Consider the following 72,089-nt stretch of genomic DNA (forward strand, 5'->3'; position numbering starts at 1 on the left):
TATATTATATATATGCATATATAATATAATATATTATGATTATCTGGACTTCATTATAGTTTCACCTAAACAACAGCAAAATATAATGTGCAGGCACCTTGTTGGCAGAAAGATTTATTAAAGTTTGTAGTTCAATCTCCTGGTCCACATTCTATTGGTGCTACTTACTTTTTGGCTGATTTCTGTGGTATGTTTACATTTGATAAATGATGGAATTATAGAATTACAGACCTGTACCTATACCTGTGCAATAGTTATAGAGTATTTATGTGGTGTTTGGGCTGGGGAGGGAGAAGGTTTGGGCAAGAGGCAACAATCAGAATCTTAGATTGACACTGCATAGAGGCTTGCTGGGAATATAGCAAAATTGGTCCTGAATTAGTTGTCACCCTGGGAATCCATAGTAGTAGCAACTGTGGTGGTACTGGGCATACAAGACTAGCAAGTGACTAAACACCTGGTCAGAAAGAGATTCCCTTGGACCCCTGTATTAACAGTGAGAACAGGATTATGTATCATTTGGCACCTACAATGCCCATTATCCAGGATCACATTTCCAGAGCAAAGAAGAATGGTTGAAATCATGAAGGATCAAAGGCCTTACCTATATAAGGACCAAAACATAAACCAGAAAGGTAGTGGCCAGATCTCTACCCAGATTCCAACATGTTGGGAGCACTGATAACTTACAGGTACTAAAAGGTATAAAAACAGGAGAAACTCATAAAGGTAATAACTCAGGCCAGACATCCCCTAATCTCCAGAGGGAAGCAGAGCCCAATTCCAACCTAAAATCCAAAGTCAAGAAATAAGCTGGGAGTGGGGAAGAGAGAAGGAGAAAGGTAAAAAGAAGTTGACCATAAAAAGTTACTATGGTGATATCCCTGCTCAATATACAAACTCAGAAGAAGAGAATTACTTGAAAAAATCTACAAGCAAAGCATCATAGTAAAATGAAAGTTGTGAAAGAGTCAACAAAAATGCCTAAGAGAGTTAAAGAAAAGAAAAAAGAAAAAAATGTTACTAAATCCAATTAGAACTCTACTTGCCTCAGTTTCCTCATCTGTTAAAAGAGCTGTAAAAGGAAATGGAAAGCCACTCCAGTATTTTTCCCTAGAAAACCCCAAATGGGGTCATGAAGAGTTGGACATGATTGAACAAAACAATAATTGTGATTAGATAATAAATGTTTGAATCTGGAATCATTCTTAAACAAACAAAAATATCAACTAAAAGCAGTAGAAGAAAAATGGGAAAAGAAATGAAAGCAGCACAATAAAATTGTGAAAAGATAATTAATAGCTTGGTAAAAGAAGCGTGTGTGTGTGTGTGTGTGTGTGTGTGTGTGTGTGTGTGTGTGTGTGTAAAGGTTTCCTAAATTCAGAAAGAAATAAGAAAGCAAGGAGATAGAGTGGGGAGAGAGGATTAGGGAGAGATTCCTGGAGGGATGACAGATTAAGGGATAGGAAGGCAAGTTCCTATTTGGAAATAAAACAAGTAAAAGTAAAACAGAAAAGTAAGGAGGAATAGGAATAGAATAAGAAGGATAATGAGGAAAAATAGGAAGGAGAAAAATATGCAACAAGTAATTTATTGTTTGAAATGTAAATGGATTGAATTTAACCATAAAATGGAAATTAATAGGAGATTAAAAATTTTAATTCAACAATATGTAGGTTTCAGGAAATGTTATAAAATGAGAAATATACACATGCATAAAATTAAGATAAGGAGTAAAATTTATTATATTATTCATTTCAATTTAATTATTCAATATTGTTTTAGACACATTTAAAATAACTAGACAGAATAAAATACCTCAGAGTATACCTGCCAAAACATACGCAGGAACTACATAAATATAAAAATAAAACACTTTTTATGCAAATAAAATTAGTTCTAAATAACTAAAGTAATATTTTAGTTCATGGGTAGGTAAAGCTAATAACAACAATAATAATAACAAATGACAATTTTATCCAACTATTCTATTTATGGAATACCATCCCAATTAAATTATTTTACTAGTTGGAAAAAATAATGACAAAGTTTATTTAGAAGAAAATAATGTCATAATCTTCAAAGAAATAAGGGGGGGAAATTATATAAAGGAAGCAGTTCAGCTGTATCAGACCTTAAATCATATTATAAGGTGAGAACATTGTTAAAGTATAAAATGAATAAAATTTTGATCATCTTAAATTATTTTTTTCATATAATTAAAACCTATGCAGCCAAGAATAAAAGGAATGCAAAAAATTGAGGAAAAAACTTTCATAGACAATTAGATAGAATTTGATTGGATTGGAATATTGCTGTGGTGTAGGAAATGATCAGCTGGTTGACTTAGAAAAATTTGGAAAGATTTGGACTTATGGAAGGACTATCCACCTTCAAAGAAACAGATGACAAATGGAAAGAACTCTACTACAATCTTACATACTGTTTATGAGTACATATATTTTTTCCTGAACAGTATTTTATGTTTCTAAATATATGTAAAATATAGTTTTCAACATTAATTTTTGAAATATTTTGTATTCCAAATTTTTCTTCTTCTCTCCCTTCTCCCCTCCCCAAGACAGGAAACTATCTGATAGAGATTATGTGAAATCATTTTAAATGTATTTGTCATGCTGTGCAAGAAAAATCAGACCAAAAAGGAAAAAAATTAAAAGAGGGGAAAAAAGCAGGCAAATAAACAACAACAACAACAAAAAAGTGAAAATAGCATATTTCACTCCACATTGAATCTCCATAGTTCTTTCTCTGGATGTGGACAGTATTTTCCATACTAAGTCTATTGGAATTGTCTTGATTTACCAAATTGTTGAGAAGAACTAAGTCTATCACAGTGAATCATCTATAAGTGTATTTACAGATATCTTTGTATGTATGTGGTGGGGAGGAAGAGTGGTGGGTGGAGAGATAAAGTAAAAAGTGCATATCAGAGAACAAAAGAAAACCTCAAAGGAAGCAAGGAAAAGTTGGACAGCTTTGAAAACAATGTCTAATATTTATTACATAGGTTTTCTTGAAATAGAAATTTATTGCTTTATATTGAATCCTCTCATGTTCTGCTGTGTACATGGCAATTTTTTTTTTCTTTTCTTATTTTGTACTTATAAAATAAATTTAGGACTGTGGCTTGGGATACAGAAAATGAAATGATCACTACTGCCATTGAGTTTATAGCAATGGATAGAAAAAGCATTCTAAATCACTTAGGATATAGACCTACAATAAATAACAAGCATTTATTAAGCATCTACTTCCAAACTAGGTACTAGGGATATAAAGAAAAAAGTAAAACATTTCCTAACCTTAAGAAGAATTTTACTAAAGAGGAGATAAATAGGTTCACAGATAAGTAAATATAACAAATAGTGTGAACTTTATCTCCCTCAACTAGGTTAACAATAATTCTCTCTCAGGCTTCTTGGAATATTACTAAAGACATTGGGAAGGAGAGAGGGGGGTCTTTCTCTAATGCTATCAGTTTGAGCCTTTATTCTACTATATTCCTGCTATTATTAGCCACCAGTATATAATACTCCATTTCCCTTTAACCAATTAATAGCAATTAGATTTTTACAAAGGACATAAACTTTGAAAATACAACAATCACAGAAGCACAACCATTTCTTCTCTAACACTTCAGGCATACACTTTCCTTTCCATTAGCTCAGTCCCTCTGGAAAGTAGGCTCAGACTTAACAAAGTTTCCAGATAGCATTGATCCCATAAAGTTCGTGTCCAAATGGAGTATATATATATGGTTGAAAGCACAGGAGGGACAAGATGAATTGTCAAGTACAAGCAAGAAGTGGACCAGTCTGGATAGGATGCAGAATGTATGAAAGGGGAGAAATATGTAATTAAGATGGAAAAAGAGATTAGAGCCAGACTATGAGGGCTTTAAATCCTAAAGAGAGTTGATATTTTGTCGAAAAGACACCAGGGAGGCAATGAGGTTTTTTGTGAAAGGACTGGATGTGATCAGACCTGTACTCTTGGAATTTGAATTGGATGGCTTTATTGAGGATGGATTGGAGAAGAAGGAGCCTGGAATCAGGAGGAACAATTAGTGAATTAATGTAATACAAGATGAGATAGGGACCTGGACTAGGGCAATTGTGATATGAGTTAGAGAGAACTGCATAAATGGGAAAGGTTGTCAAGGAAATGGAATCAGAACTTGGCAACTAATGGGATGGGAGAGGAAAAAGAAGGGGTAAAGTAGAATAAAGAATCTAAAATGACTCATAGTTTGATAACTTGGTGGTGCTCATCATAGAAATAGGGAAGTTTAGAAAAAAAGAATAGTTTGGGGAGGAAAGATAATGAATTTATTTTGGACATGTAGTATTTGAGATGCCTACAATCCATGCAGGTGTAGATAGATTTAAGCAGCTGGAAATACTGGATTGAATCCCAGAAGAGATATGAGGCCTGGGTATGTAGATTTGGGCATTATCAGCATAGAAATGATTATTTAATCCATGGAAAATGATGAGATCACTAGAGAGAAGATGAATGTCCATGCCAGAGTTTTAGGATACATCTTTTACTAGGGTAAAGAAGGTGTAGAGCAGAGAGAAACCTCAGAAGCTATCTAGTCTGAAATAAGAGATGGATAAAGCCTAGAGAAGATGAATGATTTCAAACAAAGTCTAGGTAATTAGTTAACGTTAAGCAATTACAATGAGTCAGGAAATTGTTCTAAAGATACAATGAAAGGCAAGAACTGTCCTTGCCTTTAAGAAGTGCACATTCTAATGGGGGAGACAAGACAAATAACTACGTCCATACAAAACATATACAAATTAGACAAAAGGTAACCTTAGAGCAGAAGGCACTAGTAGCTGCCAAGACCAGGAAAGGGCTCTTAGCAAAAGTGGGATTTGAGCAGGTTCTTGAAATCAGCCCTGGAAGCCAAGAGGCAGAGCATGGGGGCTAGTCAAGGCAGCACCCTATTCATAGAAGGTAATTGTAGCTGGCACATAGAGTATCTGGAAGGGCTTGAATGTAAGAAGACCATAAAGGGAGAAAGAGGAAAAATTGTGAAGATTTTTCAAAGTCAAACCAAAGAAAGATTTTATCACCTCTTTTAGAATTTGATCTGGGGGGGGGGGGGGTGGTGAGAGCACTTTTGTTACTCAAATCCAAACAATAATTAGCCTGAGATGCCCTCAATTTCTTTAGATAGTGTCTGAGCTTCCATTCCTTATTTCAGTCTGTTCTTTGATCTGAGGGAGAGCAAAGAAATTTATTTCAACACCATGACACTTCCCTCAAATCAATCTTTCATTAGGATGAAATTGAGTTTTTGAGTAGAGATGATGATCTATACTTGAGGATGCCAATGAGGGGGGAAGATATTTAAATTATTTTATTCAAAATTATTCATATATATGAACTCGTAACCTCCTTTGTCTCTGTTTTCCATCACTATTAGGAGTTAGCAAAACTGTCCAAAATGAATGTTTTTTTTAAACTAGAAATAATAGAATGAGCATTGGACTATTAAGAACTCCACATACTACTTCCGATGACTTTCTCTTCTGTAAAGTAGAGAAGAAGAGGAGGATTTTGAAGGAGGAAAAAGGATAGGGCATGGTTAATAACCTCTAAAGTCCTTTCTAGTTCTAAGAACTTAGTTTCCAAATTCTTACAATGAGATTTTTTAGATGCCTATATGATAGCTAAACAGTGCCATCTTCTGGCACTTAACTTCCAGAAAAATTTCTGTTCAAACAAAATTCCCTTTTGTTGGGATCCCAATAGTCCACAAAAGAAAAATCCTATTTATAATCAGTGATTTTCTAAAATAATAATAGCCTTCAATTTTTTAAAACACAAGAAAACATAGTTTTAAACATTCACCCTTGTAAAATCCTGTGTTCCAAATTTTTCTTCCTCCCTTCCTCTCTCCCCTAGACAGCAAGCAATCCAATATAGGTTAACCTGTGCAATTCTTCTAAGCACGTTATTTATGATGCGCAAGAAAAATCAGATCAAAAGGGGAAATTTTTTAAAGAAGAAAAGCAAGCAAACAACAAAACAACAAAGCAAATAACAACAAAAATGAAAATATTTTGTTGTGATCCACATCCAGTCCCCATGGTCCTCTTTCTGGATGCAGATAGCTCTCTCCATCACAAGACCTGAATCACCTCATTGTTGAAAAGAGCAAAGTCCATCACAATTGATCATCACATAATCTTCTTGTTGCTGTGTACAGTGTTCTCTTGGTTCTACTCACTTTATTTAGCATCAGTTCATGTAAATCTCTTCAGGTCTTTCTGAAATCATCCTGCTGATCATTTCTTATAGAACAATAATATTCCATAACTCTCATAAATCATAACTTATTCAGCCATTCTACAACTTATGGGTATCCACTCACTTTCTAGTTCCTTGCCACTACAAAAAGAGCTGCTACAAACATTTTTGCACATGTGGATCCTTCTATCTTTTTTATGATTTCTTTGGGATATAGGCCCAGTAGAGACTGCTGGATCAAAGGGTTTCACCGTTTAATAGCCCTTTGAGCACAGTTGCTTTTCAGAATGGCTGAGTCAGTTCACAACTCCATCAACAATGTATTTAATGTCCCAGTTTTCCCACATTTCCACAAACATTTATCATTATTATTTTTATCATCTTAGTAAATCTGAGAAGTATAAATGGTACCTCCAAGTTGTCTTAATTTGCATTTCTCTAATCAACAGTGAATTAGAGCATTTTTTCATATGACTACAAATGGCTTTAATTTCTTTGTCTGAAAATTGTTTGTTTTTATCCTCTGACCATTGTTTGAAGAATGATTTATATTCTTATAAATTTGAGCCAATTATCTATACATTTTATAAATGACACTTTTATCAGAACCCTTGGATGTAAAAAATTTTTTTTCTGCTTCCCTTCTAATCTTGGCTACATTGGTTTAAAAACTTTTTAATTTAATATAACCAAAATCATCCATTTTGCATTTCATAATGTTTACCATTCCTTCTTTCTCCACAAATCTGATAGGTCGACTATCCCTTGCTCTTCTAATTTGTTTATAGTATCACCCTTCATGTTTAAATCATGAACCCATTTCAACCTTATCTTGGTATAGGATGTTAGGTGCCTTGTTTTGCCATACTATTTTCTAATTTTCCCAGCAATTTTTGTCAAATAGTGAGTTCTTATCCCAGAAGTTACAGTCTTTGGGTTTATCAAACACTAGATTGCTATAGTCATTGACTATTGTGTCTTATGAACCAGAGTGGTCTGTTTCTTAGCCAGTACCAAATGGTTTTGATGATCAATACTTTATAATACTTTTAGGTCTGCTACAGGTAAGCCACTTTCATTTGCACATAATCGGTTATTTTTCAAACCAGAATTTCCAGAATGAAAACTTCCCTCAAATTGTACATATTTAACCACTCTCCAATTGCTTGCTGTAGGAAAAAACTGGAACACAAGATTTTGCAAAGGTAAATGTTGAAAACTACCTTTGCATGTAGTTGGAAAAATAAAATGCCATCAAAATTCAAAAAAATAAAGGCTCCTTCCATATTTTCAATTAGCATTGGAATCTGCATGAGACTAGGTGGCACAGTGGATATAGCATCTGATCTAAAGTCAGAAAGACTCATTTTTCTAAGTTCAAATCCAGCCTTAGATGCTAACTGTGTGACTCTAGGCAAGTTACTTCACCCAGTTTGCCTTTGAGCTGGAGAAGAAAATCGCAAATCACTCCAGAACTGTTTCCAAGACCCCTTTCAGATATGACTGAAAGACTAAACAGAAATAGACAGGAGAAGGAGGGTCTAGTCCTACTTTTTACAATAATCTGCTGAATAGGCTGAAACAAATTATCTAACTTCTCTAGACATCTGGAAGTCAATGTTATTATTATTTTTCTTTTATTATAGCTTTTTATTAACAAAGCATAAGCATGGGTAATTTTTCAACAATGACCCTTGCAAAAACTTCTGTTCCAACTTTTTCCCTCCTTCCCTCCACCTCCTCCCTTAGATGGCAGGTACTCCCATACATGTTACATATGTTAAAGTATATGTTAAATATAATATATGTATACATATTTATACAGTTGTCTTGCTACACAAGAAAAATCAGATTTAGAAAGAAGGTAAAAATAACCTAGGAAGAAAAACAAAAATGCAAGCAAACAATAACAGAAAGAGTATAAATGCTATGTTGTGGTCTACACTCATTTCCCAGTGTTCTTTCACTGGGTATAATTGGTTCTGTTTATTACAAATCAATTAGAACTGATTTGGATCCTCTCATTGTTGAAGATGGCCACTTCCAATAGAATTGATGCTCATATAATATTGTTGTGGAAGTTGTATAATGATCTCCTGGTTCTGCTCATTTCACTTAGACTCAGTTCATGTAAGTCTCTCCAAGCCTCTCTGTATTCATCCTGCTGGTCATTTCTTACAGAACAATAATATTCCATAATATTTATATACCACAATTTACTCAGCCAGTCTCCAATTGGTGGGCATCCATTTAATTTCCAGTTTCTAGCCACTTCAAAAAGGGCTGCCACAAATATTTTTGCACATATGGGTTCCTTTCCCTTCTTTAATATATCTTTGGGACATAAGCCCAGTAGTAACACTGCTGGATCAAAGTTTGACAACTTTTTGAGTATAGTTCCAAATTGCTCTCCAAAATGGTTGGATCTGTTCACAACTCCACCAACAATATATGAGTGTCCCAGTTTCCCCACATCCCCTCCAACATTCTGCATTATCTTTCCCTGTCATTCTAGCCACTCTGAGAGGTATGTAATGGTATCTCAGAGTTGTCTTAATTTGCATTTCTCTGATCAATAGTGATTTGGAACTCCCTTTCATATGAGTAGAAATGGTTTCATTTTCATCTGAAAAGTGTCTATTCATATCCTTTGACCATTTATCAATTGGAGAATGGCTTGATTTCTTATAAATTTGAGTCAATTGTCTATATTTTGGAAATGAGACCTTTATCAGAACCTTTAACTATAAAGATGTTTTCCCAGTTTATTGTTTCCCTTCTAATCTTGTCTGCATTAATTTTGTTTGTACAAAAGCTTTTTAATTTGATATAATAAAAATTTTCTATTTTGTGATCAATAATGATCTCTAGTTCTTCTTTGGTCACAAATTCCTTCCTCCTCCACAGGTCTGAGAGGTAAACTATCCTATGTTCTTCTAATTTATTTATAATTTCATTCTGTATGCCTAGATCATGAACCCATTTTGATCTTATCTTGGTGTATGGTGTTTAGTATTCCTAGTTTCTGCCATACTAATTTCCAATTTTCTGAGCAATTTTGTAAAATAATGAATTCTTATCCCAAAGCTGGGATCTTTGAGTTTGTCAAACACTAGATTGCTATGGTTTTATTTTGTCCTGTGAATCTAACCAATTCCATTGATCAACTCATCTATTTCTTAGCCAATACCAAATGGTTTTGGTGACTGCTGCTTTATAATATAGTTTTAGAGCAGGTACAGCTAGGCCACCTTCATTTGCTTTCTTTTCATTAGTTTCCTTGAAATTCTTGACCTTTTGTTCTTCCATATGAATTTTGTTGTTATTTTTTTCTAGGTCATTAAATTAGTTTCTTAGGAGTCTGATTGGTATAGCGCTAAATAAATAAGTTGATATAATATTGTCATCTTTATTATATTTGCTTGACATATTCAAGAGCACTTAATATTTTTCCAATTGTTTTGATCTGACTTTATTTTTGTGGAAAGTGTTTTGTAGTTTTGTTCTCATAGTTCCTGACTTTTCCTTGACAGAACGATTCCCAAATATTTTATACTATCGACAATTATTTTATTTTATTTTTATTATAGCTTTTTATATACAAAACATATGCATGGGTAATTTTCCTTTTTTTTAAATTTAATTTTTAATTTTTTTTATTCATTTTTCCAAATTATCCCCTCCCTCCCTCCACTCCCTCCCCCCGATGGCAGGTAATCCCATACATTTTACATGTGTTACAATATAACCTAGATACAATATATGTGTGTAAATACCATTTTCTTGTTGCACATTAATTATTAGCTTCCAAAGGTATAAGTAACCTGGGTAGATAGACAGTAGTGCTAACAATTTACATTCGCTTCCCAGTGTTCCTTCTCTGGGTATAGTTATTTCTGTCCATCATTGATCAACTGGAAGTGAGTTGGATCTTCTTTATGTTGAAGATTTCCACTTCCATCATACAGTATTGTTGTTGAAGTGTATAGTGATCTTCTGGTTCTGCTCATTTCACTCAGCAACAGTTGATTTAAGTCTCTCCAAGCCTCTCTGTATTTCTCCTGCTGGTCATTTCTTACAGAGCAATAATATTCCATAACCTTCATATACCACAGTTTACCCAACCATTCTCCAATTGATGGACATCCATTCAACTTCCAGTTTCTAGCCACTGTGAAAAGAGCTGCCACAAACATTTTGGCACATACAGGTCCCTTTCCACTCTTTAGTATTTCTTTGGGATATAATCCCAATAACAGCAATGCTGGGTCAAAGGGTATGCACAGTTTGACAACTTTTTGGGCATAGTTCCAAATTGCTCTCCAGAATGGCTGGATTCTTTTACAACTCCACCAACAATGTATCAGTGTCCCAGTTTTCCCACATCCCCTCCAACATTCATCATTATTTGTTCCTGTCATTTTAGCCAATCTGACAGGTGTGTAGTGGTATCTCAGAGTTGTCTTAATTTGCATTTCTCTGATCAGTAGTGATTTGGAACACTTTTTCATATGAGTGGAAATAGTTTCAATTTCATCATCTGAGAATTGTCTGTTCATATCCTTTGACCATTTATCAATTGGAGAATGGTTTGGTTTCCTATAAATCAGGGTCAGTTCTCTATATATTTTGGAAATGAGACCTTTGTCAGAACCTTTACTTTTAAAAATATTTTCCCAATTTGTTACTTCCCTTCTAATCTTGTTTGCATTAGTATTGTTTGTACAGAAACTTTTTAGTTTGATGTAATCAAACTCTTCTATTTTGTGATCAATAATGATCTCTAATTCTCCTCTGGTCATAAATTCCTTCCTCCTCCACAGGTTTGAGAGGTAGACTATTCTCTGTTCCTCTAATCTATTTATGATTTCATTCTTTATGCCTAAATCATGGACCCATTTTGATCTTATCTTGGTATATGGTGTTAAGTGTGGGTCCATATCTAATTTCTGCCATACTAATTTCCAGTTTTCTGCATGGATAATTTTTCAACATTGACTCTTGCAAAAACTTGTTTCAACTTTTCCCCTCCTTCCCTCCACCTCCTCCCTTAGATGGCAAATACTCCCATACATGTTACATTTGTTAAAGTATATGTTAAATACAATGTATGTATACATAATTATACAGTTATCTTGTTGCACAAGAAAGATCAGATTTAGAAAGAAGATAAAACTAACCTGAGAAGAAAAAACAAAAATTCAAGCAAACAATAACATAAAGAGTGGAAATGTTATGTTGTGGTCTATACTCATTTCCCAGTGTTCTTTCTCTGGGTGTAGCTGGTTCTGTTCTTACAGGTCAATTGGAACTGATTTGGATCCTCTCATTGTTGAAGAGGGCCACTTCCATCAGAATTGATCCTCATACAGTATTGTTGTTGAAGTGTATAATGATCTCCTGGTTCTGCTCATTTCACTCAGCATCAGTTCATATAAGTCTCTCTGAGCCTCTCTGTATTCATCCTGCTGGTCATTTCTTACAGAACAATAATATTCCATAACATTCATATACCACAATAGTCATTGGAATTTCCTTCTCCTGCTCCATCCTAGGTGAGTCTAGTAAATTAATCTAGAATAATTTGAGAAACTTCCATTTTGCTCACATAGAAATTTGAACAATTGAAGACACATAATTCTAGAGAATTTAGGACACTTTGTCAATCAGACAGTACTCATTTGGGCCAGGGGCACCTTTCCTGGGGCTCAAAAAAAAAAAAAAAAAAAAAAAAAGGAAAGTGAAATTTGTAGTCACCATAACTGAGTGGTGTCAATAGGATCTTAGATTCTGGAGACAAAATATGGGTGACCCTGCCCTCACAGGTCTCTTCCATGCACTCTGAGATATGGTGACATGGGTCTTCTGACTATTGTACAAAGACACTCCTCTGGATTCAGGCATTTTCTATAGCTATCCCTCCAAGCCTGAAATATTTTCCCTCATCTTTGCCTCCTGCCTTCCTTCTACAGTAAGCCTTTCCTGATACTCCTTAAAATTAGTTCATTTCCTCTGCAATTACCTCCGATATATCCTGTATACATTTTTTTTTGGTATATAGTTAATTGCATTTTGTCTCCCCCATTGGACTGTGAACTCAGAGAAAATGAAGGACAGGGAGATGGCAAGGGAAGGGTCAACACACAAACATTTAAAAGTTCATTAAGTATAAGAGCTACTATAGAGAGGCAGTTGAATGTCAATAGATAGAGCAACAGACCAGATAGGAAGACTTGAATATAAACTCAACCTCAGATATTTACTAGTAACATCACCTGTGGAAAATGACTCAATCTATTTCAGCTTCATGTGAAACTTGCAGATCATCAGAGGTCATCTGATTTCATTCTTACCTTTCTCTACCAATCCAAATAACAGCCATTTAATTTCTGCTTGAAGTCTCACTTAAAACCAATTTACTGGCAAATTAAGACATCAGCCTCCTAAGATCACTGGTCCTCTTCCAGAACAAAAGGATAAACAACAACAGTTTTCAAATAACTTTAATAATCAGCTGGTTTCAGATCTTCCCGAAATCTAGGCCCAATTACTTACTCAGTCATCAAGCTGACTAGGACTGACAGGTAAAAATTTAACTGAGGCAAGTTTGGGCTCAAAATAATACTTACCACAATGAATAAAACGCCATGCTTGGAATCAGGTAGATTCTAATCTAGCCTCAGACACTTACTAGCTGTATGATCCTTAGTCTCTCATCTGCAAAATAAGCTGAATGGTAAACCACCGAAGGGAAAAAAATGGGGTCATGGAGAATTAGACATGACTGAAAAATGACTTATAATTTTTTGGAAATAAAAGATATTTCATATAAAGAAGATTTCATGCAGAAGTTAGATGGCTGTTATTTGAAGTGGTAGAGAACATTTCTATCCAGGTATGAATGGAATCAGATGATTTTTGATGGTGTCTCTAAGTGTCAAGTTATATAGTTCGGTGACTTAATAGATGCTGAGGTCACAGCCCCATAGCAATACGGGAAGTATGTGCTATTATATCACTTGTGTTTTACAACACTCAATGCTTTTAAATGAATTTGGATTTCATTAATCGCATGTCCATATATTTGTGTGTGTAAAAAGTATGATGTAATCTACAAAAGATATATTTGCTTCTTATACTGAGCAACGTTCATCTTTTGTGGGAAGTAAAGATTAAAATGACAATGTTTGGTACATTCATAAGCAATAGTCCCAATTCAGACATAGATAGGACTGCATTGATAACCCTTCATTTTTAACATTCACTATTTAATGGCAAGTTATTGCCAGTGTCATGCCTCTTGTCTTCATGCTGGATTCTGATTCTGGAAGACTGAAGTTGATAATTTTGTACAGTTTTATCTCACTTAAAACCAATTCACTCTCCTGATGTCAATGGTCCTCTTCCAGAACAAAAGGATAAAAAACAACAGTATTCAAATAACTTTAATAATCAGCTGGTGCATTTGAAAGAGAAATGATCTGCAGTAAATTGTCTTAAATTCAAATTCTGGCTCAGCCATTTACTTATTCTGTATGGGACTGGACAAATCGTATAAACTTGTTGCTGCTGTTTCCTCTTGTATAAAATATGGGCTTAGGAAAGATTTTCTCTAAAGTCTCTTCCTGCTCCAATTCCTAGGAAATATTTATTGTATTTGAAAAATATCAAGTTCTTTATTATGAAATGGTTAGTCAGTCATTAACTAGAATTAATTAACCATCTAAGCAAAGAGTTCATAAAGGAAAAAAATAAATAAATAAAGGGGCAGAGCAGCTAGGTGGCGCAGTGGACAAAGCACCAGCCTTGAATTCAGGAGAAACTGAGTTCAAATCTGGTCTCAAACACTTAACACTTCCTAGCTGTGTGACCCTGGGCAAGTCACTTAACCCCAGCCTCAGGAAAAAAAAATTTAAAAATTAAAATTAAAACAATCCATAATGTCAGAGTACTTCCAGTCTAACAGAAATAGTCTAAATCTGTTTGTCCACAGTCACTGTCGAAAGCATTTAAATAAAGTTTTTTTCAAGTGTACAAAACAAATTTAATTTAAACATTTGTCTTTGCAGTTGCCAAATATGGAAAAAAAAAATATTGAACAGGACACACGCCTTAGACTTCCATGCAGCCTCGCGTTCGCACTCGCAGTCCCCCGCCTCAGTACACTCATCTATGCAACGGGCTGGGAATTAAGGTCAGCTAGATTCGGGGACTCCACTCTCACAATTCAGAAACAAGAGCTCGCTACCAAAAGGAGTGCGCTTGTGCGGTGAATTACGTGAGAGGCGTGGAGAGAGACCGCGCCTGCGCCCACGGATGGAAGCTTCTTCCGCCCACAACAAGCCTCAGATGGTTGAAAAAGCGGCGGGAAGAGACAGACCAGCAGAATGCCTCGTTGCGCCTGCGCGAAGGTGGGGGCTGTGAAGAAAAGTGAGCTCCCCAAGGACCCGGTTGCGCTTGCGCAAAGTAGAACTGCCGCGGAGGACGAGAGTGCGCGTGCGTCAAGCTTGAGCCCCGCCCCGCTTCCCCCGCACACGCAGTGACGCTCCCGACGCGGTTGTTTTTGAACGTCGTGGCGGGACTATCGTGAAGTAGCTCGAGCTCCTGTCGCTCCTCTGTGACCGTAACCATGGAGCGGCAGCTCACCCGAGACCAGGGAATCACCCTGCGCGGCAGCGCTGAGATCGTCGCCGAGTTCTTCTGTGAGTACCGTCCTTCACCCCTTCTATACAAGCCCACGCTGACCCAGTTTCCCCGTGTATTAAGTGGCGGCAGGAGCTAGTCAGTGACGCGGAAACTTGCAGCCCGTGACCTAGGCCCCAGCCCCCCTTCCAATCGTTTCAGTCATGTCCGACTCTTTGTGACAAAGATAACAGAATCGTTTGCCGTTTCCTTCTCCAGCTCATTTGACAGATGAGGAAACTGAGGCAAACAAGGTTAAGAGACTTGCGTGGGTCGCATAGCATAGAGGGACTTAGGACCCTGCTCCCGTAACACAGAGGGACACTGAGGTGCAGGGAAAGCTGACGCTGCGCCTCCTGGTACACCAGGACATGGCTGGGCCCTCGTGGACAGCGGTTGTGTTTCTCAGACAGCTGTAGTTTTGGTGATAATTGGAATATTGATCTGTGCTTGTTGTGTCTTATTGTGAAAAACAGTTCGTCCCAGTGTTTGCTCTTCACTGAAAGTCTAACACAATATTGGATGAACTAGCTTTCAATCAACACTCGTTGTCCAATCAAACAACTGTACCTAGGCCGCTTTTTATTTTTATTTTCGAGGAAAGAGGTATTAGGTTCCATACAGTGACATGTACTATTACTGAAATTGAAAAATGTAGTGGAGAGCTTTGATTTCATCAATGTTAGCGATCTTTTCACACTTGTACTGAAGCCCTCCTCAGATACCTTCGTGTGGTTATCAGGTGACTTTGGGTTTCTCATATTATTCCCATAAATAATTATTTATTAGCAGAGTACAAAACCCATCACTTTTGACCATGTTGGGAAGCTCTCAATATCAGCATAGTGATGAACTTTAAACTAGGGGCAGCTAGGTGGCGCAGTGGATAGAGCACCAGCCCTGAATTCAGGAGGACCCGAGTTCAAATCTGGCCTCAGACACTTAACACTTCCTAGCTGTGGGACCCTGGGAAAGTCACTTACCCCCAGTCTCAGGGGAAAAAAAAAAATTAATTAAAAAAAAAAAAAGACTATAAGCTAAATTTGGAAAGGCTTATCATAGAATGTTGGACACTGGATGGTGAATATCTTTTGTCTTTAGTGAACTTAAAAATCTGTAAATGGTTACAGTAAGTATTGCTATTCCTATTTTCATACATTGTTTCTGCATTATATTGAAATATAATCGAGGAAATTCATTTTTATGGCCATATCTCAAAAGGATCATTTCACCATATATATTTGCTGACCATAAAAACTTAAATGTTAACTCTAAGAAAAAAAAATAAAAGTAGAAAGTATTTGCATTTTGTATAAAACTTTGTTTTTTGTATAAAAAGAAGTAATTGCATTTTGTATAAAACTTTTTTATTTCTTTTCTACAAAATTGAACTTAAAGCATTTTGTAACCTAAAAAACAATAATACATCCCTATTCTTTTTATTTCAGCATTTGGTATCAACAGTATTTTATATCAACGTGGTATATACCCATCGGAAACTTTTACTCGAGTGCAGAAATATGGACTGACTTTACTAGTAACAACAGATCCAGATCTCATAAAATACTTGAATAATGTAGTGGACCAACTAAAAGGTATTTGAATTGAAATAAATGGTGTTGATTTTTTTTCTAGTCCTTGCCAATCAATTGTAAGAGAATGTAGGTTTTTAATCCCAAAATAAGATTCTTTATTGCTATTCTTTATCTTACTGTTTATTCTAATATAATTTCTAAAAGAAATTATATATTTAGTCAATCAAGAAATAGTTCTCAATGTTATATGCCCAAGGCTATATAATGCTAAGGCATGATGGGTAGGGGGTGGTGGAAACAATCCCTGTTCTTAGAAGACTTATAGTGTATTAGAAGACCAAAAACTATGTACAAATTAACAATAATGTTAAAATTGATCATCTGAAATAAAAGGAAAACTGAGAATAAAAGTACCAAGTCATCTATGAATTATCCTGCGAATCTAGCATTGCCATATTATACCAGGTCACCTGGTTCTTCAGAGGTCAAAGACAAGGAGTAATTAACAGAAATGTGTTTTTTTATAACAAAAAAGAGGAATTGGAAAAATTATAGAAACTTGTTTTGAAAATAATTCATTTGGACAAGGCAAGTCATCTGACTAATTAGCTTCTTTTAGACATTCTTAATCCCATGTTAGATGTCCTTGCTTCTAGGTGGTACCAGAAAGTGTAGTAAGAAAGAGGAACTTGTGGTCATGGTTTAGCAGTCACCCTCTTCTCCCCCCAGTCTTCCTTAGCATAGTCCATTACTCAACTTAAAACTTTAAAGAAAAAGAAAAGGGGGCTTAACGATCTCTGGCTAACTTTTTTCCAGCTGCCAGATAGAGGAACTTGGCCAACCCTGCTTTCTGCTAGAAAGGGGGACTATTAAAAGAATTTATAGACTTGAGAAAATTTTATTCTTCTAGTTTATGTGCTATTAAATGATAGTCTTCTCTATTAAATCTATAGGTAATCTAGACTTAAGAGACTATGTTAGTCTGACTTAGTTTAAGGCTAGCTCTTCCTACAAAAGGGAGTCTAATCCTCTAATCAAACTAAAAATAAGTCAGTAAAAAGCTGATTATTTTTTTCAGTAGGTAGGATAAATTGAAAATAAGCAACAGAGAGAAGGCACTAGAATTAAGGGAGAATTGGGAAGGCTTTATTAGATTTTTTAAAACTGACTCAAAAGGATGTCAGGGAGTGGAGATGAGAAGGGGAAAAAACTCTTTGTGCAGGAGATGGCCATTGACAATCTGGAGTCTGGAAATAGAAGAATATCTTGGAGGAATAATGAGTAGGCCAGTGTCAATGGAGAATGGGATACGTATTGGGGGAGGGAGATATCAGGTATAAGAAGACTAGAAGGAGAGGGGAGGTGCAAAAAAAGGATTTTATTTTTGATCCTGGAGGAACTAGAGAGCCATTCAGTGTATTGACTAGAGGTATTGGAATGTCATTGTTAGAGTTGTGCCTTAAAATGCTTACTTTACAAACTGAGTAGAGCATGCATTGGAGTAGAAATTGACTTGAGGCAAGCAGACTCCCCCTCTCTTACAGCAGTTACTGCAGTGATAAGTGAGTGAGAGGAGAGAAGGGGGCACATGTGAGAGATGTGAAGAAGGAAATGCAGATGCAGAAGGAAATAGGCAGGCCTTGGCACCAGCTTGGATTATGGGGATGGTAAAGCATGAGGATACAGGATAACTCTTGGGTTGTGAGCCCAAAGATGATGGGAGGGCCCTTGACAGTCATAAAGAAGTTAGCCAGAGGGAACATATTTAAAGTTGATATAATTGTTCTAAACATTGACACAACTGATAGCACAGTAAATAGAGTAAGACCTGTGTTTGAATAATGCTTCATACAAGTGATCCTGGACATGTCACGTAATTTTTGTCAGCTCAAGTTTCTTTGTCTGTAAAATGATGATGATAAAATAGCAAACTTATAAAAAATACTTTGGAAGCCTTAAACTGTTATATAAATGCCAGCTATTAGTACCATTAAGAGTACTTATCGAAATATATTTTTATCTTCTAGCTTTATGATTTTGTGGCCATGATTACTGAGGGATTAGGGAAATTAAAAATGTAAAATTCCCCAAGCCTCCACATTGCTGTGGGCTAATGATAGAATGAGAAGTTCCAGGGATGTGGAGGAAGGTAGGGAGGATAAGTGAGGCAGTCATCCTGGAGTGGATAAGCCACCCCTTCAAGAAACGGTGGCAAAAGTAATTGAAATTTGCTTCCAGCTCTGGATATTTGGGAAAAAGTCATTTCCCATCAGGAGAACAGAGCCCCAGAGTAGACATTCTTCCAGGATTTCATCTGGGATTGGGGAAGGAGAAGGGACAGGTTGAATCTTTTGGTGAGTCAGTTGTAGATTAGGTGGCCAGAGAGATGAAAGAGACTTGAGCACACTGTTTTTCTTTAAAATTGCCAATAGGTGTTTCAGAAATAGGAATTTCTCTACTATAATAAGCCCTTCAATAAGCCTGAGTGTTAGCCCCTACACCTGCATTTTCCACTCCTCTTTTTTCAAAGTCTTGAGTCAAGTCAACAAGTAGTGACTTAAACACTACTTTCTATGCCAGGCACTCTGCTAAGCCCTGGAGATACATAGGCAAAATTCCCTGTTTTCAAGGAACTCACAGGAGACAGTAATGTATAAACATGGTCTACTTAAGATATTTAACTGAGGCAGGAGCTGTCTTTAGAGGAGGGAAGGAGGACCAGGATTTGGGGGAAAGTTTCTTGTAGAAGGTGGAAATTTTAACGGCATCTTAAAGGAAGCCAAGAGGCAGAGATGAGGGGGATGGCTGTCCTAGGTACTGGGCCAGCTAGAGAAAATGGCAAGAGCTGAGCAAAGGAGTTAGGGGTATTGGAGTGTTATGGTTAGAGCTGTGCCTTAAGAAGCTCACTTTACAAATGGAGTAGTGCATAGAGTGGAGTGGAACTTGACTTGAAGCAGGCAGACTCTCTCTTCCCTGCAGCAGTTTATTCAATTTTGAGAGCAATAGAAGACAGACTGGAATGGGGAAGGACTTGAGACAGAAATACTTAAAATAATTCAGGTATGAGATGATGAGGGCATGCAGATTTAGAGGAGAAAAGGACATGTATATAAAAAATATTATAGAGGTGGAATCAGCAGGGAACAGCAACTGAATGGATGTGGGAGTGAGAGAATAAGAAATCAGGGGTGACACCTTGCTTTTGAACCTGAGTAACTGATAATAGTGATACCCTTTCTGAAATACCAGGTACATAGAAAGAGGAAGATAAGGATTTGAAGGGAAAGACAATGAGTTCAGTTTTGAACAAACTGAGTTTAAGGTGTCTAGAGACATCTAAATTTGGATGTTCAATAGGAACTTTAAAATGTGAGACTGGATGGAGCTCATGAGAGAAATTGAGGCCTGGATAAAGAGATTTGACAATCATCTGCATAATGACGATAATTGAATCCCTGGGGTTTGATGAGGTCAACAAGTGAAATAATTGTGAGAAGAAAGTGAAAAATAGAATGAGAAGACAGAACCAGGGACTGGGCACTGAGGACATGTCATTATCAAATATAACCTGGAAGAAGATCTTTGAGAGCAGACTGAGGAGAAGTCTTCAGACAAGTAGGAAACAGGATCCCAAGGACCTAGAGAGGAGAGGATCAAGAGATAATCTCCAGTGTTATAGACCAGAGAGAATGAGAACAAGAAGGCTGAATATTCAGAACAAGTCATTGGCTTTGGGGAAAAGAAAATCACTAGCATTTTAGAAAATGGAATTTCCATTGAGGAATAAAGTGGAAGCCAAACCCTTGAGTTGAGAAGAGAACAAGGGAAGATTGAATTTAAAATCTGAAGACTTTGAAATCTTGGCTGTGCTATTTATGCCTTTTGACTTTGGATGACAAATGGTTAATGATGGTTATAGATTAATAGTTATAACAACTCCTCCTTTATTAAGATGTATAAAATACTTTTCCTTTCTATCTATTCTAGTCTTTAATTCTTTGATTCAGATCCTTTGTAGTTAGTATTTTTTAAATGCCTATATTCCTCTTGCTATTATAACTTTTGAAGTACCTAAATTCCCCAGTTTCCTCTTAAGTTTTTGTTATTACCTTATAAATTTTGGCCCCAGCTCCATATTTTCCACTCTTCTACAGGTGACTGAGAAAATATTCCCTTATAGTAGAAATTCTCCCACATCTTTGTGCATTTCAGTATTAATCTTTACCATTCCTTTCATTATTTTTTTCTCATTTGCCTCAAAATTTCCCAGTCCATGCCCTTTCACTCCTCTGGATGATAAAATTGGTAATAATTTGATTGCCTTAAAGTATTGCCATCACTTCTGTTGGCAGCAGACAAAAACAGACAGTTTATCATGTTGCAGACTGGTTGTACAGTTGTTCAGTTCAGAAATTGGTGGTGGTGATTTCGAATATTGAAAGTGGCGAAGTCCTTGAACGATGGCAATTTGATATCGAGTGTGACAAAACTGCAAAAGAAGACAGGTGAGTATTCATTTATTTTTATTTAATTTCATTTTTCCCAATAAATATTTTCAGTACTAATTCTCTAATGGAAATCCTATACTTGCAATAACAGTACTTATTCATTAGGTTTGTGCTAAACTTTTCTATGTGCTAGACTCTTCTGGACATCTTGAGGCTTTATTTGCACTCAGGAAGATGAGTCTTCCTGCCTGGCTCTATTCATTGAGCCATCTAGCATCAAATTGTTACCTTCTTCATTTTTCATTCTTGCATTCCTAGAACCCAGCAGATTAACTTGTATACAATAATCATTTGTTAGGTTATATAGTATTTACATAAAAGAAATTAGAATTGTAATGTTGAACTTTCAAGAAATTACTCTGATTTGGCTAGTGAAGAGACTCTTAACTATATAATTTGAACTAGTAGGGGTGTAATCTCCTGGCTTATTTTGGGAAATGGGCTGCTTTTCTCAGGATTAAATGTTAGACTTTGCCTGTTTGTTCTTTTTATTCCAGTGTACCCTTTTATTCCTACCAGATGTTTGCTTGATTGTATAATGATCTCAAAAAGTCTTCTAGTTTTCCTTCATTCAGCATCATGAACTAATATATTTGTTTCTTTTGTAGTGCACCAAGAGAAAAATCAGTGAAATCTATCCAAGATGAAATTCGTTCAGTGATCCGACAAATTACAGCCACCGTGACATTTCTGCCATTGTTAGAAGCAGCTTGTAAGTATTTAATATAAATCTTGTTGGCTCTGACCACATGTGAATAATTCTGGGTTTGGTTCCCACCCTTTGGAACCTTCTGCTGGATTTAAATAATCCCTTGAATGTGATTTGAGGAATTTTATAGCTTTGTGGTCATGTAATTTGTATGACCAGTGACTATAAAACCTATTGGTGTGACAGATGGATTCCCACTTATGAGAAGATTTGGATAAATCTTAGAGTTAGTTTGTGATGACACTAGGTATAGAACTCAAGGCCTCCCAATTCTCAGATAACAAAAGGATTTTATTAATTAAACAAGTACCAAGTTTTATAAACATTCAAATCACTTTTTTCCCCTGACATCAGTGAAAGTATTTTAGTTGGCATTTATTGAACTAAAAGTGCTATGGTTTGGTCTTAGATCAAGGATGAAAGAATGGAACAAAAAAAGGACCAAATAGAAACAAATTATAGACAAGTTTAGGGATTAGAACTCCTGGGTCTGGGTTCAGAACCCATCCCAATCTATGAGATCTTTGGTCACATCATTCAACCTTTCTGGGCCTTGAGTTTTTTTTGAAGTTAAGGGATTAGATTAGATTTTTGTTTGTCTCCTTATAACTTCAAATGCTATGGTACCAGTAACCTAATTTGTCTTGTAGTTTAATGATTTAGGGTTGTTTTGTTTTTTTGTTTTTTTGGGTTTTTTTGGAAGAAATTTCACTATATGTCATTGTTCTCTGAATGTGCAATTTACCAAACTATTTACAAATGGAAAAGTTTCTTCATTTGCACTGAAACATAGAAAACAACCTTTTTAAAAGTCTTTCTAAATCTTATTTATTATTAAAATAACAACAATGTGTGCTTTCTGTTCTAGTTTGTGCTAATAAGTTCTATAAGATCCAGCTGGGGCTGTATTTTCTGCTTCTCATATAATCTCTTCAGTCTAGTTCTTTATTACAGGTCCATAATCAAGGGTAGCTTATATTTCTAATATTATAAGTATTAAGTTTAAGAAGTATATTTGAGGTCCCTCTTGACCTGAGCTATGTATTACCAAAATGGAAGGAATCCCTATTTAAGCTACATCACAGAAAATTTGAGGATTGAATTCCTAGTATAAAAAGAATTATTTTTTAAAAAGTATTTGCTATTTCCAAGTTTTGCATGTTCTATAAACCTTAATAATAAGGAAATAATGAGTTTCTTCTGAAAATATTCAATAATATTTTTTTGACCAGCAGCTTTTAAGACCATATTAGTGTTAGAAGAGAAGGTACATTCTGTCCCAAATCTTGACATACAAAACTAATGCTCCATAATATCAAAAAAACAAAAGCATGATGTCCATTGGAAATAACTTTTCACCAACTTCTTTGTTTTTTTCCACCTTATTCAGGTGCATTTGATCTACTCATTTATACAGACAAAGAACTTGTAGTCCCTGAAAAATGGGAAGAATCTGGGCCACAGTTTATTGCCAATTCTGAAGAGGTCCGCCTTCGTTCCTTTACTACTACCATCCACAAAGTAAATAGTATGGTGGCCTACAAAATTCCTGTCAACGAATGAGGGGTAAGGGGAGGAAAATAATGTACATGTGATTAACAAATCTTTTTTCTCTTAAAATAATTTAAATAGTATTGATGCATTTTATTTCATTGGTTAAAGTTTAAATGGGAAAACTAATATTCTATTGTATTAGGCATAAATATTCCACTGTTTGTATATACTTGACCTACCAGGTTGACATCATGGATTAGAGAGGATTTTAGTATTTTCCCCTAATTTTACTGTGTTTTTGATTAGGTTAGTTCAGAAACACAGTTCAACATTGCTCAGTAGTAGGTGCTAACATATCAGTCTCAATTTTTTGTCTAAAGTCAACACTTGCTTAAAATCTAATGTCTTATTCATAGCTTGAGTAAAATGTTTAGTAAAGAGGTAATGAATGTACCCAAAGAGATCAAAATATTAGAATATTTAGTTTTTCAAATTTCATTTTGTTCCCGGGAGTGGCTAAAAAGGTAATTGATTATCATAATGACTAATTCATTTTGTCCAAGAATATGACTTCTTTGAAAACCTTCCAGAGTTTGAAATACTTTTATTGACATTTGTATAAGCTGTACTGACATGCTCTAGATTTTTCTACCCTTCCTCAAAAGAACAAAACATTTTTAAAAATGTCTTTTTACATGTTTTACTATAATCAAGTCTTAAATGACTGTAAATGGTGAAATAAAGTTAATTTTATGGCTTCAGTTTGTGTCATATGTTACTGATAATTACATTTTATATCCAAAATACATAACTTTAAACTTGGACCTATGTATTCCAAGACTGGAGTAGTGAAAAAAACACTAGATTTGGAATCAGAAAATGTTCTTTCTGCTGCTTACTACTTGGTCATCTTACAAAAATCCCCTACGTCTCGTTTTCCCCATTCTGAGGCCTCGGGGAAAAGACTCTCTTCTAGCTTTAAATTCTTAAGGTTTTGTGGTGGCCACATTAAGATCAATTTTGATACTTTGTCTCCTTTGATTGGTATTCTTTCATTATCTGTGGCAGCACTGGAATCAAAGGACCTGGATTCAAATCCATGGTTAGTATTTGTGTACTTCTCTATGCCCCAGTTTCTCATCTGTAAATTGAGAGACCAATTTAATGTCCCTTTCCATTTTAAATCTGATCCTATGAACAATGAATTTACAAGAAAGTAAATATCTACTTGTTTGAGATAACTTTTTTGCATAAAAATGGGTCTTCCTAACACTTGTTAAGTTGCATTATTTACTGTGCTTTGGGCCTGAGTTTAATTTTATTGCTAAAATTCCCCACTTTTCCCTCTAGTCAGAGCAATCTCTTAGCATTATAGGCCTTTCTCACTTTTATTCCTATTCCTTGCACCAACCTATACAAATTCTACTACGCTTCAATTTAGTTCCAGACACTCTTACTTCCATGCTCCTAAAGATCTTCCTCCTTACTCTTACAGTTTGGGGAGAGGTTATGGATAGATAGGAAGATCTGAGAATCATCAGTGAAGAGATATTGATTAAATCCATAGGAGCTGAGGTGATCACCAAGTAACATAGAAGGAAAAGAGGGCCCTGAGACCATGATCTGGATGAAGATCCAGCTAAGGAAACTGAAAAAGAACAGTTGGAGAACCAGGCTGGTGTCCAAAAATCCCAAGGATGAGAGGATCAGATAGAAGAGGGTTACTGACAGTGTCAAAGCTGCAGAAATGTGAACACAGATGAGGATTGAGAAAAGACTTTTGAATTTAACAATTAGGATATTGCTGGTATCTTCAGCAAGATAGTTTCAATTGAATGTGAGGTTGGAGGCCAGATAGAGAGTTAAGAAAAGGGTGAAGAGAGGATTGTGGAAGCACTTATTATAAATGACTTCAAGGAGGTTAGCCGCAAAAGGTAGATGGGGTGATAGAGACAACGGAAACATCTGTTGAAGTATTTTTTTGAAGAATGAAGGGTTGGAAAAGGAGGGGCATGGGCACATGTGTAGTCACTAAAAAAGCATCTAATTGGGAAAGATTAAAGATCTATGTGATTTTTTTTTTTCACCACCTTAATTCAGCAGATTATGTGTTGGAGTAAAGAGAGCAAATGAGAAGCTTAACGTTTGCCAGATACCATTGGTGGTATGATAATGAGGTAGCTAAGTACTCAAGAAGACAGTCTAGGGTTAAACTGGTTCACCAAAGAATTATGATGGCAAAAAAAGGACCACATGACTAGCAGAGATATGGACCAAGAATTATAGAACATTAAGGTTTATAAAGTACTTTCTACAATCTTATTAGGACAAGTAATGCTTTGATTTAAGATTTGAATTTGATTGACTATCATGTTGGAAAGGAATTTGACCAAGAGGGCAGAAAAACCCTGGGTGTGAAAAGACAAGACTGACTGAACTTCAGTAAGTTAATTATCCAAAATGGAATCTGATGTGGTTTAAAGTATATATACAGCCTGAATAATTAAATATGACACAATGTAAATATTAAAAGTGGCCAAAAGACATTGTAAATGAAAAAGAAATTATAGCTAAATTCCTTTCCCAGCCTTCCTGAGGGACATACTGGGCTGATGTCATTTTCATTTGAAGCCTATAGGATTGAGGTTAATATACAATTAATGGTCATAACTATGAATGTGGATAGGATGAATTCACCCATAAAATGGAAAAAGAGAATAAAATAGAAAGTAGAATCAAACAATTTTTTGTATTTAAGAAACATAACTGAAACAAACAAAATTTAACAGTTGGAAAATAAAAGAGCTGGATCAAAATCTATTATTTCTTATCTAAGTGAAGTGAAAAAATCATGTTTGTCAGTCATGTCCTCTGGCCTAGAAATAGTAAAAATTGGTTTATCATAAAGAGATAAACAAGAAAACTACATATTGTTCAGCCAGTATAACAAAATGACATTACTGTATAAATTCACTTATTCCATGCCAAACCAATTACTGCCAAAGAACTACTTTACAGGAGCAAAAGAATAATATTAAAAAAGATACAAAGGAACAAAAGATCAATAATTACAAGAAAATAATGAAGAAACGGTGGAAAAGAAAGTGGGTTTATGTAGCACAAGGTCTCAAAATCTCAAGAAAAATTTTAAATTTAAACATTTTTTATTCTCTAAGGTAGGGAAAGTAATACTAGGATTTTATAGATAAAAATTGTTAGTACCTAAAAAAAGACAAAACTATAGCTAAATAGAAACAGAAAATTGACTATAAACAGGACTTAATCTCCATTGTTTAAATACTGAGGAAAGAAAGAAAGTGACAATTAGAATTGAAACCTGCTTTGAGAATATAGCTAGATAAGAATGAATAATACAAGGTATTACTGTTTTGGATTAAATGAGATGAAGATGATTATTTAAAAAGTGAACATTTATGATTATCCATAATTGAAAAGCTTTTGTACAGTCAAATTAGTATTACAAGGAAGTACATAACAAAAACATAACTAGGAAAATTTTTGCAGTATATCTTGTCTGACCAAATTTGTATTTGAATGCTATGGAGTATTATTTTGCAATAATAAGTTGACTTGAGGATAGATTCCCAAAAAACCTAAGAAGCCTTTTATGAATTGACATAGATGGAACAGAACCCCAGAAAGAAACTGTTACGATGATGTAAAGGAAACCAACCCTGAAAGACTGGTCAATACAGTAACCAATAATGACTTCGAAAGACTTAACCTCAGTACAGAATGATACATATATTTTCAGACTCGGTCATAATGTGAATTTGTTTCATTTCACTATATTTGCCACAAAGAAGCGCTTCTATTTACAGATGGTAGACAGAATTGTAGAGGCAAAAAGAGGATAGTGATAATAAATTTTTTCAAAGAAGAAAATAATTACTTCACAGAAGATAGCATAAAAAAGTTCAGAAGTAAACACAGATAAGCAGGATAGTTCTATGATTATTCATGTGATAGAAACTGTTTCATGTATAATTGTTTTTTTTCTTAATGAAATATTTATTGATGTTTAAGTTTATAATAAAGAAAGGGCAGTGGATCTAGGGAGAGGAGAAAATTAATAATACATTAAATATGTATGACATTATATGCAATATTTCCTTATCCAAAGTCTACCACCTTTGCAAAGAAGGGAAGGTGTTATATTTTCTTAATTGTTCTTTGAAGCCAAGGTTGATCATTTTAATTATGCAAAGTTCAGATTCAGATTTTTTTTTTTTCAATTGTTTTTCCGATTTATATTGTGATTGTTGTGTTTGTGGTTTCCTTTTTTTTTTTTTTTTTTATTTTTTTGAGTAGTCAGAATTTTTCTTTTCCTAACTCTTTCTCAACCTATGATTTTAAGTAATTTTTTTATTATGTTTTCTTTTTTCCCAAGAATTCATCTACTCTTTGATCCTCTCATCTTTTTCAGACTATTCTAAATTCCATTTTTTGACTCATTAGGCTATTCTTCTAGTTGCTTCTTTATTCCTTTTTGTGGAAATTCCTATTGCCATAGATATTTTTTAAATTTTATTATTACTTAATCCTGCTTTGTTATCTTACTTACTTACGTCATTAAGAGGCAATGTGGGATGCAATTGATGGTGTATGAGAGTCATTATGTATCCATAAGCCATGAGGCCTTACTTGATACTATGTTCATTTTCTTTTTCTAAAACTAAATTATTCAATCTCTGGTTCTCTGTCGCTTACCATCTTCACTTTGAGTTTTGCCTGCTCTTGGGTACTCATATATTATTTTCAAAAGAGCACAATCTTCTTAAGCCCCAAGTATTGTTAAGAAAGTAAAGTATTATGCCCTTACTTGGGATTGTTGTTGTTTTCCAATTGTTTTCCCCCATTTATAATGTTGTAATCATTGTGTCTATGGTTTTCCCTTTTTTGTGAGATAGGAAAGGAAAATATGTAGTCCATAGTAAATAAATAATAAAAATGAGACCATCATTACTTTGTATTTTCTTAATATGCTTATTTACCTTTTTTAATATTTCTGTTGATTGGGTTGCAACTACATTCATTTTTTTGATGCTTGTTTTTTTCCTCAAGAATCATTTAAATGTGTCTCTTCTATTTAAAGTTTATCTTTTTTGTTAATAAGATCAAGTTTTTCAGGATATATTTTGTCAGGAATGGGAAAGATTGTGCACTCTGAGTTCCTTTTCTTTTTTTAAATGCGGTAATTGCTTTTTTGATTCACAACTGCAAATAATCTTGGGTTATTTAAATCCTCTTTCTTTTATATGTGAAGGTCTTTCTCCTGCTAGCTTGCAAATCTTATTATTGAAATTATGAAATTTAACCACTACCTTTCTTGAAGTTCCAATGATTTTTTAGTTTTAGGTTTTGTTTTTGTTTTTTTAGTTTTGTTTTGTTTCTCTAATTGTGATCTCTGGATTCAATCAATCTAGATTGTGTTGTTTATACTTATACATTCTGGGAAGGATTTTTAAAAATATTTTATTTTATTTTTTGCATTTCTTCCAAAATATGATATTCAGATTTATATATATATATATATATATATATATATATATATATAATTTTCTTTTGGGATATCTTTGATCCTTATGTAATCGCTGCTCATCCTGTCTTAAAATCCAGGTGCTTTGGCTCTTTATTTGTTCCTTTAATACTGTTGTCTTTTGTTTGTCTTTAGCAAATTTTCTTCAACTTTAGTAATCTTTGTTTTCAGAATGTCTTTCTCTCTGAGTCTCTAAATTCTCTGTGGTCTACTTCTGTTTTTCTTGCTTTGCTATTTAAATTTTCAAACTTTTACATTGAAAGCTGATTATTTTTAACCTAAATTTACTCCTGATTTCTTCTTGTAAAAGATTTATCTTTTAAATCATTCTGGAGTTTTTCTGTTAGTAATTCTTGATCTCTGAGAAGTGCTCTGGATTCCCCTTTTCATCAAATAAATTTGGTTCATTTTCTTTTACATTGTAACAATTGTACATGATCTTATGTTCTTTCTTTGAATCTATTTCCATCCTTCCTTCTGCTTTTATGATCATCTCTGTTGATTTTTATTCTTTTAAGCCAGATTTTTCAGTAGATTTTTTCTTCAACTTTTTAGTGTTTTAGCCATTCTCTCATAGTTTACTTATCTCTAACTGACCTCTTCACTATGAACTTTTCCCATTCTAGTATTTTACATAGGTACTGTGTCCTCAGGCTTCTCATGTTTGGGATTTGGGAGTAAATCCACAACAAGGTTTTTCTCAGAGTAGATTCTTGGGAGAAGAGAACCAACCTCTTGAATTTTTTCATTCCCCTTCTCCCTCAAAGATTACCTTTTCCTACTGGCTACTCTAGGACTCTGGGCTACTCTCCTCTCTGTCTCTGTCTTCTACAATGCTTCATGTAATCTCAGTCCCCTGGGTAGAATCAGTATGGACAGGGATCTCTTTAGTCAAACCTCAAGTCTCAAACCTGTGAATTTTCTATATTTAATCTGCCAGGCATGTAAAATGGATTAGGGGTTAAGGACACTGACTCAGACTTCTATGTATGTATGTTTTCTAATGTCATTTCATTTTTCTTATCTTGTGCATTGTTTTTGTCTTATCTTGTATATTTATCTTAGTTACTTTGTATCTGGCATATAATTTCTTTTTTTTTCTTCTGAAAGCTATTACTTCACCCTATTGCAATCGACAAGATCTTTTATTTTAATGCTATTTATTTTCTTTCTCTTCCTAATTCTCATTAATGATATACATACACAAATACCCAGTAATTTTTGCAGGTTTAATCTTTTTCCTGCTATTTTGTCAGAGTATCATCTCATTTTTGTTATTATTGATTTTCTAGGGCTTCCTAAGTAACAAACCACATCATTTTCAAATAAAGATGATTTTGTCTTTTTTGATAGCTCAATTATTAGAAAGTTTCTTTTTTCATTTAGTCCTTCCTACAAATTCCATATTTGACTCTTCATCTTTTCCCTGAGACTAGAGGTTTAATTTGTCTTTGACATAATAATGTTTTTTGTTTGTTTATTAAATAGATTTTGAAATCTTTTGTTTTTATATCACATTTCCATTTCCCCCTACTAGAGCATCCTTAGGCACCTTTCATCAGCAAAGATTTTTGAGGGGTATTGTCTTTTTATATCTCTTCTTGGAGATAAAGCTTATCCTTACAAATATACATTTGATTGTTTTGTGTTGGTTATTCTTTTCATTTCCACTTCCATTGTTATAGTCATGGTATAAGCAGCTAGGTGGCACAGTATGACCAAGCACCAAGTCTGAAATCAGAAAGACCCCAGTTCAAATCCAGCATCATTTACTATCTGTGTACCCTGGGTAAATCACTTTAACCTTGTTTGCTTCAGTTTCCTAATCTATCAAATGTTCTGGAGAAGGAAATGGCACAGCCCTCTAGTATCTTTTCCAGAAAAACCCCTAATGGGCTCACCAAAAGTTGGACATGACTGAAAGACAACAAGAGGAAGAAAGTGTCCTTGCTAGTAAGTACACATTCAGTGAGTAGAAGAACCAAGGCTCCAGATTCAATATTCTTTTCCTTCTCTATTTATGTATGTTTATTTTAGGACAGCTAGTGCTACAATGGGCAGAGCACTGGCTCTGGAATTAGGAAGAACTGAGTTCAAATATGATTTCAGACATTTGACACTTATTAACTGTGTGACCCTGGACAAATTACATAATCCCAATTGCCTTGACCAAAATTACAGAAACAAAAACCTACTTTTATCTTTCATAATTCTCACCATTTCAGGAATTTCTTTTTAATCACATGAGAGAATTCAGATCCTATTGTTCATCCTTAATTAATCTTGGGTTTCCCTGATGGTTTAAAGGGAAAGGAGAGGTTGAGGAGCCTATGTAGATATAGCCTTATTGATAAGAAAGAATATGAATTTAGATTCAGAGGACTTTGGGTTCAACTCCTGACTGCCACTTAATGTTGTGTGCTATTCTGAGGAAGGAACCAGGCAGCTATATTCACCCTTTTGCTCTTCTCAGAGATCTCTTCCTGGCTCTCCAGACTGCTCCATCTCCTTCTGTATGGATGTCTTCCTTCCCTTCCCCCCTTCCTCCCTCTGCTCAGCTCCTCTAATTAGGATGTAAGTTTCTGTAGGGTATGTCCTGTTTTTTTTTTTTTTTTTTTTTTTTTTTTTAATTGCATTCATATACCTTTCTTATTATTCATATACAGTGCCTGGCACATCATAAACATATAACATGTCTTCTGACTTGATTGGTGGGACTTTGTACAAATCCCTTCCTTCCCTCTTCCATCAGTCAATTTACATTTATTAAGCACCTATTGTATACCAGTCGCTGCTCTAAGCGCTTTCAAGGAGCTCACAGTTTAGTGAGTCTCTGGGCCCCTATGTCCCTATGTATAAGATGAAAAGATTGGACCACATTATCTGTATCTGATCCTAATCCTTCAATCTTATATTTTACTTTATACTGATGTTGCCTTTTGGGTCTTTTGTACTTTAGATAGGGATAGGAACTGAACTATAGTGTTAACTGATAGAAGGAATTCCCAGTTGTGCTCCACTATGCTATTTGCTTCTCATACTTAAGAACATATTGGAAATACGGTATTAGGGCAATATGAAGGAATAATGGAGCTATAGAGTTTGTCATGGTGGTTCTTTTTCTTACCATTCCTTCATCTTGAAAGTTATTGAGAATAATTCCACCCCACTTATCTGCATTACTTCTATTTTCCACTAGATGTCACCATTGTTGTATTTTTCAAATTACAATCAATTTCTCTTGAATTAATCACAGCCTATGCCTTTTAGGCTCTATTATTTTTTACATTGCATTTTAGGTCCTATCATGTATTATATCATACTTTTAAACATCATTTTACACATCACATTTGTTATAACTACAGTATAAATATCTTAACTTTTCAATTCGACTGTTAATGGGATTCACTATTATAGAAGAAATAGCTGCCCATTTGGCATCTGAAAATCTGAATTTAAACCACTGCTCTATAACCTGTGTGGTCCACTCATGCTGTTTTAAATCTCTGGATGTCAGTTATCCCATCTACAGAAAATGAGAAAAAGGATTAGACTAGATGAGTTCTTAAATTCCTTTCAGTTATAAGTATTTGCTATGACTTTCAAGCTTAATATCAACCCCAGGCAAAAAATACCATGCCAAACCTTAGTTTCTTGACCAAAGAAATGATTGAGAGAATTCTAGAAAATCAGTGAACGGTGTAGGATATCTCCATTTTAGCCAGAAATTTGATAAGATCCTCCATGTTGTTTTCTTGGACAAAATAGCAGAATAGCATAATACATTAACTCTATGATAGGACAGTAAAGTAGATTTGTAGCTAGAATTATATCAAATAATTTTAATTAATGCATCTATATCAGCCAGCAGGGAGATATCCAGACTATATCACAAAGCGTGCTGCTTTTTACCTTATTGTGTTCAACATTTCATCAGTGACTTGGATAAAGGTATCACATTTCCAAGAGCCATACTATTGGGAAGGCTGCTGATTTGTGAGATAAAAAAAATGAATATTTAAAAATCTACCTGGAGAGATGAATTGATAGGCCTTAACTCAATATGAAAATTCTAGAATATATAGATGTAAAATCTTCAGTGTAGGTTAAAAAAATATTCCTTAGGCTTGGGAGCCATAAAATTCTTTGACTTCTTTTTACTGAATAAATAGTTGTGTGGATATATGTATGTATTTATAGGTGCAAATATATACACACATATATATGCATGTAAATACACTTATAATTTTGAAAACAAAATACTAGAAAAAGTCCTAGTTTAAGGAAGAAGTGGGGTATAAAACCAGGAAAGGTGAGTATGCCAGTCAACAAGCATTTATTAAGCACCTACTATGTGTGAGACACTCTACTAATACAGATAAGGAGATATTGAGAGCATCTAGTTTCTTTGACTGAATTTAAATCTTTAGAAGTAAATAAATTATATTTCAGAGTAATGATAGAATTAGCAAAAGTGATTTCCAGAGCATGGTCCATAGACAGTAGTATATATATAGATATATAAGAGCTAGAGAATGACTAAAGAAAAAATGCAATAATTTTGTCCATCACCATAAAAAAATTCATATATCCAGACATAGGGGAAATTTTTTTTACCAAAAAAAAAAAATGGAATTGGTAGAAATATGTATATAGTCGCTGCTTATAACTGCAAGAAATGTGTTATGACTATATATATATATATATATATATATATATATATATATGTGTGTGTGTGTGTGTGTGTGTTAGGGACATCTAGGTATTATAGTGGATAGAGTGCTGAGCTTGGGTCAGGAAGATTCATCTGGGGTCAGATACCCCTAAATGTATGATTCTGGGCAAGTCACTTGACTCTACTTGCCTCAGTTTCCTCGTCTATAAAATGAACTGGAGAAGGAAAAGACAAAGCGTTTCCAATATTTTTTTGACAAGAAAACCCAAAATGGGATCATGAAGAATCACACACAACTGGAAAAAAAAATTGAACAATAATAAATTATAAACATATCAAAGTCTCCTAACTAATCTTAAAACAGCCTTCATTTGAAGGCTACCACCTACACTCTCCCATCTCTTTTCTGCTGAGAGAAGAGGGAATTGAGGAAATTTTCCACCCCACTTCTATACCTCAACCCTCTTCATCATCTTCTAATCTCCTAATTTGCTGCAACCTTAGCTTGAGAGGCATTCATCAATTTTATTTATCTTCTTGATGTTATCCCTTCCCATTTCCTTCAACCATCTCTCTCCTTATTCTTCAGGCTTTGTTATCTACTGATTCTGAATTGCATACAAATATGTACAGGTTCTCCTTTTTCAGAACCTTCCCTTGATCCTGACACCCCCTCACACAATTATATTGTATCTCTTCTCTCTTCCAGTTCCAAACTCCTAGAAAAAGCTGTCTACACTCATTGCCTTCACTTCCTCACTTCCCACTCACTTCTCAACTATCACAATCTGGCTTCTTATTCTATCACCCAAATGAAACTGCATTCTCAAAGGTTTCCTACTATCTCCTAACTGCCAAATCCAATAGCCTTTTCTCAGTTTTCATCTAAAGTAAACTTCCTCTAGAAGTAGCAGTTGGGGAGTCCTATAAGTGGCAAATTACTTTGCTGTATATTTTTGATACTGTATAGTGCCACTGATGGTCTCTGCCACCATTAGGCACAGATGCCACAGATGTTCCCACCTCACACCTCACTCCCGATTAATAAACAGTGCTGCCTGCCCCAGTTCTGATTCTCCCTGGAGAATTTTAGGTTACATCTTTAGTTTCTCCAAGGTATATCTTCAAACGTACAGGGGGAACATTGGACCCCTCCCCCCTTTGCTTCTGTGCGTAACAAAGATAAGCAAATAAGGCAGGTTTCTACAAGCATTCCTGTTTTCAGCACTTTGACTATGTCTCTGGGAATCAGAGAGCATGGATATTAATTTAGACCAGCTTAGAGAAAAAATCTTGTTCATTTCTGAAGCAAAATAAGAAATTGGATCCCAAGTGCATTTTTTAAATACCAGGTGAGCATTTTCAGGCCAAAGTTAAGTAACTAAAGTACATTATTTACTAGAGAGGATAATAGATAAGATAAATGCTTCACACCCTGTCTACCATCAGCCAACCAAAAACATTTATTAATCTTTAAGTGCCATGCATTATGTTAATTACTAGTGATAAAAGCAAAAGAGAAAAAAGAAAAAGAAAAAAAAATTGTCACCTGCTTTAAGAACCTTACATTTTAATGATAGGGATAAAATGCAGGAAAATGAGCATATACTAAAGTAGATGGATAATAATTGTAGAGGGAAAGTTTCTGGCATCTAAGGGAATATGAAAAACCTCTTATAGAATGGGGCCTTAAGCAGAGTCCAGAAAGTAGCCAGAATTTCTAAGAGGTAGAGATTAGAAAGAAGAGCATTCTGGGCATGGGGGATAGAAGACATTAAGTGAAATGTTCTGAATAAGAAAGAACAGAAAGTAGTTCAGTAAGACTGGTACACAGTGTTCGTGGAGAAGAGTAAAGCATAAGAAGGCTGAAATGATGGAAAGTGACCAATTCATGATGAATTTTCATTGTCAAAAAAAGGACTTTTTATTTTATACTAGAGGTAAGAGAGACTTGAGTCAGGGGGACTCATTAGAAGGCTATTGCCTTGTCCAAGAAGTGACTTGAACCGGGTGGAAAAGAAAATGTGAAGGGAGAAATGAGAATATTTGACAACTGTTTTCATATGTGGGTGAAATGAGAGGAAGTCGTTGTGGATGACACCAAGCTTAAGAATTTGGGTACTGAGGAAGATAATGATACCCTCAACAGTATTAGGAAAATTTGGAAGCAGGAGGGGACTCCCTCCTCCTAGCATGGGGGATTATCTGTAACCTTGACTCTTAAAAACAAAGCACTGAAAGGAGACTTCACTGAACAATCTAGCATCTTCCAAAGTATGATATAGTACAGTTGCATTCATGACACTCTCTGATGTCAACAATGGGAAATCACAGAATAACGTTGAGGAAAACAAAGATAACTGACAATGTTATAAAAATAAATGCAGCCACACATATTCATTCTCTCAGCAAATTTGCCCACACACTTGGCTTGCTCCCTCTTCTCAGTTTCTTGGCAATCTGACCTTCCTCATGCCAGCTGCATGTCAGATGCAAACCCCTACTCTTTGTGATTACTGTAATTGAACTGGATGTTGACAAAGCCCAGTAATAAAGTTAAAAATAAAGCTCTTTCTAGAGCAGTGGTGCTACTGAAAGTCCTGAGAGAATTTTTAATGCAAAGATTCCTCCAGAACTACACAAGCTCTAACATTACCTTGTAGAGATAGTAGCACCCCAATACTCCCTCATTCCATAACAGCTTCTTGGCAAAATTAGTCATCTGGGCTTGGCTAATTCAGCCTAAGCATGATGTCAGATGATCCTAGGGATCTGGTGATGATCTCCAAAAGGTCTCTGTTTCAACATCCCCCTCCCCTCATCATCTTCATCCTCCCACTCTCACACAGCTGATATCTTTCCCTGTTACCATTTAGACTCAGCCACATTGTCTTCTCCTTGAAGTTTCCATCCTCTTTTGATGATTCCTATCTGTTCCTCCTAGACCACACTTTAATCATGGGCAGAAATAGAGCTAATTTTCCTTTGCATTTTTTCACTGCAGGCTTAATCTTATTGTCAGAGTAACATACCTCCTTCCACTGCTCAGATCTCACAATGGTACTCTCTATTAGTTTTCAAGGTATGATCTTTCAGTACTTCAAAGACTCAATATTTTCCTGAAACCTATTTTCCCTTAGCCTTTGCTTGGAGCAAAAGCTAATTTAAGTAGGACTCATTCCAATTACAGTGTTGTCTATAAGTGAAATCCTGAACCCTACAGGAGAAACTAATTTCAACATTTAAGAAACTAAATGGAACTAACTAGAAATCTCATACATTAATTTTTTTTTTAATAGTTTCTTTGGATTTGGCTTGTATTCCTCTGAATTGATAAAATACCTTTTTAATAATAAGTTGATTATTTATTTTTAACATTCTTTTTCTTTCAATTTTGAGTTCCAAATTCTTGAAGGAGGGAAGAAAATTTGAAATTCAAAATTAAAAGAAAAAGAATGTTAAAAATAAAGGAACTTTAGTTTCATATTTGACCTTTGTCAATGTATCTTAAATATCTTTAATATCTCATCCAAATATCAATGTTAACATGTTAAGTATCAATGCACACAATAATTTTTCAGTTCTTCTTACTTAACTTTTTATGAATTCAATAGATCTTACCTTTTTTTTTTCAGAAACCATCCTCCTCATTTTTTATATCACAACAGTATTTCAACACAATCATGTACTCCAACTTGTTCAGCCATTTCCCAGTTAATGGACATCCCTTCAGCTTCCAATTCTATGCTATCACAAAAAGGGCTGCTTTAATTTTTTTGTACATATAAGTCCTTTTCCTATTTCTTTGGGATTGTAGATTTAGTAGAAATATTGCTGAGTCAAAGAATATGCACAGTTTTATAGTTCTTTGGGCACAATTCCAAATTATTCTTCAGAATGGGTGGGCCAGTTCATAATTCCACCAACAGTTTATTAGTGTACTTTTTTCCCCTCATTCCCTTAAGCATTTGTCATTTCTGATAGCTGTGAGGTGACACCTCATAGTTGTTTTAATTTTAATTTCTCCAATCAATAGAGATTTAGAACATTTTTTCCATATGATTGTGGATAGCTTTGATTTTTTTTTTTAAGTTTGATTTATGTGTTTGAGAAATGAGTTCAGAGAAGTTTGTACAAATTTTTGATATTACTTCATTGTTTCTAGCATCTTTTAGTAAAATGCAATTTTCCCCCATCTCTTTTAATTAGTTCTATTTTTGTTTTTGCTTTGTTTGAAATCATGATTGCTACCTCTGCCTTTTTCACTTGAACTGGCGCACAGATGATTCTGCTCTAGCCCTTTATTTTAACTCTGTATATGATGTCCTGTCTCCTACAAGCAACATATTGTTGGATTCGGATTTCTAATCCATTCTGCTATGCGTTTTATGGGATTCTATTTGTGTTCACAATTACTACTAACTGTGCATTTCCTTCCACCTTATTTTCTTTCATTTAGCCTTCTTTTTAGATGGTTTCTCTTTAAAAGTCTGGTTTTTTTTTTTGTTTTTTTTTTTTTTTTTGCTTACTTTTTTTTTTCTTTTTTTTTTTTTTTGGCTTAATAGGTAATTAAATAATTCTTAAATAATTTCTCATCATTTTATTTCCCAGGTCAGTTTTCCTGATAAGATATTTTGCATTTTATTTGTATTTTTTTATTCTTTTAACTGTTTTATTATTTCTTGATACTCAGAAAGTCATATCTTCCATTTGCCCAATTCTGACTTTTAAACAATATTTTCTTTAGTGAGTTTTTATATCTTTTTTTTTTTCCATTTGTCCGATTCTGCTTTTAAATTCTTTTTCTTCAGTGAATTTTGTACCATTAGACCAATTCTGGTGTTTAGGGTGTAATTTTCTTCAGTACTTTTGTGCCTTTTTTTAACAACTGATAATTCTCTTTTCATAATTTTCTTGTATCACTTTTCATTTCTTTCCCCATTTTTCCTCTCCCATTTTTATCTTTTTAACTATCTGGTCTTTCTTTATGCCATAGTAGCTTTTAATGGTCAAGTTGTTTTTTGTTGTTGTCATTTGATCATTTTTCCAGCCTTTTGAAAAAAAATTTTTTTTAACTTTGAATTTGATTTTAAAGTGGGGCTCTGCCCATCTATATAGGGAAAGGCACTGTCCTGAGCTTTAGGCTTTTTCAAGCTGCTGTTTTCAGAACTAGTTCTGAGGGCCTGTAAATTTTTTTTTTTTTTTTTTTTTGTGGCACTTCCAAGGTGGTAAAATCAAGAAGAGGCATGTTTATTGCCCTCCTGATTTGCACTTTGATCTTTACTCAAGAAGGATCCCTAAGCCACTATAGCAGCAAGTTCTAGTGTTCATTTTCATCCTGGAACTATGACCAGGGCCTCTACTCTTCTGGGGCCACCCACGAACTTTAATACTCCTCTTTACCTTACAATTATGACAAGGGGCCATCCTTCCTTGTGACCACAATCACTCCTTTCTGCCCAGGAACAATAACCCAAAACTGTATATGGGCTGAATCAATACAAGCTGCACCTAGTGCCTGCAGAGGGTACCCTGCAATCTCTTTCTGATCAGTTGTCCAACCTCTTACCATTTCTGGCCAGATTGTTCCTGAGGCTACATTCACAACCACCTCCCAAAGTTCATTGCTGGTACTGTTGTCAGATCTTTCCTGCTGACCTTCTAAATTGTCTTAGGCTGAAAAAATATTTTACCTTGACCTTTTGTTGGTTCTGCCATTCCAACATTTATTTGAAGAATTATTTTAAAGTTATTTTGAAGGGAATGTTTAGCTTATTCTCTGCCTATACTATGCCATCTTGGTTCTACCCAGAATATCCATTTTCAAGCCAATACAAAAAACTTTTTTTTCCAACAAGGGAATGAAATTCTTAAACCCAATAGAGTTATATAAAAAGATCATGATTTAGTACGCAATGGAAAATTCTATTTCGTGTCCAATTACTGCCCATACAAAGAATACTAAACATTTAGCAGAAAAAAATAGCATAGAATCTAACACATTCCTTGGGTATAATCCATAGTCTATAGGAAAAAAAATATTGTAATTTGTATTTGAGCTTGAGTACAATTCCACTAACTTTGCCACCAAGAGAACTTTTGGTCTCTAAGCACATGGTCTAGTCTAGGTTCACTCCTAGAGAGCCTGATCTTAGATTAGATTAGCCTCTTGTACTCTGATTTCCACCACCAGCCCTCATGCACACGTCAGTGCTCCAGAAAAGATTTTTCTTATAGCTTAGATTTTGGCTCATATCTAGTGTTCCCCCCCAAAAAAGAGCTACAGATACTCTTAATTTCCAATGTGATTTTGATATAGGACATGTAATTTATTCCTTCATACAAAAGAAATGCTAAATATAAAATATTCAGAATGCACAACCAATGATTTAAACAGGATCCAATAATTTAACACAATCCTATTATTATAATCTGCTGACAGTCTCATCAGAAAATAGAAGAGTTTGCAAGGCTGCTAATTAGACATATCACATTTCACCTCCTTTCTACACTATCCAAACTACTCCCAGTATGTCTATCAGTAAAAATGACAGAGTTTGGCCAGTTTTCTGGTTAGCGGTCATCATCTCTAAATGTGTTAGAATATTTGTCAAGGATTTCCTCTCTGCTGCCATTCAGTATAGATCCAGTGGGACCTCTGGACTTCACAAGATTGCCTCCAAACTTGGATACATCTATCTAGGGAGAAGTGTATTTTGACTAAGGTCAGTAAAGAATAAACACAAAAAATGCAACCTAAAATTGGGCTCAGGGTTGCCTAGTCAGGACATGTGCATTGGATGCCATGTTCTATTATATGGTTCCATGGAAGTTGGAGATGGGAGAGGTTGGCAATAGAGTAAGTTAGCACTTTCCCACACTCTCCTTTTGGGAAACAAAGGTAGAGAGAAACTAAGGTGATTTTTATACCCTGAATTAGTATCTCTTCCAATTCCACGGAAAAAGATTTTGAGATAACAAAAAATGAACTCTCTAGTCCCAAATCACACACTTTGCAGAACCCAAAGTTTCCACATGATTGATTGGAACTAATAATGGTAACAGTGATCATGCCACTTCCTATGCCAAAGCAAAATTATTACACTGATGTGTAAATTTTGTCTCCTCTGATAGAATATAAGCTTCTTGAGAGCAGGTACTGTTCAGTTATTTTGGTCTTTTTAACTCCAATACCTGGTCTAAAACATGATAGATATTAAAAAGGCTTGTTAAATTGGGAGCAAGGGATAACTTATTCCAGAAATAACATGACCACTGGATCATGTTATAAACATGGTATTGGACTTGCAGTAAAGAAGACCCAGTTTCAAATATCGCCAAACTGTACCAGTGGAAAAAGTGCAGAGGATTCATGAGATCCCATAAAGAAATATAGAAAATATACATGGTTCATAAGCTCTCATCAGGATATGAATTCATAACTGCCAGCACTGCAACAATCTGACCTTTTCTTGGAAATCCTATAATCCTCTTGACTTTTATATAGTTCTTCAAAGATTCATTTTACCCCTTCATCGTTCAGACTTCTGGAAGACAAACATACTTTGGGGTTACTAAACAGGCAATCCTCTTCCTAACAGGTCTATACTATTAGAGTAACCCACTGTAAAAGCAGAGTTTACAAGGTCCCTTCTATCTGTCGGGCTTTAATCCAGTTACTGTTATTAATCCAGTCTCTAGTGATGACACTTGGGAAATATTCTTTCTTACAGAGACATTCCCCATCTCTTCAAATCTTCAAATTCTCAAATCTGGATTTCATTCTCAGGACAGGTCTCAAAGTTTGAAAGAAAAACAAAAAAGCCTGAAAGCTCAAGAAATCTCTCTTCTCTGCTAGAAAGCTAGATTCCAGGATGGCATTGCCTAGATTCCCCCTTTCTTTAGGGTTTGGCAACATTCCCCTCTCTGCTGATGCTGGCAAACTCAAATCTGTGTTTTCCATGATTTTCTGTAGAAACTTTGACACATCACCACTGTCATTGCTGTTGTCATTTCTTAGACTAAGCAAATTCACTAGGGGTTCCTCTCCTCTTCAGCATGGTGACAAGAATGTTGTTGGTAAGCACATATATGTTCCAAGGAGGAAAAGGAAAAAAGAGAGGGGGAAGGAAGTTTTATGTGAATTCCAGGGAAGCAATGGACTGAATTATCTTGTCTCTTGCTCTTGTTATGAAACTAGCCAAATGACTGTTCTGGTCACACATGTATTGGATGATGTCCTCACCTTACTTCCTCTGTGTAATTCTCATAGAATTGGTGCATCACTTCCTTTAGGATATGAAGTATAAGAACAGAGAAATTGGACACCTTAAATGATTTCCAAAAATTAATAGGAGATATCCAATGGATATGTCCAGTGTTAGGCTTAACTACCAATCAATTGCAACCTCTATATGACATTTTAAGGGGAGACAGTGCTTTAAATTCACCACACCAGCTTACAAAAGAAGCTCAAGAGGCTTTGAACTTCCTCTACCCCAAAGATATTTTGTTCATGGACAATGATAGCAAGTGCTCTAAGATTTGTGAGGTGATTTCCACCTGTAATCTCATTTTATTCTTATAATCCTGTAAAGCATATGCTATTAGTATCCCAATTTAATGTTGTAGAAACTGAGGGTGAAAAGGATTAAATGACTTGATTAGAGTTACATAACTAATAAAGCTAAAGCAAAATTCAAACTCAGATTTTCTTGAGTCTAGGCCCAGCACTGAGCCTAGTTATTCACTGAGCCATCTGTTCCAGCTAAGTCAACAATTGAACAGGAAAAGGAAAGCAGAGTGGAGCATAATGACCTTTGGGTGCATTAGACAGAACTTTTAATGACCCAAGCTTCCCATCTTTTTAACCTTAATATTGTTCTAGTTTTAAAATAGACTGAATTATGAATAACATTAAAATGACATAAAAGTTGAGAATTGCACAAGTACCATGGAAAGCTATATAGTAGGTGTGAGTAGGCTATCCAAGTAGAACAGTCCTGATAAGTGTTCTTTTTAGATGATAAAGAATGTACATCAGCAGCTTTGGCCTACTGAACTAAATTAAAATCCTTTGGATTTAAAGATGGCAGCTTAGTGGTACCATGGAAAGAACACTGTACCTAGAGTCAAGAAGACCTGAGTTCAAATTCTACCTCAGATATTTATTAGCTGTCTGACATTCAGTTGGGCTCAGTTTCTTCACCCATAAAATGGGAATAATCCTGACTTAATAGGATTGTTGTGAGGATTAAATGAGGTATTTTTAAAACTCTCAGTATGGTTTCTTTCCTGCTATATTAATTTTTTCTTACAGAAGGAAAGGTAAGTATTGTAGTTCATTGTCATTATTGTTTATTGCATATTGAAACTGTAAGCAAACACCATTTTGGGAGACTCCTTTCCTAAGTAGAAGCTTTTTTATTAATTGGAAATTGTTTTAATCTAGCACCTACCCTCCTAAGGTTATTGTGAGTTGAAATTAGATAATATTTGTAAAAGGCTCAGTCCTTACAAATAGTAGGTACTTAATAAATGAAAATTTTAATTTAAAAATCCTGTTTGCTTTCATATTAAAAGTTAATAGGTGTTTTTTGTTGTTTTTTTGTTTGTTTTTGAGGCATCACTACTTGTTCCCTCATAAAGTCAATAGTGAGCTATGGAAAATTTTCGAGCAAGAGTTACAGGATCAGTCCTACATTTTAAAGAGTTTAGTTTGCCAACTATATAGATGATAGATATATGACAGATTAGGCAGATTAGAAAACAAATTAGAAAAAAAAAAGCCATTTTGGAGGGTATCACAGTTATCCAGCTGAAAGGAGATAAATTAGAAACTAGCCCTGAAAGAGGAGCATAAATTGTTAGCTCTTAAAATTCGTGTAGTTCAAATGTGTCATTTTATAAACGAGAAAATAAAAGCCCAAAGAGGTGAGAGTGACTTTAAAGTCACACAGGAACTAGTGGCAGAACCAGCACTTAGACTCTGGGCTCCTTGGCTACCTGTTCCATGTTATCTCCACTCCTTCACTGTGCTTCTCTCTGGCAGTTTGCCTTCTCTTTTCCTACCCCTACCTTTTCCTTATCCCTTCCCTTTTGCTCTACCCCACCCCCAACTTCCTTCCCTACAACCCCAAGCTAGAGTTTATTTTAAAAAGGACAGGATATTAATTACTCAATTCATATACAAATACCTTTTCTTTTGGCCTGCCTCTGTGGATTTTTGGTGTCTGGTACATATTACACTGTGAGACAGGTTTAGAAAGAGAAAAGCGCAGCCTGAAAAAGGGCAGAGAGGATGAGTGTGCAGTGATCTCATTACAGTGAACCTAGTTTTATATGGTCATTGAGAACCTAGCAAGGAATTTGCGATAGACTTTGGAATGAGCTCAGGTATATTCCAAGAGCTGACACTGGACTGGTTATGGAAAAATATATCCTCATTTAGGTTATGCGTGAGAAAGATGAATTTGATAAAAAAAGATCCTTACAGAGCTGCTGCTGAAACCTAAGACATTCCATGGAAGTAGATTACATTTGAAAAGCTAAAAATGATGTGAGAAACAAAGGATGACAATTGCATAGAGAAAAGCTTCAGACACACCCAGCTATGGAAGAGTAGAAGTATTCAGAAAAAAAAAAAAAATCTGGTTTGTGGGCTTCAAGATTATGCAAAAGTATAAGATATAATATATAGTATATAATAGTATAAAGGGTTCCCTTATTCTACCTAAGCATAGTTGATACCATAGGTAATCACAAATGTTAAAGCATTATTATCTTAATGAGGTGTTTTCTTAACAGGTGATTTCTTAATGAAGTATGAATATTTCTCTGAGTCAGAAAGGAACAATGCTCATGGCTGGGCAGTGATGGGTGATGTCTGCACTTGACTCTTCAAAAAACAAAATCCAGTCACTTTGAAGCAAGATCCAGCAGTGGAGAAAGAATTCAGCCCTTGAGAAGTATATGAACTTGGCACAGGAGGAAGAGAGAACTTTTCCTCTCCAATAACCATGGGATAGATCTTGTAAAAGAGATGTCCAGAAGTAGAGCTGCCACCCAGCAATTAAAGATTCAATTTGAAAAAATTTCAATCCATAGCTGAGGGAGAAAAGACACACATTTAGAGTATGTGAGAATGCTCCCCAGGTTGATGTGGGAAATGTTTTGTGGCTACTGTTTTTATGATTTTCAGTCATGTTTGATTTTCCATGGCCCCATTCGGGGTTTTCTTGACAAAGATTCTAAAGTAGCTTGACAATTCCTTCTCCAGCTCATTTTACAGGTGGGGAAACATCTTTCTGATTCCAAGTGTGGTGCTCTATCTACTGTGTCATCTAGCTACCTGTCTTTTACTGTACCATCTTAGTAAATATCTTTGCCAAGAGCTAAATGTGTCTTCTGGTTGATTATGAGTGTAAAACACACCAGTGAGGGCTTAAAAATAATAAAATAATAAAATGTACCTCTAAAACTATTAGCAGTCTTCCTCAGATCCTAATCCACAAATGTGAATCAATAAAGTAATTGAATTAATAATTGAACTTTAAGATATTGGGATCTCTGAAAGTCAAAACTTTATTCTATGTTTCCATATGCAGTATCATTTCACAGTTTTTTCCAAATGCAAGATTGTGGTGCTGGAAAAGATTTTTGAGGGTCCTTTAGACAGCAAGGTGATCAAATTATTCAATACTTAAAGAAATTAATTCAGACTATTTACTAGAAGGTCAGATATTGAACCTGAAGCTTAAATACTTTGGCCACATAATGAAAAGACAGTACTCACTGGAAAAAGACCTTGATGTTGGGAAAGATTGAAGGCAAAAAGAAAAGGAGATAGCAGAGGTTGAGATGGATAGATATAGTGTCATGGAAACAATGAATATGAATTTGGATAAACTTCAGGAGATAGTGGAGAATAGAAAGGTTTGGTATGTTATGATCCAGAGATCACAAAGCATCTCACTCAATTGAACACCAGGACACAAGAAAAAGGAATAAAAATCAGTATGCCACAGTTTCTCAATTTATGTATTTATAATGTACTCATAATGTATTCATAACATAATTCAATGAATTTCTAACAAATTCAGGAATAGCCAATACATTACACTCCATACATAAATCACATTCTCCTACTCATCTGTCTGTGGAAGAAAGTGGGCATACTCTTATAAAACTCTGGTAAGAAAACAACTAAGTAAGGATAAGCACAAATTTGAACTTTAGACCTTTATGTCATTGGTTCATTCAGGAACATATATATCATACACAGCTGGTTTTTTTCTAGCTGCTCTTCTGGTCCTCCCAAATCTCCTACTAGAAAAATTCTCTTTAGCTCTAAAACTAATGAAGCACTGATAATCTCCATTAGTTCACAATCATCTTTGAGAGGATAATGACAAAGTGAAACACAATAGTGTTGATTAGAAATTTTACTCATAACCCTCAGCTGACTAGTCAAGGCTGGGGAATGAAAATACTCCCTTGCTCTCCACTGTCACTTCCAGACTATCATTCTACCCACTTCTCTTTTGAGATCAGTGTGATTAAAATCCATCCTCCCCACTTCAATTCCTAGTCATTTGCATCTATCTCTAAGACATTCTCCTTTTTTCTTCAATGAGTTCCATTTCTGGCTCACAATTTTTTTTCACATTACAACTCTTGCTTTTATACTAGAGGATTTCAACCAGATGTTGATACTGCTTCCAATACCCTCCTCACCTGATTTCTCTTGTCTACTCAATTTGCATGATGTTGAAATTTCTCATGAATTAAGATTTCTTAATTCACCACTCTACCTCAGCTACAATTATACCTTTGATCTTACCATCATTCACAAGTGTTGCCTCCTTGTAGATTTCTGCACACAGCTCCATCAGTGCTGGGTTGTCTTACCCCATTGTTGGATTTATATTGTCCTACATGACTATTTTCTTCATGGCTTTGATCAAATAAAAATCTCTTGGTATTTTGTGAGGCTAAAAACTCATCAATTCTCCTTTATGTAAAAACTGCTTTTTTTAACACATAAAACAATTTTAATTAATTATTTTTCTGCACCTTTTAGCCAACAAAATCTTTACTACGAAAGGAACAATATCTCTTACATACTTCACAGATTGATTTTTTTTCTTCTTTTTTTATGCAAAAATACTTTCCTCCCCTCTTTCAGCAACCAAACTGCTCAGGTATGAAAGGAAAAATACCTTCCCTAAGGAACAATGCAAAAGAAAAAGGAAGTCATATGGAGTTTCAACTACATTTATTGATTCAACTAATCCCTACTACAGAAGAGAAAAATCTGTATCCAAAAGTATGACTGCAATTACCAAAGAGGGATTGGAATTCTGCCTCTCAGGACTGTGTCACATTCTGGGCATTCAGTGGGCCAGACTGATTAGACTTTAGCTCTTGGGAACATCAATGCCAAGATGCCAGCCCACTGCTAAAGCATTCAGCCTTTAAATGTGTACACTGCTTAAATTGTGTTTTCATTACTTGCAAAGCTTCCATATATTTAGCTTAAAATCTAGCATGGATTAGTATAAATAGTAAACTAACTGGTGACAACAATTTTATGATTATAGAAGAAGCATCTGACTATTAACTTTATGAACAAAATTAAGCCACATACCCACCCGAGTCTTATTAGGGCTAGACTTCAGTGTTCAACATATAAAAGAATCCTCCTTGTATCATAGCACATAGGTCCTAGCACACCTTGTAGTTTCCAAGCACCATAGATTTGGAGTTAAATAGGAAAAACCCTTTCATTTTACAGGCAAAAACTGAGGTCCAGGAATATTAAGGCCAAGGTCACACAAGTGGTGAGCCTCAGAGGCAAAATTGAACTCAGTGCTCCTCTGTACCATGAAGGTCTTACTATTAGAAAAGAGGTGGATATGGCCTCCTGTGATATGTTCCATCCCAAGAGGTATCCATGGAAGTTGTCCTTTGACTGGGATAAATTCATTTCTCTTTCTAGTTTTTGTTGAAGATAGCAAGAAGCAGGGAAGAGCCTGAATCCTCTTATTTAGCTATGCTTTTTGTGCAAAGATGTAGATGAGGAAAAAAGTTAGTGATCCCAGGATTCTGTGGCCCAAGCTGTTCATGAAGTGCTTACTGAATCTTCATTATCATTAGTGTATTCTGAAAGGTTTGATGCTGGATTCTCCCCAGGCCTAAGAAATGGAAAAATTGAGAAAATTACTTAGAGTAGGATTTGCAGATTTTCAGAGCTTGATGGGAAGGGGAAAGAGAGAGTTAGGTATGGCAACTATAGGATTTGGGATGAAAAAATTGTCTTCAAATGCCTTCCTGAAGATTAAGTTTCCAAGGAAGCCACTGAAAAAATCTGCAAGACAATGATAATATTACTAAGTCTCCTTGTTCCTTTAGTAGTGTGAAAATAGGGCTAACAAGCCAGGAAGAAATGAACTTAGAAATATCCTAATTTTTTTCTGATGAGCTTTTAAAACCCTTCACAATCTGACTTCAGCTTTCTAGGCTTATGACATGAAGTTCTTTCACATATATCATGTTCTAGGCAAATAGCTTACTTGCTATTCCTTACAGATGACATTCTATCTCCCAAGCAGCTAGATGTAGATATTCAGTAGAGAGAGTTTGGGGCCTGGAGTCAGGAAATCCTGAATTCAAATTTGGCCTCAGACACTTACTAGCTGTGTGATTGAGCAAATCACTTAACTTTTGTCTGCCTCAGTTTCCTCACCTGTAAAATGAAAGTAATAACAGAACTTATCTCTCAGGGGTGTTGTGAGGATCAAATGATATTATTTGCAAAGTATTTAGTATAGTGCATGGCACATAGTAGGAACTTAATATGTGCATATTCCCTTTCCTTTTCCCCTCACCCATCCAATAAACTTAGGTCCCTATTATCATTTGTGTTGTCTCCACCTCATCTGGGTGAGAAATATTGTTCTGCTAGGCCCAAAGTATGTGGTCTCTTGCTGACTTGCTCTCTGCAGGGCAGAATCCTGTTGTCCACTTTATTCACCTTTTCTAGCTGCTGGCTAAACTGAAGTCCTTAGCCATAATACTGCTAGTCTCTTTCTGAAAGAATTAGAGCCTCTCCCCTCGGTCTAGCAGGAATGCTACTCTTTCAGTGTCTTGGTTTTAGGACCTCTCACTTTTTGAGTATCCCTACCCATGATGCTAGCTCTCCCATTCCAAACTTCTCTTGACACAAAAGGTGGAGGTCCAGGAAGAAATATCCTTGTATATTTCTCTCAAGCACATATGTATTTCCTGTGGTCCTGTGCTTCTGCTGAAAGATATCATTGGTTAAGGTAGAAGGAGGAAAGAAATCCTAATCTGTCTTGAGGTTTGTAATGAAAGGGACAGGCCAGGGACAAGTCCATTATTTCTACTAACTGTTCAGCCTTTCTGACCTTTACATGTGTAAACAAAACTCACCTAAAATCTAAAAGGGTTTTTGCCCTACATCCTTACAAATTGCCAGTATGGCCACTCAAATTCTAATGCCTTCTAATTTATCAAGAAGACCAAAAAACCTAGATGATTCTGGTTTCTATTGATCAATGCCACCTCTGTATTCATGTGGTTTCTCCCAAATAGAATGTAAGTCTCATATGGCTAGGGATCTTTCCATTTTTACCTTTCTACTCCCAGCACCTACTACAATGTACAGAAATGCTTGTTGACTAATTAATTAATTAATGGGAAGAATGGGCTCTTTCATTTCTCCTCCTCTCCTTTCTTCCATTCTTCTCTATTCTAATTTCATCTTATCTACTTTTAGAAGCAATACAAATTTACCTTTATTCCCTCTTACCATCTTTAACGCTATCTGTGAGAAAGCAAGAAAAACAAAAGCTTTGTTAACAAATATGGATAGTCAGGCAAAACAAATTTCTTCATTGGCCATGACAACACATACATAAGCACACACTTATTTATGCACACATATATACATATACACATATATGCATATACATAACATGCATGCATATGCATGTGCATGTGTGTACATGTAACTCATTTTTCTTCAGAGTTATGTCCAAATCCCATCCACACACTTAAACTTGGAGAGAGGGGAAGATGTTCTCCTGATCCCTTGGTTTCCTTGATTTTTTCTTTAATTTCTTGGTTGGCAATAGAATTTGAAAATCTAAACATAATAATAACCTATCTGTTGGGTAGTAATACGGCTCTGGGGGAGCTCTCTTCTCTCTGGCCTCAGTTTTGTCAAATGAGGGAGTTGAATTAGACAGCTCCAAGGCTCCTTTCAATTCTAAAATCATAATACATTAAACTTAAGTCTGACTTTCTTCTTGTGTGAGGTTTTTTGTAAGTATTTAAATATTTTCTCATTTTTAAAAATGGAAATTAGTAATCCTCAAATCTCACCCATGCTCTCCTGCTGCCTCTACCAAAATTCTTTCTATTCTTTCCAAGACACATTTTAGATTCTGTCTCCTTCAGGACCATATTCTACTAATCATCAATTCTTGTCTCTGGCATGTTCAAACTCTACTCCATGGGCCACTTCCTTTCTTCTTACAAGCACAGTAATCGATATATCTTCTCATATTAAGGTTTTGTTTTGGTTTGGTTTGGTTTTTTACATACTACATCCTTTCACATATATCACATCCAGCCAAAATGACTTTTGTACTATTTCTCATACATGACATTTCTCCTGCTTCCATGACTTTTTCTTAGCTGTGCCTCATACCTGGAACTGTTGTGCCACAGTTCTCTTTTATTGTTCTGACTCAGTTTCCCTAAATTGTCCTGCCTTGTTTTCACTGAATCGTTCTGCTAATGTTACAACACCACCCCTCCCTCCTTATCATGATGATCCAGATAAGGAAAAAGACCTTCTATCTTAGACATCAACAAAATGTTGGGTGCCTCTCCCCATTCTGTAATTCCAATGTCCCCCATTCCTCCCCTCACCTTGTCAGAATCAGATTGTTAGTCCCAAGTTCCCACTCTCAGCACCCTGATTCTGCCCTTGCCTCATTCTACCCCCTGTATCTGATATATATATATATATATATATATATATATATATATATATATATATATATATATATATATATATATATATATGTCATTGAGAACTCACATTGTTTGCTGTGACAATAGTTTCAGCCCTGGGACTAAACCATAGATCCATTTGGTCCCAGTAAGTCTCTCCCTTTCAATTAAATTATTAAATACTCTCTAATCTCTACCTTGCCTCAGTTTCTCCAGCATTACCAAACATATTCAGAGTCATTGAATTTAAGAATCAGAAGGGATCCCAACAGCCAATTAATCCAACATAAACACAATTCCCACTACAACATACCCTGCAAGTAGATAGCCAGTCTCTTCTTAAAGACCCCACAGTGAGGGGAAACTATCACCTCTTCAGGCAGCTCATCATACTTTTATTGTTCAACAATTTCAGTAATATCTAACTTCATTATCCCATTTTGGATTTTCATGGCATGGAGAAGTTGACCAGGATCACACAGCTAATAAGTGAGGTCAAATTTGAATTCAAGATAATGAGTCTTCCTGACTCCTGGCCCATCATTCTATTGTGCCATCTGGTTTGGGAACAGTTCCAGTTGTAAGAAAGTTTTCCTGACATCAAGACAAAATCTTGCTTTTTTTTTTTAAATTTTAGCATTAAGTGCCTATGTGCACAGAATATATATATACGCACATGTCTACAGATACATGCACATGCACAGAATTTTACCAATATTATCTTATTTTATCTTCACAACAACCTTGTAAGGTAGATGCTATCATTATCCTTATTTTACAGAAGAGGAAACTGAGGCTGACAGAAACTAAATGACTTGCTTAGCATTACACAGACAAATAAATAATTAAGGTCATATTTGAATTCAGGCCTTCCTGACTCCAAGTACAGGGTTTTATCCGTTTTGCTACTTAGCTGCCCTTTCTTTACAACTTACCCGAATGGTTCCTGTTTTTACTGTCAGAAGCTAAAGAGCTCTATAAATACTTGAACACAGGTATCTCCCCACTAAGTGTTCTATCTTCAAAGCTAAGCATTCTGTTCGTGAATAACATCCTAAGAGAGAAATTTTCCAAATATTAATAATGAATTAATTAGCCAATAATCAGTCACCATCAGATCAATGATTTCTCTCAGTAACCAAATTCCCCAAGGGAGATCCTGAAACATCTTAAATCAGGTGTGTTCCTTTTGATGGGGAATTCCTCTGACTAATGAAACTTGGTTAAACATTTAATGAATGAAAAGATAGGCTAAGAAATCTTCAATTCTTCCTGCTGAGAACTTGAATTTGAGGCTCAACAGCCTCAAGGTATCTAGGCAAGAAAAGCTATTTCCTCTAACCAATTTCTTAAATTGATGTGTGTGACCCCATATGAAGTCTAGTAACTAAATGTGGGAATTGCAAAATTATGATTTATTTAGCAAATTTTTGATTTGTATGCCTACTGTATATGATATATATACCAGGGGTCTTGCAAAAATTTCTTGGGCAAAAATGGATTGCTAGTGGAAAAAGTTTAAGAAAGTAGCACCTCTCAGGCTAATTTTCTACTTCATGAATTTAAAGGTGGTATGAAACTTTAAAGTGGATTAAGGACAAGAGTTCCTCCTCCCAGGGAAAGAACTCATCTAGACCCATTCTGTTTATATCTAAACAGAAATATATAAACAAAAAGCTGGTTTCCCTGTTGGGTAGGATCCAATCTAACTTAGTTAACAAGTAGGTGCCTTGGGGGCTAAGAGTAATACTCAGTCATGCCCTTCAGACATTGACTGACCTTTTCAGGAGTAGAGTCGTTAAAAAAAAAATAGGAGAAAAAGGATAAATCACAAATTTAAAATTATATAATAGTGTAACATTAATTTATTATATTAATATCTAGTTCCTTTAACCAATCTGCACATAATATACATTCAAGGCCCTTTGATATCCTAATTTCCCTCTTTTGGTAATCTCCAATTTAGAAATATCCATTTTAAGATGTGACACTGAGTACTGAACATAATATTCCAGCTGAGTTCTGATGCTGTCAGTGAAGTTATCATCTCTTTATTCCTAAAAACTGCACCCTTCTTGTGCATTAATTTTTATTCTGGTTGCCATGTCACACTCATGTCAACTTTGCAGTTTGCTAAAACCCCAAGATCTTTCAGATAATCTGTCATCTAATCACACCTCCCCAAATTGTAGTTAGGAAGTTGATTTCTTTTGGACCCACATGTATTATTTTATATTTATCCCTTTGCATTTATATATAAGAATCACAGCTTTTCAGTTATTTATAAAATTTAATTTATTTATACTTTAAATGTCATATCCTTATTCAGTGACTGAGTGGATATGCTGAAAGAAGAGATGAGTCATATCAATCTTGACATTCTTGCTATAATTAAAACTAGAAGAAAGGACACTATAGATAAATGAAAAAATAGTGCACAAGTCCTCCTTGGAGAATAAAAGAAAGGAGTCATTGTTTTATTAGATGTTCAAAGACAATAAGAAACATAGTTGAGATTTTTGCTCATTACATATTGTAGTAATAATGATGAATATTGAGAGAGAGGAGGGGAAGAGGGGAGAGGAAGAAAGAAGAATGTAGGAAGGAGGGAGGGAGAAAGGGAAAGTCCTGAGAGAGGCAATGATTTGTCTAAGATGACATAGGTATCAAGTAGTAGAACAAAGGGATTTGAACCTCTGAAGCTTCTGATACCTCATCTAGTGGTTTTTCAATTATATCACATTGCTTCCCTAATAGATTAAAAGTTTCTTGAGATCTTCGTTATGTTTTTTGGCATCATTCTATTTGTCAAAATACTTAGAAAACTTCCTAATATGGGAAATATTAAATAAATACTTGTCAAATGAACAAATGAGTGAGAAAATAATGTTTCTTGTGAGAATAACTACACATGTGCCTGCTATTCATTTTTCTTCATAAGTCTAAGAAAAGCTATAATTACATTTGAGCTAAGAATGAAAATAACTATGAGTTTTCTTCCCCTTAATTAAGATCCTTCCTTATCTGGGATGCAATAGAATAGAAAGATCCTGGGGGTCTAAAACATCAGCTGCCACCCATCTTTGTTAGCAGAAAGGATTTTTTTTAAAGGTTTAGAACATTTAGATGACATGGCCTACAATGGTAGTAGATAAGGAAATATTCACCTCTCTCTCCAGCTGTCATTTCTGAAGTTAGTAGAATATATTTTTTCTTCCCTTTTGTCTTTATATTATTATTTATTTGTATGTAAGTAATTGTCTAAATCACCTACATTTCCAGCACATCCTTTCTCCCTTATAACAAAGAGTCATCCCTCATAACAAAGAGTAAAACAGCTGAGCAAAATACATAAATCAAGTCTATCATTACATGTAGTGTTCTGTACATGTTGTTCTTCACTTTCACAATTAAGCAAAGGAGGTACACTCATATCTCTGGGACCAAGCTGAGTCATCATGATTTAATGGCATTCCTTTTGGTTTTTATCATTGAAAAATTTTGAATTGTATATGTAATGGGGGGTCTTGACTAGTGAATATCCAATGCTTAGGAAGATAGAAGTATGTAGTATGGAAGATAGAGCAACTCTCTTCATGAGTCCCAGAGTATCTTTTGTTTCCTCTAAATTTGCTGATCAGTTACAAAAATACTTTAAATTGACTGATGAGACACAATTGAATAAGTGTGAAAACACTTCTTTTCCTTTGTAAGGTGATGAGCAAAGCAAAAACTACCACAAGCCTTTGGTTGATGGAAAAGGTAGTAGGGCTAAAAAGTTCCTATATTTGCCATTGTTTTCCTCTTCTCCCAACCCAGCTGCTATGTAGTTGTGAATGCAAGGTTCTACTGTTTCTTCTTTTTCTATTATTTCATTTTTAACTAAGATTTGATAAAGAAATATCAGAAATCAAATAGAAAAAGTTATGACTTTGTGAGTTTTAGGCAATCAGAAAAACTGTCCAAGTTCCGTTCATCAACTAAAGCCAAGAATAGAAGTAGCCAGGCCCAGTAAGTAGACAGCTATGAAGAACGCTTTAATTTTGGCAAAAATATTTTTCAATTTTACTCCAAAATCCTTATAAAATAAATAAATGGTCTTCCTCCAATCATCTATAGTCTAAGGTTTATCAAACAATCAATTATTGAGTCCAACTATTTGTTTCTTTAGTTTGTTATCTTGATCTATGTTCTTTTTTTTTAACCAGGACCAAATAATTGTGATTACTATCTATTATTGTTATTTGTATATAGAATTATTTATCTCTTATTCAACTTTTAAAATTAGTCCCCTTGAAATTATTTTTGTTAATCCAAATTAATTTTATTATTTTGACTAGTTTTGTCAAGAACTTTCTTGGTAGCTTGATTGGAATAGTCTACATTAATTTAGATAATAGCTTTTAAAACTGTTTTGTCATGTGAAGTAGCTAGTGGGCACTATAATGCATAGAATGCTGGACTTGGAATCAGCAAGATCTGAATTCAATCAGATACTGACTATATGGCTCTGAGTTAGTCACTTAAACTCTGCACCTCAGTTTCCTTATCTGTGAAATTATAGGTAATAATAACAGCATCTGCTTTACAAGGTTACTGTGGAGATTGAAGGAGAAAATATCTATAACATGTTTTTCAACCTTACTGTACTATATGAAAATTAGCTTTTATGTCCAACTGTAAGTACTGAATAGCCCTCTATTATCTAAATATTCCTTTAAAAGGTTGTTCTGTACTCTTAAGAATTTCTATATAAAATTTGCCGTACACCTTGGTTACCTCAGAAATTTTGTACATTTTGTAATTATTTTAAATAAAACTCTTGAATTTTGCTATCTAATGTTATTGATTTTAGAGGCTAATTTTATGTTCTACTACTTTACTAAAATTTGTCTCAGTTTCTTTGTGGATTCTCTGGAATTTTCTAGGTAAAACATTAAGTTGTCAACAAATAAGGATAATTTTTTACTCCACTTTGTCTCATTCATACCCTTCATTTCTTTTTTCTGTCACTGCTATTGCTAACTTATAGAGAACATTAAGTAACAATGGGGAAAATTACATTGCTTTACTCCTATATTTACTCAGAAAATATTTAATATTTCTTCATTTCATAGAATTATGGGCAAGCAGACAGATATGCATGCATGTGTGTATACATATTATATGTGTGTGCACGTGTGCATACATGCTTGTGTATGTACATGTGTATGAATGTGAGCATGTATGTGAACACACATTCAGTCATGATCAACTCTCCATTTGGGGTTTTCTTGGCAAAGATGCTGGAGTGGTTTGCCATTTTCTTTTCTAGCTCACTTTACAGATGAGGAAACTAAGGCAAACAGGGTTAAGTGACTTGCTCAGGATCACACAGCAAGTAAAGATCTGAGACCAGATTTGAACTTATGAAAATGAATCTTTCATATTCTAGACCCAGGGCTCTATGCACCATAGTGCCACTGGGGGCCCATACACACATTTATTTGTTATTTTAAAAGATCCTTCTCTGTCTATGCTTTGTAAGATTTTTGGTATAAGTAATTCTACTTTTTCAAAAGCTTTTTCTGCACCTATTGATGTAATCATGTGATTTGGGATGTTTCTTTTTAAATGTATTGCTTGTTTTTTTAATGTCAAGCCATCTTTACAACCCAGGTTGAATCCATTTCAATCATAGTGAAGTTTTTGTATATTTTATTGTAGCCTTTTTGTCAGGACCTTATTTAAATTTTTAAAATTGAAATCATTACTGTTGCCTATAATTTGCAGTTTTACTTTCTTACTCTCTGGTTTAAGTATCAGAACTTTGTTTTGTTTGTTTCCCCATTAAAGGAATTTCATAAAGCATTTTCTTTCTCAGTATTTACAAAATAATTATTGTACCCTACATATTCTATATATGTTATTCTACATATATTTTCATAAATGTTTTATCTGTATTCCTAAAATTCTAGTATGTTGTCTAATTATCAACATTCTCTTTCACTTAATTATTCATTGTTTCTATGGTTTATACTTCAAACCACTCATTTATGTTAGTATTAAATTTTGTTGTAGATCTGTATCTTTTGCTTTTTCCCATCTATAAAAGTGTCATTTTTATTGGGTATGGACTATAAAGAGTGTGTTTACAATATTTCTGGCTTTTAAATTTATTTATAATTTTTTTTTGGCTCTTCACATTTATTTTTATACAAGTATTATGGGTTACTAAAAACATTTATAACATAGTGTTTCTATTAAGAAAATGTCATGTTTTGGAAGTTTGAAACTGCCAAAAGTTTGCATATTTCTCTATAGCTTTTTTTATGGTCTTTTTGTAAAGTTATATTGTAGACTTTTGGTTTGGTAATTTTGGTAATATTTTTATTTGCCCACCAAGACAATTAAGGCTAGGATTCAGACCAGTGAACCCTATATTGCAGACCTGTGGATAATTTTTTTAAAGAACCTTAAAAATAGAAACAGAAATTGAAAAAAAAATTGCAAGGAGAAAATAAAACTCTCTTCAGATAGTAATTTGGAGCAGTAGATAATATGCTGGGCCTAGAATTAGGAAGACGAGTTCAAAAATAGTCTTATACTCTTACTAACTTTGTGACCTTAGGCAAGTCACTTCTCTGCTGATTTCCTTTCCTTCCCCCTTTTCAAATACTACAAGATGAATGAAATTGAATCAACAAGTGCCTGATGAAAGAATCATGCTTTAGAGAGCGTGGAGCAGTAACAAGAGACTTCCAAATGGTTCAAAAAAGAAATAAAATCCATGAAAGAAGAAATTAGGAATGACCACATGTCAGAAATTAGAGCTTTTAGTGCAGAATTATTAAATAAAATTAGCAGAATGGAAAAAAAATTAAAATATATTAGAGAATCTAGAGAATCAAAAAAGAGATGAACAGATTTGGGACACAAAAGTAATGAAGTAGAGGATGTCAAAAGATGACAACACTAAAAGAACAAACCAAAATGACTGACCTTGAAAATGGGATGCATAGAAATACTTCAAAGATAATAGGACTCTCACAGTAATGATAAATCAAAAGGCCTAAATACCATAATGCAGGAAATAATTTGAAAAAACTGTCCAGAATCCCAGACACACATTGTTGTTTGAAAGAAGTTATAAAACATTGCCAAAAAAAAAAAAAAAAAAGAAATCTATACTTTAGACTTCAAGATATGTAGTAGTTAATTTTTAAAATTTCAAAAACAATTTATAAATTTTGCAAATGACCAGAATTTCTTTCAAATAATAAAAAGAAAATATAAATATCTAAAGATTATCCTAGAGTCACACACACAAAAAATACCAGAATCAATATTAAACATCATGCATTTTATGATGACCAAGCTTGGCACCAAATTTAAGTATAAATATTTTTCTATCTTCTTTACAGAGTTGGGGAACCAAGGAAGGACCAACATACTGTTGAACGTAAATGATTAGTGTGGCTAAATTTCTCTTTCTCCTTCAATTTGTCTTTGTAATGTTGCTGTTGTGGCTATAAGACCTGCATAGTTTTTTTTGTTTTGTTTTGTTTTGTTTTAATTTGGAGAGACTGCTGGAATATTCTGGAAAATAAAGAAAATGCAAAAAAAAATTAGCAAAAATTTTAAGAAGAAAATAAAAATTAGAAGTTGAAAAGAAAAAGGAATGAAAAGATTAAGGAAAGGAAAAGGTCAAAAAAAAAGGAGAAACATAATGAAAGAAAGAAAAGAAATTATTAATTTAAAGAAAATTCAATAATATGGAAAAAAGTAGAGAAAAGGGAGTGTGGAAGAGAGAGAAAGTCCACCAGAATAAGTAGTTTCCAAGTAATTTAAGCAAAATTAATCATAGGGATAATGACTTGAAAGATTAAATGGACAAGTACAATGACAATACTAAACAGAGGAAAATACAAGTCTAACAGTCATAACTTTAATGGATTAAACAATTCATTAAAATGAAAGTGGCAAAATAAATTTTTAAAAATCTTAAACTTGATTGTACAAAATAAATACATTTAAGAAGTAAGAACAAATATGGAATCAAAATTTATTTCATATTAACATGATTTTTTAAAAAGAGCAGAAAGCAGCTTATGAAATAAAAATAAAAAGTCATTCTGAACAGGAATGATATTGTACTTAAAAGATCTATAAACAATGAAGTAGCATATGTATCAAGCATATGCCAAATAATGTCTAAATTAGGGCAGCTAGGTGGCCCAGTGGATAGAGCACCAGCCCTGAAGTCAGGAGGACCTGAGTTCAAATTTGATTTCAAACACTTCCTAGCTATGTGACCCTGGGCAAGTCACTTAACCCCAATTGCCTCAGCCAAAAAAAAAAAAAACAAAAAACTAAATTCATTTAAAAAATAACTTAATTGCAAAAATGTAAATGAATGTTAGGGGAAGAGGAGAGTTTAAATGATTTTTTAACTCATTTCCTTCAATATCTACACAACTTCCTCACCCAATTTTTCCTCTCTCCTTCTTTCTTTCCTGTGGCCAAGCAGCATTGGTGCCTTCCATTTCTTGTAAGGTGGGAAATGCAGGGACATTCTAGCAGAGCACCTGAAATTTTGGCATGTCTTTGTACTTGGAGCATCATGTTTTCATCCCATGTCATTATTTCTTTTTTCTTTACTTCATTCTCATGGCTAAGCATAATCAGCATCTGCTGCTTTCTATTGGATGGGAAGTGCTTGAAAGGAGTATTTGGACAAACACTGCAAAGAATCCGAGAATGGGTCCTACATCAGCCCATGAGTTTGCTGCTATTCCTGCCACTAGTTGTGGAGGGTCCTGAGTGAATGCTCAAACTCTCCATTGTTAATTCATAAAGAACTTTATCTTGTCAATGAGTCTGTCTTTTCTTTTGTGGAGGTGATAATAGTTATAACAACTTTTATATGGTGCATTAAGGTTTGCAAAGCATCCCACATAATCCAAAAACTCATTTGAGTTGAATAAAAAAACCTACAAGGTAGGTGTTATTATTTTTGCCGAAGCACAAAAATATTAAAAATCTTGCCCAGTTTCACATAGCTGCTAAATGTCTAAATGAACCTTTGAACTCAGGTCTTCCTGATTCCATTGCCTAGTAATCAATCTACTATGGCATTATTTTACATGTAGCACAAAATTATTTTGGAGGGGAAGGGTTGGAGTAGACAGTTAAAGGAGTTTGGAGAGTAACTTGTATGCTGCTTTTTGGGTCAAGAATATATGTGTGGAATTATATATATACGTGTGCCTGTGTGTGTGTGCATATATACATATTTTCATTGTATATTTTTCATGTAGAGGGCCTAAATATAACTTTGTAATTTCTCTAGTCCTGACTCAGTTCACAAAAGAAAACACTTCAAAGCCCTTTATGAATATTGATGTACAATTTATACCACCAGACATGCCATCTGGTACCTATCTTTTGCAGAGTATGGATTTTCCAATTCTTGATTTCTATCTTTGTACAGACACTATTGAATCATTCACTGCAAGATCTCTATGTGTAGGCTAATTAGGAAACATGAAGCACCCTAACTCAATAACCAAAAACACTATCAGGATGTGTGCTATTGCTGATCACACCATAGCATTTACTCTTGACAGATTTTTGATGAAAGGAATAGTAAAGGAAATCTAGAGTCTTTTGTTTGTGACTCATCATTTTTTCCCCTTTATAGACTTGCAGCTGACCACAAGAACTTTTTGACTTGAGAGAATTGGAAACTATAATAAGTTATCATTGTAGAGTAGTTTTAAGGATACAGTATTTGTCTATATGGAATAAGAATATTTCCTTTTCCAGTTTCACCCAAATGAAGGTCATTTGTTCATACTTGTCATTTCTGTTTATTAAAGATTGAAAACCTCCCCTAAACACTTCTTTCCAATGTCTCATTATGGTCTATACATCTTGAAGTCAATGCAGTGAAGCACAAGGTCTTCTCCAGGTTGTGCTTCTGATTCTCCAGACTTTCTTCACTATGCAAAAAGTGTCTCAAGCCAGATTGAACTCAGGTCTTCCTGATTCCAAGCCTGGCCTTCTAGCTACCTAAGATTGACCTCAAATGGGTTCATAGTAGTTTCTCAAACTACGTATCTTAAAGGATAAAACTTTAGTGATATCCAATTCAAAATGTTCACAGAAGGGATTTTAATATTTTAAATAGCTTGCTTAAACTCTTGAATTTAGTGAGTAAGCATCACTTTTTAGTAAGTAATTTAATAAGTCAATAAACATTAAATTCCAAAGGGAAACTAAGTGACACAATGGATAGAGTGCTAGACCTGGAGCCAGGAAGACCTTAGTTCAGTTCTAGCTTGTCATTAGTTTGTGACCCTGGCAAGTCACTTCACCCTATTTGCCTCAGTTTCCTCATTTGTAAAATGAGCTGGAGAAATAAATGGCAAATCACTCCAGTATCTTTACCAAAAACAAACAATAACAACAACAAAAAAAAATCCAAATAGAATCACAGAGTCATATATGACTGAAATAACTGAAGAATAACAAAAACAAATATCTATTAGTGGTAGAAGGAAGACAAGAACTCAAGTGTCCTGTGTAAGTCTCCTATATTTTCTGCTTTATTACAATGTCTCACTTCCTCAGATAGTCCACTGTAAGCTCAAAGTGGCTCCCAACTTGCAAGAGATGTCCTTTTTGAATGGATTGATTTCAGGGCCTGAAACTTTTAACCAATCAGGGAGTCTTTGGACTAGAAAGAGGTTCCATTTTTATTCAGAATTTCTGGGACTCTAGTCAAATAATAATAGCTGACATTGAAAGAGAATTTTGATATTGTAAGCTGTTTTTATATATTTTATCTCATTTAAGTCTGACAACAATCTTCTAAGGCAACTATCATAGGTATTATTAGCCTCACAAAAATGACTTTATTGGTTTATTATTATATTTTAGTGAAGAAATCCATATATCAAAATCAGCAAAACAGAAATCAGATGAAGTATACAAAGGAGAAAATATACCAGACAATACAGAATGAAGGAGTTGTCTTACAGGGAATAAGGCAACTCGGCTCAATCAAAAGAAAATTCTAGATCTTACCAAGGGGAAGTTTTTCCAGGTCTCTAATGTAGCAAGCTGGGCATAGAGACATGATGGGGGACTACCAGCTCCTCTTATGCCTTCTCAGAATTATTTTTCCTTTAACAATTCAACATGAGGTTGTTTTCTTCTATCTTCTCTATCAAAGCTTGGACTAGAACCTGTGAAACAATTCCACACTCAAAGAGGACTCCAAGACCTAATAAACAAAAGAGCGTCTTTTTCTCCCCTCCTCATAAAGGGCAGGGCATATCTCAGCCAATAAGAAGAGAGTCCTATACCCACGGGCTTTAATCAAAAACAACTTTATTAATAAGCATTTATGCTCTAACCTTCCCACTTTTTACCATCAATTAAACAAAAAGAAAAAAAAAACCCTCACAAAAATGTGCAGTCAAGCAAAGCAAATTCCCTATTTGGCCATGACCAAAAAATGTCAGTCTCATTCTGTATTTTGAGTTCACCATCTCTATTTTTTTCTTCAGCTGAAATTATCTCACAGTTAACTCTCTTCAAATGATTGTTTCTTCACTACTTTGTGAAGAGCAAGGGTGTTTTTTCCCAAAACTTTGTAATTTTGTTTTACTTGTTTATGAACAAATTTGGATCTTATCCTGTTTCTTAATTTTTAACACTAGTCCCATTTTCACTAGATTTTCTCAGAAACAAGTGACAATTACTCATTTGGAGGAGGTATGGCAAAGAATAGTTCTAGCTGCATTCAGGGTCTAAGAAAATCTCCATCTTTGTGTACATTTTCATTTCCCAAAGTCAAATTTTTAGATGTAGCTTCTCATATACCAAAACTACATTCCTTTTTTTTCTATTATGTAAATATCATTTTATGCCCACCTAAGACAGTTTTAACAATTCACACTCAAGTTAAGACACCATCCTCGTGATGTCATTGGTTCTTTTTGAAAATAAGATGAACAGCAGTCTGTGAGCAGTAGTAGCAATCTTCTGCAGACCCAACTTGCTGGTTAGAGGTTTTTTTGAGTCATTTTTTGTCCCAAGTTTTACTCAGCCATTAATCATTGAATGATCATGGCATCAGAAAAACTGAGAACAGAAATCCTTCAAACAAGCCAAAGTCACCCTCTGATCCTGTGACATCACTGATCATCTTAACTTTTTTTTAAATAGCTTTTTATATACAAAACACATGCATGGGTAATTTTTCAACATTGACCCTTGCAAAACTTTCCGTTCCAATTTTTCCCCTCCTTCCCCCCAACCCCTCCCCTAGATAGCAGGTAGTCCCATACATGTTAAATATGTTAAAGTATTTGTTAAATACAATATATGTATACATCTGTATACAGTTATCTTGTTGCACAGGAAAGATCAGATTTAGAAAAAAAGGTAAAAATAACATGAGAAGAAAAAAAGAAAAAATGCAAGCAAACATTAATAGAAAGAGTGGAAATGTTATGTTATGGTCCATACTCATTTCCCAGTGTTCTTTCTCTGGGTGTAGCTGATTCTGTTTATTACAGATCAATTGGAACTTATTTGGATCCTTTCATTGTGGAAGAGAACCATGACCACCAGAATATGATCATCTTAACTTTTGCTTTGCCACTGAACTCTGACGACTTTGGAGGAAAAAATGAAACCGATAACTTTGTGCATCTTTGACTCGCTTAAATCTAGTGCAAACATAATTCAAGTCATCATCTCCATGATGCCCATTAGTGGTCTTTCAGAATGAAGGAGCAGCAGCAGCAACAACAACAGCTAGAACAGGCTACAGCTTTCGAACTATGAGACTAAGACACTCTCTTTTCCCAAGGCACCCAGAAAGAGTGAAGTTCTTGTTTATATATAGCATGGGTGCAATGAACTGAACTGGTGAGAAGAGAAAGACTACTTATTTTTATTATTCCCTTTTATCCTATGTCTTCCCAGAATGGGCTGGGGTGGGGCATTGTTTTGATCTATTCCAGTTTTCTTTTTATTTCTAGGCCAGGTCATGGATTATCCACTGGACCCTGAATTAAATCATGGCCAACTTGGAATCAGGATTCTAGAAAGGATATACAACCAGCCCAACATGGAAGCCCTGAGAAATCAGAATGTTGGAACTTGAATCCAACATAGGTTTTGAACTTGGAATTTAGCCATTCATTAAGTGAAATGTGAAGCAGAATGACCTACTCTAGTTAAATTGTTATAATCTCTGTCTCTCTGTGCTTTTTTGTCTCTCCTACTCTCTCTGTCTCTTTCAGCAAAAAAAAAAAAAAAAAAAATTCCCCCTTGCTTTTGTAGCATCTGTTTTCTGGTTCATAACACATAGTGGGTGCTTGATAAATGCTTGGTGAAATAAATTCTAGTTACTAGAAAATACTTGCCACTCTCTCAGGAGTGTTGTGAAGATAGTATGTATGAAACTGTACAATGCTTAGCAAAGCCTGATATATGTGAGTGCTATATAAATGTTAGATATTGTTGTCCCATACTCTTTCTGAGCTAGGCTGCTCCTCAGAGGACAGAAATATCATTAATCATTTGGCTTCCTATCAAAGCCTTGCTAGGACCTGCCAGCACTTGTCCTGAGGATTATTTTTAGCTATTCAGAAATAGAGGAAAGGTTGTCACCTTTAGGGGAGAAAGGGCAAATAAAATACCTTTGAGAATGAGGCAGAATGAATTTATGTCACTTTGGATTTCCTCTCTCTCTCTCCAAGCAGAAATGTGTAAAGTTCATCTCTTACAAGCTTGTGCCAATTTTAAGAGTTCCTCCCCATACTACAGGGAGTTACCAGAAGAGAATTTTAGGAGAGAATCAGTCTTCTTGAAGTTACCCAAGTCACAACTTTGTAGCATGAGGATATAAAGAACAACAGGTGTAAATCCTTCACATCCTTCCTCTATTACTGAGTAGTTTTCTTCTTTTCTTACTTGTAAAATTAGCAAGAATTAAAAAGTCTGCTTTCTATGATTCATGTTAAGAGGAGGAAATTACTAAATAGATGATATAATTCATCAGCTAACAAAAATTCCCTGATGGCTTAAGAATGCAAGCTATTAATTTTGTTGAATGATGTTATTAAGTTATTAATATTTAATTGGACCTTTCCTGAATATACAGTATCCAATGATAGACTATGTGGTAGAGAAGTCAGTAATTCTCTCCCATGTTGAATGACATTGCTCATGGATAAATTCAACACCAACGAATAAATGTTCTACCATGAAGTGTTTTAATTTTTAAAAAAGTTCATAAAGGGGAATAATGAATAGAGGAGAAATTTTGTGAAAAATAGACGGGGAAACATGATATCATGGATAAAGGGATAGATAGCCTTAGAACAAAAGATCTACACTATAATTTTTTGTATAATGCAGCGGTTCTCAATGTATTTCCTAGAGGTTCTCAAGACCCTTAAATCAAAACATTGTTCATAATAATACTAAGATACTTTATTAATCATAATAAGGTATTAATTATAACAGTAGTAGTATCAACTAACTTTTCTGTAGCATTTACTATGTTCCAGGCATTATATGCTAAGCATCTTAACATTGTTTTACTTGATCTTTAAAATAATCCTAGAAGATAGATGATATTATTCTTATTTCATAGAATAGGAAATTGAGGCAAACAGGGATTAAGTGACTTACCCAGAGTCACACAGCTAGTAATTATCAGAGGCTAAATTTGAATTCAAGTTTTCCTGACTCCAAGACTTATATTCAATCATTTTAAGAGTATAAATAGGTGAGGAGTGGTGTCAAAATGGCATAGTGACAGGAAGCATCTTTAGTTAACTTTCCATGTATTTTCCATGATAACCTAGAAAACGTACCAGACTGAATTCTGTTTGGAAAAGCCAACAATGTATTATAGTGAATTAATTTTCCAACCCATGGAAGCTTAAGAAGACAACTTACTTTAGCAATAGATTTAAGAGAAATGATTTAAGAATCACTGGACTTTTTAAAAACTATGAACAACAACCAGAAAAAAAAAGAGTTTAGATATCATATAAAAGAATGCTTCGCAAATATCTTAGAATCAGGGCAAAATAGAAATCAAAAGAATTTGCTAATCACCTTCTGAAAGAAATCCTAAAATAAAAATTACTATGAATATCATAGCCAAAAGGCTAAAGTACCTGGATCAATGAGAAAATGAAGTTAGAAAGAAGTCATTCAAATACTAAAGAGCCATAGGAATAAATAAGATTTAGCAGCTACCACCATAAAGAATGAAGGGCTTGGAATAGGATAGTGCAGAAGGTAAAGGAGCTAGGGGTATAGCCAGAATAACCTATCGAGATAAAAAAAAATAGTATAGTGTTACAGGAAAAAAAAATAGCTGATGAAATAACTTTCAAAGTATTCTTGATGAAAAACAAAAGATTGATAGAAAATTTGACATTCAAATGCAGGACTCAAAAGAAAATGTAAAAGATAAGTATAAGCCAGAAATCATGTTTTACTAAATACTAATTTACTAATTACAAAATAATTATACTGTTTAGATTTTTATATGAGAAAGAAATATATATATATACATATATATATCCTCAAAGTGCTATCATCACTAGAAATCTTAGAGGGCCAGAAAGCCTGAATGTGATCCTATATGTTCAGACGCTATGTTCTATTATGTTCTCAAAAAAATAATTCTTTTTCTATTTCTCTATTTCTCTCTTTTTTTTTTTTTGCAACATGGCTAATGCAGAGATTTTATTTTGCAAGACTATATATATTTGTAATGGGTTTTGATTTTCTTTTACCTTCTCCATAGTTAGGGAGGGGAAGAAGACAATTAAGAATTGAAAATAAAATGAAATGAATTTTTTTTTTAAAAGAGGGGCCTGAAACCAAAACTTTTGGAACCACTGCTCCAGTGTTCACTGGCTGTGTAACCATAAGCAAAATATCTAATTTAGCCAGTTCTTTTCTTTACATTTAAATTTTTTTTAACTTTCTGTTTCATATTCTCAACCCCCATTCTTTCTCTTTCTCACTAAGAAAACAAGAATTATGATACTTGTTTTTATGTGTGTGTACTCATATACATATATGTTTGTATACATACACACACATATATATATTTGTATACATAAACACACATATATATGTTTATATAAATATATATAAAATAAAAAGCATTTCCTCATTAGCCATGCCTTCCCAAGAAAGAAAAATAAAGGAAAAAATATGCCTCAATCTGTTCTCTAAATAATAGTAATCATTTAGTAATTGAGGAACAACTTCTATTTTTTATTTAGTTCTCTATATATTTGAGAAATGAACTTTCTGTCAGAGAAACTTACTGCAAAAATTTTCCATTTCATGCTTTTCTTCTAATTTGCATTGGTTTTGTTTATGCAAAAGTTTCTTAATTTAGTATAATTAAAATTATCCATTTTACCTCCTATAAACCTCTTTATCTCTTGCTTAGTAATGAATCCATGGAACTGAGAGGTCTAGCCAAGTTTTAAAATCCTAAGTCAGGGTCACCAAATTGCTTCTTTGGAGAGTCATCTTATTGGGAATTCTCCATACTGTTGGTTTCATATGTCTGGAGAGCTCTTCCCATCACAATTTAGTTCCTCCCCCCTCTCCAATTTTATTTTAAATAGACATTGGACATGTAATTAGATTGGTATAGAAATGAGAGAACTCCCTTTACCATTGCAAGTTGATTTTTGTCCTTTGTGCTCCAAGAGGACCAAAATGATATCACTCTATCACTATAACAAGGTACATTGTGACCAACTATAGTACCAGAAAAAATGCAAGCTCAGAATACACTGCCACAAATTGGATACAAATTGTCCATATGAGCATATAGAGTGGAAATGTCTCTAAATTTGTGCATCTCACATTTCTTATGAATATATGCAATCAATGTAAGTAGGCATCTTCTTTGTGACTTGGAAAATACACACATAAAAATAAAAGTAAAAAATAGTATCCTTTGATCTACATTAAGACTCTTATCAGTAAAGGCCTCATTTCTAAAATATATAGGGAATTGACTCAAATTTATAATAGTTCAAGCCATTCTCCAATTGATAAATGGTCAAAGGATATGAACAATTTTCAGCTGAAGAAATTGAAACTATTTGTAGTCACATGAAAAGGTGCTCCAAATCACTATTGATCAGAGAAATGCAATCAAGACAACGCTGAGATATCATTACACACAGCTAAGATGACAGGAAAAGATAATGACGAATGTTGGAGGAGATGTGGGAAACTGGAACACTGATACATTATTGGTGGAACTATGAACGGATCCAACAATTCTGGAGAACAATCTGCTCAAAAAGTTATCAAACTGTATATACCCTTTGATCCAGCAGTGTTTCTATTGGGATTATATCCCAAAGAGATCTTAAAAGAGGAAAAGGGATCCACATGTGCAAAAATTTTTGTGGCAGCCCTTTTTGTGGTGACTAAAAACTGGAAAGTAAGTGGATGCCCATCGATTGGAGAATGGCTGAATAAATTATGGTATATGAATGGTATGGAATACTATTGTTCTGTAAGAAACAACCAGCAGGATGATTTCAGAGATGCCTGGAGAGACCTACATAAACTGATACAAAGTAAAATGAGCAGAACCAGGAAATCATTATACATGGCAACAACAAGATTATATGATGATCAATTCTGATGGGTGTGGTTTCTCTTCAATGTTGAGATGACTCGGACCAGTTCCACTTGTGCAGTGATGAAGAGAAACATCTACAACCAGAGAGAGAACCATGGGAACAGAAGGTGAAACACAGCATAACAGCAAATTATTATTTGCTTGCATTTTGTTTCTTTTCTCTCTCTCTCTTTTTTTTATTTTTATTTTTCGTCCTTCGTGATCTGATTTTTCTTGTGTAAGCAGATGGCTATCTGAATATGTATACACATATTGGATCTGGCATGTATTTTGGCACATTTGACATGTATTGGACTGCTTGCTGGGTGGGGGATAGGATGGGGGAAAGAAGGGGAAAATTTGTGGCAGGGAGTTAGGCAGAGATTAATGTTGAAAAAATTATCCATGCATATGCTTTATGAATAAAAAGCTTTAATAAAAAAGCAAAGGATCACCAAAAAAAGACTCTTGTCTGTTCTTTCTATGAAGGAGGATAGCATTTTTCATCATGTCTTTTAGAATTGTCTTAGATCTTTGTATTATTGAGTGTAGCCAAGTCAGTCACAGGTGATCATTGTTCAATAGTACTTTTACTGTGTCCAATGTTCTCCTGGTTCCTCTCTCTTTACTTTGCATCAATACAGCAAGTCTTTCCAGGTTTTTCTGAAAGCATCTTGTTCATCATTTTGTACAATAGCACTATAGCTTCCCATCAAAATCATGTACCACAAGTTGTTCAACCATTTCCCAGATGATAGCTATTCCCTCAATTTCCAATTCCTTGTCACCAGAAAAAAAGAGTTACTATAAATATTTTTGTGTGTATATATGTATATGTGTGTGTATGTGTGTGTATGTGTGTGTGTGTATGTGTGTGTTTCTTTTTCATTTCTTTGGGATACAGACTTAGCAGTGAAATTACTGGGTCAAGGGGTATGCACAGTTTTATAGCTCTTTGGGAAGAGTGCCAAAAGAATATTGGATCCAGGTTCTCTGACTCCTAATCTGGTTCTATTGTTACTGTACCACACTACCACTTGCTTTCCCTGATATTTGGGGGGAAAGCAGAAGCTCATTGCCCACTGTTATCACAGGATTATATTGGTAAGAGCCTTGTCAAGTGGCATTTTGTCCATCCTGTGGTTAGCAAATTCCTTTCCTGGTCTATGTGATTCAGCATCTCTGTCTACTGAAATGAAACCACTTCTTCTCTGCAATAATTCTATAATCTCTGAGATCTATCTCACAGAAATCTCTCACTAGTCCCTAATCCTCTGGTCTCTTTTTCTTCTTTGGAACCTCTATTATGTTGTTAACATATTTCCTCTTATACCAATTGCATTCTCTCTTGAAGTCCTCCATGAGACACTGCATTCTTTGTCAGTACTAGATGCCCCTTCTCTCATCTTCTTAATATACTGTCTTTCTTCACTTTCTTTGCTCTTCATTACCAATTTTTTTTGCTGAGGCAATTGGGGTTAAGAACCTTGCCCAGGGTCACACAGCTAGGACATGTTAAGTATCTGAGATTAGATTTGAAGATTTGAACTCAAGTCCTCCTGACTTCAGGACTGGTGCTGTATTCACTGCACCATCCAGCTGCCCCAAATTTTTCATCTTTTATAAAAGCTCTAGTCCCTGATTATCTCCCTGTTCTTCCAAACTATTATTTTTGCCCTGGACTAACTTTCCTCCCTTTACAGTTGGCTCTTTTAACTATGGTATTCTATAGCCTTGACTTTCTTGAGTCAATAAAACATCTCTTGATTTATTTCACCAAGATTCATACCTTGCTAAATCTCTACCATCCTCTTTCTCCAGTCCTGCTCCTACATCATTAGATAAAGTCACACAAACACACCAACTGTATCCATTACTAATTCATGTCATCTAATCTCAATTGTCTCTTAACTGCCATGCAAGTGCATGATGTCAAATGTTCTGATTCTTCTGTGATTGACTTTATCATCTATTTCCTTCTAATTCAGAAATAGAGACACACTTGATAACTGTGAAAGTTGCATTTAGAATTTATTATATATTCAAAAACAAAAATAAGCATTTTTACATATTTATAATAGAGATTCACAAATTCATATGACACCTTCCTTTTATACTTTCTATATAATCTGTATATGGAAATGTTCACTTTATTTGCTGTGTTTTGAGTTCAGAAGATATATGGATATAAATAAGAATGTGAATTGTTATTCTTAAAGGGAAAAAAGCAGCCTGACCTTTTCTTCCTAGTAATTAGGTCTCCTTAAGACTGTCTGTTTTCATTGCTGCTCTACCCAATATGCTATGTCATCTTTCCTGCACTAGCATCAGGCCAGTCTATGTTTATTTATGTTCATGCATTTTAATTTATGTGCGGTCCTTCCTCTGAGCCCCTGAATTGTATACTCTTCATGTATAGAAATAAAGTCATCTCCAGCTTTCATTTTGCACAGGACTCGACAAAAGGCAAGTTATTTACATGAATATTTCTATTTCTTTTGGTCCTAGTCAATGAGAATGGTCAAGGAAGGCAAGTTTACTAATTCCTCAAACTTAAAGTCTTATTCACTAAATGGTCAAAATAATTAACTTTTTTTTGTTCTCTTCTTGCTTCTGTGATTCAAGGATAAATTTTTATTCAACTTGGAAATAGAAAATAGATTCTGGGAAGTTCTAAATTCCAACCCTGGGGGGGAGGGGGAATGCATTTCAATGCATGTTACTCAATATCTGCTCCTTTTGAATGTAGAGTCTGAGCTGGCTGAGTTTTTACCAATTAAAAATGCTGTGAGTTAGTGTCTGAAATTGCCTTCCATGGAGGAAAAATGCCAGTAATTAGAAATTGTGAAGAGGAGTGATTTGCCATAGTTCTCTGCTAATTTAGCTCATTCTTTGAAATTTGTGACTATTTGCATGCACACTAATTTAAAGTTACTCTCTGTCATGGCATGATGGCTAATATGCTGGACTTGGAATCAGAAACTATTGGGTTCAAATGCCATCTCAAGTACATGATAGCTATTTGATTCAATCACTTAATTTTCTCTGAGCCCTTGCTTCCCTATTTGTAAAATGGGAATAATAGTAGAACCTTATCTCAATGAAGCTCAAATTAAATTATAGATTTGAGATATAGAAGGCATCTCAGGGATAAACTAGTCCAAACACCACATTTTATGGAGAAAAACAGTGAAGTCAAGAGGAGGTATGTATGTTGCTGAAGATCCCATAGGTAAATAATATATTCAGGATTTGAATCCAAATTCTCTGATACAAAATCCAGCCATCTTTCCATTATACCTTGCTACCTCTTTCTTGGCATTACATAATGCTTTTATCTTCCATCTTGAATCATTGGATTGAAAGACTCAAATGTTACCTTCCAAAATCTACAGAAAAGCAGTGTCACAGGGTGAGTGCAACATCTCAGTTATCCACCAGATGGTGCTCTACCTAAGCCACCTGCCCAGTGACTTATGTCCATTCTCTTTGATACACGTATTGGGATAATTTTTCTAAAAAATATTAAATGAACCACAAGAAAGTCTCCTGTTGGTTACCTGGAGACTATGCTGGGTTTCTAGAAAGAAGTGAAAGACAAATGCCCAAAAAGAGAATGATAGTTGGATTTTAACCTTCAGTGATGGAAACAACATTCTTATCTCATGATCACCAATCCATCTAAGTATACAAATGGATAATTGGACTTTTTTAGGGCCCCAAATGGACACTTTTCCAGGTAACCTGTAAAAACTAGCTGAAACATTTAAAAAATTTTAAAGTATCAATAAATGACTGTTGATTATAGTTATCTCATTCTCATCATTTTTTTTCCTAAGTGTTATTCAGATAGAAAAATATACCTGGACAAGTCATCTTCAACTATTTTTATATATTTTATATTCCATGGAC

General features: G+C 34.7%; 1 protein-coding gene across 2 annotated transcripts; it reads left to right on the forward strand.

The window, feature by feature from the left end:
* The first annotated feature begins 14,762 nt into the window (after nt 1-14,762).
* On the forward strand, nt 14,763-44,840 carry MAD2L1 (mitotic arrest deficient 2 like 1). Of its 2 annotated transcripts, XM_074275275.1 has the most exons (6): nt 14,768-14,987; nt 16,416-16,562; nt 20,887-21,007; nt 21,619-21,722; nt 23,110-23,285; nt 44,255-44,840. In XM_074275275.1, the coding sequence occupies exons 1-5, from the start codon at nt 14,915-14,917 to the stop codon at nt 23,280-23,282; spliced, it is 618 nt and encodes a 205-aa protein (XP_074131376.1). In that variant the 5' UTR covers nt 14,768-14,914; the 3' UTR covers nt 23,283-23,285; nt 44,255-44,840. The 2 variants fall into 2 exon arrangements, with proteins under 2 accessions (XP_074131375.1, XP_074131376.1); XM_074275274.1 differs by lacking the exon at nt 44,255-44,840 and having other exon boundaries at nt 14,763-14,987; nt 23,110-23,974.
* Nucleotides 44,841-72,089: the final 27,249 nt, after the last annotated feature.

The sequence above is a fragment of the Sminthopsis crassicaudata genome, chromosome 6 (assembly GCF_048593235.1).
Source record: "Sminthopsis crassicaudata isolate SCR6 chromosome 6, ASM4859323v1, whole genome shotgun sequence".
Lineage (NCBI taxonomy): Eukaryota > Metazoa > Chordata > Mammalia > Dasyuromorphia > Dasyuridae > Sminthopsis > Sminthopsis crassicaudata.

Excerpts from the sequence above, each read along its gene's own strand:
- MAD2L1 (XM_074275274.1), top strand. The coding sequence starts at position 14,915 with ATGGAGCGGCAGCTCACCCGAGACCAGGGAATCACCCTGCGCGGCAGC. Across the intron at positions 14,988-16,415 it reads GATCGTCGCCGAGTTCTTCT|CATTTGGTATCAACAGTATT; the intron begins GTGAGTACCGTC and ends TTTTTATTTCAG. Across the intron at positions 16,563-20,886 it reads TGTAGTGGACCAACTAAAAG|ACTGGTTGTACAGTTGTTCA; the intron begins GTATTTGAATTG and ends ATCATGTTGCAG.